The sequence below is a fragment of the Magnolia sinica genome, chromosome 3, assembly GCF_029962835.1.
Source record: "Magnolia sinica isolate HGM2019 chromosome 3, MsV1, whole genome shotgun sequence".
NCBI lineage: Eukaryota > Viridiplantae > Streptophyta > Magnoliopsida > Magnoliales > Magnoliaceae > Magnolia > Magnolia sinica.
In genome coordinates, this window is record NC_080575.1 from 109,267,542 (window position 1) to 109,339,630 (window position 72,089).

The 72,089-nt window shown below is 39.5% G+C and overlaps 4 protein-coding genes across 5 annotated transcripts in view; all 4 read right to left on the bottom strand.

The window, feature by feature from the left end:
• Positions 1-13,397, bottom strand: part of LOC131240659 (3-isopropylmalate dehydratase large subunit, chloroplastic-like) — a 20,743-nt gene extending 7,346 nt beyond the window's left edge. Inside the window, exons 1-10 of the mRNA XM_058239040.1 lie at positions 13,242-13,397; positions 13,000-13,146; positions 12,750-12,920; positions 9,114-9,266; positions 8,921-8,989; positions 8,447-8,563; positions 1,537-1,611; positions 1,265-1,342; positions 1,065-1,160; positions 839-888 (exon numbers count right to left, since the gene is read on the bottom strand). Coding sequence (XP_058095023.1) covers positions 839-888; positions 1,065-1,160; positions 1,265-1,342; positions 1,537-1,611; positions 8,447-8,563; positions 8,921-8,989; positions 9,114-9,266; positions 12,750-12,920; positions 13,000-13,146; positions 13,242-13,298 — 1,013 coding nt within the window. The 5' untranslated portion in view covers positions 13,299-13,397. The remainder of the gene's footprint in view (positions 1-838; positions 889-1,064; positions 1,161-1,264; positions 1,343-1,536; positions 1,612-8,446; positions 8,564-8,920; positions 8,990-9,113; positions 9,267-12,749; positions 12,921-12,999; positions 13,147-13,241) is intronic.
• A 17,360-nt stretch (positions 13,398-30,757) lies between these two features.
• On the bottom strand, positions 30,758-51,662 carry LOC131240658 (3-isopropylmalate dehydratase large subunit, chloroplastic-like). The gene is made up of 15 exons (XM_058239039.1): positions 51,505-51,662; positions 51,263-51,409; positions 51,013-51,183; positions 47,433-47,585; positions 47,240-47,308; positions 46,835-46,951; positions 39,974-40,048; positions 39,702-39,779; positions 39,502-39,597; positions 39,276-39,325; positions 33,686-33,740; positions 33,013-33,144; positions 32,859-32,906; positions 32,595-32,753; positions 30,758-31,350 (listed from the first exon to the last, which is right to left on the bottom strand). Exons 1-15 carry the CDS (start codon positions 51,622-51,624, stop codon positions 31,210-31,212), a joined length of 1,611 nt encoding a protein of 536 aa, XP_058095022.1. The 5' UTR covers positions 51,625-51,662; the 3' UTR covers positions 30,758-31,209.
• A 4,683-nt stretch (positions 51,663-56,345) lies between these two features.
• LOC131240660 (dehydration-responsive element-binding protein 2D-like) lies at positions 56,346-57,356 on the bottom strand. Its single transcript, XM_058239041.1, has one exon. It carries the CDS (start codon positions 57,315-57,317, stop codon positions 56,697-56,699), a length of 621 nt encoding a protein of 206 aa, XP_058095024.1. The 5' UTR covers positions 57,318-57,356; the 3' UTR covers positions 56,346-56,696.
• An 8,546-nt stretch (positions 57,357-65,902) lies between these two features.
• The window catches only part of LOC131240661 (V-type proton ATPase subunit F), a 14,309-nt gene continuing 8,122 nt past the window's right edge, over positions 65,903-72,089 (bottom strand). For both annotated transcript variants that reach the window (XM_058239043.1, XM_058239042.1), the window contains exons 3-5: positions 67,219-67,300; positions 66,482-66,564; positions 65,903-66,247 (exon numbers count right to left, since the gene is read on the bottom strand). In XM_058239043.1, the coding sequence (XP_058095026.1) occupies positions 66,083-66,247; positions 66,482-66,564; positions 67,219-67,300 (330 nt within the window). In that variant the 3' untranslated portion in view covers positions 65,903-66,082. The remainder of the gene's footprint in view (positions 66,248-66,481; positions 66,565-67,218; positions 67,301-72,089) is intronic.

The following is a 72,089-nucleotide window of genomic DNA, read 5'->3' on the forward strand; positions in this document are numbered from 1 at the left end:
GATTTTCCCATCTTGAATATTCTCAGGGAACCCTGTCAACAGTACATCTCATCAGATGAACATTTTGGAACACCAAACATGACCCAGATCCAATGTCCCACAGTCCCCCCGACTAATCCTATAACAGTACTTCGGGACATCTTAAAGCAAACCTCTTTTGGTTTTACTTAATACAACTTTCACCCGAATAACCTAAATGCCCTTTCTTTTGCTTAAAAATTCATGTCATGTGCCCTTTTATATTGCATAGTTTAACAATCTAGAATTACTAATCATCGCAAATACAAGGAAAAAAAGCACATGTAGTGAGAGTAAATTCACTTCTCATGGATACAGTGGCATGCTATCAGAAAACATTATTTATTGAGGAGGAAATATCCTTACCAGCTAGGGTTGTGACAGGGTGTTGGCAGTGGTGGGGGGGATACTTTCTAAGAGGAAGACAGATGAAAGTAAAAGGAAAAATTAAGGCTTCACTCTTTTTCTTTTTGAGAGGTAATTAAAGCTTCAGTGATATGCCCTCTTGTATTGAATTGTGGTAATTAGTTCTCTTAAGAGGAAACAACCAAATGAAATTATTCGTTTGTATTCATAACAAGGACGTAGCCTTCAAATCACAGTGACATTCCTTTCAAAATCAACTAAAAGCAGCATAATCACATCTTCGGAAAAAAAAAAAAGTAGCATAATCACAATGTGGAACCCAGTCCCTCAATATGAAATAATACCACAGAAAGTGCAGTTTGGTCATTTCCACTTCTTTGAACTAATTATTGCAAAAAAAAATTCATTCACAATGCAGCCTAAAGAAATGTTATTGCTACCATCTCCCAGTTACCTGGCTTGCTCATCACTGTACAGTGGTTCATAACTCAAAGGTGTCTTCCCCTGCTCAAAAAGCAAAAATACAATTACAGTTCCCAAATAGACAATTGCAGAATAAGCACAAGCAAATAGGTGAGAAAGACTGTTCTTTTGAAGGAACAAATACGAGTGTAGAACATGACATGCTGCTGCAAATCCAAAGAATATACTTTAAATGTAGCGTAATGCAGTTAACTTACCTCAAGGTACTTAAATGTAGTTTGATCAGCAGGGATAACGCCGTTCTTGCCTCCAGCTTCAACGACCATGTTGCACAATGTCATCCTTTCTTCCATCTTGCAACATTAAAAACCAATGAGTGGTCATATGCTGTCAGTTCATTAATTTGAATGACCTCAAGTAACTCAGGTAGAGATGTGTTTTCAAAGTGTCGGCTTACAGATAAACTCTCAACAGTAGAGCCAATGAACTCCATGGATTTGTATGTTGCCCCGGATACAGTAATTTCACCAATGATCTGAAGCCAAAAATTGTATTTTGTGCCAAAGATAAGTGCATTAGAAAGTGGTACTCATAAACGTTGAAATAAAATATCGAACTAAGGAAGATCAAATTGGATCATCTTTCAAAGCACAAGTTTTACTAAAAACTATGAAAAAGAAGGAAAAACAGGGTCATGAAAATCCATCTCCCAAGAACCACAAAGCTTACTTGCAAAATCAAATCCTTGGCAAGCAAAAAGTTGGGCATTTCTCCATCCAAGATAAACCTCAAAGTTGGGGGCACCTGCAATTTCAATGTCTAAGAATACTCCAGCTTGCTGACAAACATAAGTACGAGAGTGCTAAAATAGATAAAAAGTTCACCTAGGAAATGATAGCGATATTACCATTAATGATGGCAATGGGAAGGAAATGATACCAATATTAGCATATTACTGGTAATTAAAAAAACAAAAAAAAAAAAACGTATTATTATTTTTTTAAGGTGGATAGAAAACTTCATTGATTCAACAGTAAATTGAGTTCTCAGTTGAAATACGATTTATGTATCATTTTTAGGTGGGGAAGAAGATGTGCAGCAGAACATGCATTTAAGATTATTAAAATAGAGACATGCTTGACACTTGGACAGTCGAATCCATTGATCTAGAATGTTCAATAGTTTCAGAGCACATTTCATATGCTGCCATGCAAAAACACACCAATCTAACAAATATGAACCATTTGATCAATGGTCTTTAATATAGACGATCAAGATAATTTACACAAACGTAATTGCAATCAACAATTTGATCCATCTATTTGTTAGGGCATGTCATGGATTGTGTGATAGCCTCTCAAATGTGTTCGGGACTTACCAGACCGTTCGATCGATTCCAAGGAAACTGACTGACTAGGAGCACGATAACTTATGGTGCTCCGACAGCACTCTAGCATTTCTCAATAAAACAAGGTGAAACATTGATGAAGTGTTGGTTGTCAGAAAGGCTATGATGCCCAGATATGGAGATTGACATGGACAGAGACACAGGGATGCAAATATAGCTCCCCATTTCCCAAAACTTAGTTTTATGATGATATATATAAGCAAAAGGTACTATGAGGTCAAGCTGTTTGGGCCCCACCGTGATGTGTGTCAAACATCTACCCCATTAGTCAGATGCACCATTCCATGGTGAGTCCCGGGCTTAAAAATCAAGTCAATCCATGACTTGGGTGGGCCACACCACATACAACAGTTGAGAGAGGTTACCCTCCCATTAAAACATTCATAATTATTTATTGGGCCCACCGAGATGTGGTTCATATATCCAGACCATCCATTGTGTATCCCACTTGGATGAAGGGTCAGACCAAGTTTCAGCTACATCCAAAACTCAGGTGGGCCACACCAAGTACTTTTATATGTTTTAGGCATGTCTTCACATGGTTTTAGATTGTATAGCCCACTTGAGTTCCATATACGGCTGATTTTTGAGATATCCCATAACCTAAAGGGGACCCATCAAATGCACACTGTTGATGTTCGACACATCACAGTGGGGCCCACACAGCTCAACCTCACGGGAAGTTCCCATGAGGTTGACCTCATAGTGTGTGTGTGTGTGTGTGTGTGTGTATAACTTAGTTTAATGATTATTGCCTTGTACATTTTATCCCAAACCCAGCCCATTTATTCCTAAAACTAAAATCAAGATAGAGCCGCAAAGCTACTTCAAAATTTTCTCAAATGTAATATAGGAAGTCTGCAAATAGTTCAACGGGATACAGACCAAACACCACCTTAATATGGTTTCCCTGACTTGTCACCTCCTTTTCTAACTTTTATTCCAACCCTACCCCCAAGTTTGCTAATTAATCCAATCTACCCCACTGTTTGAGAAGGGACATTATTATTTTTAATTATTTCTATTGTACCCATCTAAAAGTCCAGTGCCTCTACTGGTCGTCATAATCTTATTGTATAAGTATTGCATGTGGGGCCTATCAAGGTGTGTGACTAGAGTCTTCCATCAAGGTTGCCCCACCATGAAATTTGAATGCCCAAAAAATCAGGTTGATCCAACCATCATGTGGCCACCACGTGAATTTGGAGATTTTTTTATGGTTATTCATTGTTTTCTGCAGTGGACCCATCATGTGTGTATATATCATCCAACCCATGCATTCCATGAGTACCACCATGATGATGGATGACTCAAAAAATAGGCATGTTCATTAGGTAGGCCACACCAGAGGTAACAATGGACAACCATAAAAAATTGTCCAAATTCATGTGGCGGCTCACATGATGGTTGGATCAGCCTAATTTTTTGCCATCCAAGTTTCATGGTGGGGAGACTTTTTGAGCATGTTCAATTCCATAGACACACCCAATGGGCCCATGCACCATGCAATTGGATCATAATCATCTATAACACCTGTATTACACTACATGTAAAACACCCAAGCTCTATGGGGTCCAAAATGTTGCATATGTAAAATCCACTCCATCCATCAGGTGAGAATTGTTATTTTAAGCATACATACAGAAGATAAGCCTGATTAAAACTAATGTTTGCCACACTAGGGGGAACAATGTAAAATTGCTCCCAAAACTGCTAATTTCACACGGTGCAGCCCACCTGAGTTTCTAATCAGGCTGATTTTTTGTATCTTCTTTTCATCTTGGTGAGTTACACCTGATTAACGGTTTTGCTGAAAGACACGCACTATGGTGGCTCCACACACAAACCTACGATTGGCATCCCATCCCCATTGTTCCATGTGGTGTGGCCCATTTTATTTGTAGATTGAGTTGATGTGTATCCTTTAGGCTTAATATCAAGGATAGAACCTGGTGGACGAAGTGGATTTTGTATCTCCACCATGGTGGGCCACACAAGTCAAGACTTAGGTGTGTTTTAGAGGATTGGTCGCACGCTTGTGGAGGAACCGGCCTCTTATGTGAAACTGGAATCTCTACAATACCTGCCCAAGCTTTGTGGGGCCCACCATGCTTTATATATAAATCCATTCCGTTCATTAGGTAAGAACCATTATTTTAATGGTAAATAAACGATATCAGCCCACAAAGCTCTGATTGGCCATGCCAATGGAAGCAAAGTCTCCTAAATCTCTTAAGGTAATGTGGTATGACCTGCTTAATACTTGGATCAGGCTGATTTTTGTATTTCACTTCAACCTGGTATGTACACCATATTAATGAGTTTGAAGAAAGACATACACCATGGTCGCCCCACACACAAACCTATGGTTGGCGTCCATCCCCATTGTTCCATGTGTTGTGGCACACCCATGTTGTGGATCTCGCAGACTTTTTGCCCTAGGTTCTAGAATCAAGGACAGAACTTGATGGGCAGTGGATTTTACATATATAAAATGGTGGGCCCACAAGCTTGGGTGTTGCACGTGGTGTGTATAACAGGTAGTGTAGAGGAATACGGTCCTCTTATACAGTATCATAGCACAGGAACCCTATTAAAACTCAACCAGAATATAGTGAGCCAGCTTGGATGCAAATTTTTGCAATCCTTCTATAGGGAGTAAGTGATGCAGGACTGATGCATGAACCAAGTAACATGTAAGATCAAATAGCTGAATTAAGATATTTAATAAAAAAACACAAACATCGCTATAATCATTACAAATATCATGAAAATCAAAAGAGTATCATGTATAATCCTAGCCTAAGCTACCAACATCATAACACAAGATCATTAAATAAAAAGAAACTAGAATTTAAAGATGCAGGGACATCCAATTAGCATAGGGCATAGTCTATTTCAAAATAGAAAACCTAATACAATTTAGGGTGAAAATTAGGGTTTAGGTAATTTGGAAAAGTAGAAAAATTAGGAATTTCAGGCTTAGGGTTAGGGTTTCAGGGATGGAAGAAAGGGGTTTTTATATAATGATGATGGGAAACCAAAAAAGGGGCAAGGTGGGATTCACACGTGTGATTGTACGGTCACACGTGTGGCGTGGGGTGGATGGGTTTAGGTCAGTTAGGGTTTGGATTGTGAATGGGTATAGGGAAGTTGGGTTTAGGAGAAGACAAAGATTTGGAATGGGAGAATGAAGAACTTAAAGAAAATACATAAATGGAAGAGAAAAGGGAAGATGGTGTGGGGATAGATGGAGACCCCGCACCTCCATTGATGAAGATTAGCATCACACCAATCTTCCTTCCAAATCGTATGGAAGTATCTTCAAATCCCATGAAGATGAAAAAAGAAAGCAAGAGCTTTTCTCTTCTTTTTTTTATCACCAAAATCCAATGGGAGGGAGGTCACATGCCCCCCCTCTTTTTATAGATCCAAGAAGTTTCAAAAATTACAATAATCCTCCCGTCTTGTGAATCTTAACAAAAATAGCCCTAGTCTAAATAAAATCAACCAAAACACTCATAATGTGTCCAAATATAAAATAATCAAAAACTAAATCCTAAAAGATGATAAAGTATAAAAATGATGTGGACGATCAACAATCAATGGCCCAATGATGCGATCCATGCGATCCAATGGCCCGATCACCGCATCCCTCCAATCCAACGGTCTGAATTACTCCATAAAGCAACCCATGTGCATCTTCTCAATGTAGGGTATTCCAGATGTTTGCACATGCACATAGGGTCTTCAGCACAATCACAAATACTCGCCTGGCCACAAAGAAATCGGCCTCCTCCAATACGTACGCAAGGGTGTACGTGAAGTGATGTCCTCATCAGTAAGCCCATGTAAAATTTGTGTGGTCCACCATGATTTCATGTGACATCCACTTTGTCTATCAGTTTCACTAGCTTGGGTTAGGACATGGGCCAAAAACTAAGCTATATCCAAAACTCAGCTAGGCCAAACCACAGGAAACGGAGGGGATCAATGTTGTCAAATCGCATATGCAATCGCATGCGAACAACATATGTTGTCCGCATATATGATCGCACAATTGCATATGCAATCACATATTTAAAAAAAAAAAAAAAAAAAAAAAATTTAAAAAGGAAAAAATCTTTTTAAAAAAGAAGGAAAAATGTGCCTAATTAGTACACATAATTGGATTGGATTATTTTACTCATTTCATTGTAGTTTGAGTGTTTCAATAAGTTATATTATATTTACATAAATTTTAACAAAATAATCAACAAACTACATTAAGAGAAAATTAATTATTAAAAACTTCGAACATAGAAATTTTATTGATAAATGAATAACTTGAAACTACTCATAGGTTACAACTTACAAATTACAACTTAATTTACAAAAAACAAGTACAACTTACAAAATATAAAAAATAAACATACTTGAAATAATTGTAAATAGATGAGGGTAAGAGAAAGAGGTGTAAGAGTAAGTAAGAAATTTAGAGCTTTGGAGTAAAGAATAGTGAAAATGGAGGGGATTTGAGTGCCTATTTTTAGACAAAAGTGCACCAAACTAGAAAAAAAAAAATGACTATTAGGAAATATGCAATCACATGTGCAATATGCGATTGCATATTAAAGTATGCCATGGCATACTTGCCAGATCGCATATGCCATAATGCAATCTGATCCACGGTATGCACATATGCGATCGTCACATATGCGATCGCATTTGACAATATTGATGGGGATGGAAACTCAAACAACCACCATAAACCTTACTGGGACCCACCATGATATTTATATACCATTCATCCCGTTCATAAGGCGTTACCATCGAGATGAAGGTAAAACACATATATCATCTTGATCCAAAACTTTTGTAGGCCCAAACATGTTTCAATGGTGGGCATTCAACCTCCATTGTTTCCTATGGTGTGGCCAACGTGAGTTTGAATCTGCTTGATTTGCTAGATCATGTCCTAACATGAGCTAGACCAATGGATGGACAAAGTGGATATAACATAGATATCATGGCACACCCTATCGATACATTACCTTGCGACATGTACCATAAAGATATGCCTTTGAATATGGTTTTTCCATGTGAGGGAGAGCGTTAAATTTGGAAAGAGTAAGAGGGAATACAAAGAGACTTTCCTTGTTTTTAAGGAGTGGAGGGTAAATTTGGAAAAAGATGAAGGTAACAAAAAACTAAGAGAGGGAGAGTTAACAAAAATTTTGCTAAAGAAGGGGGTTTGGTGGAATTATAATTTAAAGAGTGAGCGGTTAGTCCCGAAAATATGACAAAAGGGGTGTTTTTTCCCTATCTCTGATTAGAATAATGCATGAAACTGCCTACATTCCCATAAATCTGCAGTCAGCCAACAGAGTGATGAATGACCAAAATACACTTAAAAGTTCCCTAATGAGCCAAATGCTAACAAATGTAGGCATATAATGAAGAGAAGAATTATATGATCCTCGAGCAAAAGAGATCACAATATCCTTGACCTTGAGTTTGTACAACTGAAGCACATGGCTTCCAGACTGTTGGTTTAATAGGCTCCCAAATTCTCCTTGAGGTAACGATCATAACCTTTGGACCGGTGGCAAGAATTAGATGATTAAGAAGCAAAATACAAAAAACACTCTGTAGTCTACAAACATAAGACCAAATTATAGGATCTGATGATGGGCATGCAAATGCACGGTAACAAAGGAAACACATCATCCATATGCAACATGGTGCAGGACAATTAATCACTTGCTTTAAAAGCTCGAACTAATAGAGCATGGCGAATCAATCCCTTTATCTCATAGCTCAGGCTCCACATCCCATGAGTTGGGACCTTAGCCAAACCCCCCTCATGGGCCCCACTTCACATGGGTTCCACTTCACACGAGCCACCCGCCTCACACGGGTGGGGCCCACCCCGAGTGTGCCCCTGCATCTTACAAGCCACCCCACTCGAGCCTAGTTTGAAAATGCCCCTACATTACAACAGCAGGTCTGTCAGTTCTTAGTTGGATGGATAATATTGTTTGGAGGAGATTTTAGTCAATCCCTATCCATGGTTGTTCCCACTAGATGGACGATGAGGATCGCTAAAATACGGGACCCAAATGTATAGAATGCTTAGCCCAAATGACATGTTGGCAGGTCAGTTGGAGAATTAGAAAACGCCCCATAATGAAAATAGAATAATTTGCAAGCAGATTTGGCAATAAATGCCATGATGGTACCACAACAAACCTTAAGTAAGAGCTTCCCAGCACCCATAACAAAACCTGCATCAGTGTTTCCAATTCCTGTCGCAAACTGGCCAAATGCTCCAGCATTACACGTGTGTGAATCTGTGCCAAGCAGGACCTAGAGGGCAAGTTGAAAGGCTTTAAAGCAGGAACCTTAGAAAATAAAGACACCCAACTAAAACAATACTAAGGGCATGTTTGATAAGTGGGAAAAGATAGCTTTCCTTTGACAAGACATTTTCGGTTGTTCGATATGCAAAGAAAACCATGGATTTCATGAAGTAATCATTAGCCTTTTTTCATACTCGCATTTCTCTAGCACGAGAAATAAGGTGACTGTTGTCTGAGTAATACGAGATTTCCACTTGAAAAACAAACAAACCCCTAAAAATGGATCCAAATTTCTTTCACCAAGTTTTCCCGCTTATCAAACAGGCCCTAAATGAATTTCTTGACTTCGAAGATAGAAATGCACCTCTCCAGGTCTGCAATGACCTTCTTGGGCCAGAGCAATATGGCATACGCCTTTATAATCTGGATTGGCCTGCAATCATGGAAAATTCAGTATTCAATACCAAACAAGTTAAAGAAACATGGGAAACATGCCTAATTTTCATCCTCTTAGAATGAATCAACTGCCAAAGAGAACATTAATAAAGTAAACATACCTTGAAATCACTTAGATCTGTGATGTCGTAGAAGTACTTGATGTTTTGCTCCTTGCAGAAATCCCTCAAGATATCCACATTACGATTTGCACGCTCATCACTTGTAAAAATGTAGTGATCAGGTATAATGACAATCTTTTCACGGTCCCAAACCTGCGATGTGTACATTAAGAATGCATGTTTAAGCATCGTATTCAAGCAAAATTCCTCATATATGGAATTTTGTAAAGCTTCAAAATTTGGGGCGCCAAGGAAAAGCAGTGTCCAAGACGAAGAAGGAGAGCACAAATACATCACTTAAGATTGACTTTGGATGTTAAACTGAATTTTCTATAGTTCAGTTTGATAAAGTGAAAATTGACCATCATGGAGCTAGTCAACTCCATTCACCAAGAGGGATTAGCTCCCAGATAGAAATTCTGATCATTCTAACTCCAACTTAAAAGACCTGGAATTGCATGGGGCTGCTCATTGTTATGACTTAAAATGATCCCATCACCACCTTGGCCATTTCCTTTACATTCAACCAAAATATTTGTGTTTCAGTTCATCTAAGCATCCAAACCAACACTAAAAAAAATGGGATGCAGTGATTTGGAAAACTACTACACAACTAGAAAGCAATACAAACTTAAATTATACATTGAAATGTCAAAGAAAGAAAGAAAAATGTGAATAGTGAACAAAGTTCCCTAACCTACAACATATGTAGTGTGACAACCCAAGAAAAGAAGCTAAGCTGTAAAGTTTTGTTGGGTCCACATCTGTTGTATCCATTGGTGTTGAACATGGTTCTGCTTTTCTATTCATTTTCTTTCACTCAGGCAGTAGTTTTTGTCCTTTTATGTTTTACTCCAAGGAGCCTGTTCGGGCATAATCTAAATAGTAAATTTGGAAATGAAAATGCCACACCTGAAGAAAACCATGGATAAGGAAATCCATGGTAAAGAATCCTAAAAAGGTTATTTGTTTTAGTTTCTGTGATTTTCAAGGAAACCTGGAATAGTCAATGGTCTAAAAGCGAAATCCATCTCTCAAAAAGTGTGGAAATGAGTATTACCAAGTTGTATCAAGAAAAAGAATACACCATTTTTTCAAGGAAAACTACAGAAAATAAACAATTTTCCACATGTTACTCTACTGTCGCAACTGCGGAAAATGCCACATTTGTGGAAAATGTTTTCTTTTCTACGGTTACTTTTATTGCACCAATCCAAATAGTCCCTAAGTAAAAAATGGGAATTCCATATGAGAAATGGAAGTCTCTAGGAAGGAAGGAAGGGCGCACTAAAAAGGACAAATGGGATGTCCATATGTCCTTGTCAGATTTGAGAAAGAACTGGAAGCATCTAGGACATCTAGAAACATATCCATATATCGGAGCAGTAAGCCCATGTTCAACAGAAGCAGTGACAAGTGAGGACTTCAAGAGGGATTGCAGCTTCTTTAGCATCCGGGATCACGGGTGTTGATTTAAAGCAGTGATTGCATCATCTTTCTCGTCTCACAAAGTTCATTGAGGAGAAGTCATGTAATATCTCTCAGAGAAGAAGCCACATAACATAGTGGGTGTAAGGTGCAGCTGTACCCTACATGTCATTCATTGCATCCATTGCAAGAGAATTCTTTTTCTTATGATATGTTAACCAAGGTACCAAAATACAGTCTTCTCTGCTCCAGATTAACTAAGCTCATTTCCAGCCTATATTACCTTGCCTTGTATATTTTCAATTTAAAAATTTTTAAAATAAAATTAAAAATAAAAAATTTTTATAAAAAAAAACTCTCTATTAATGATAAAGAAAGGCCCTGAATGGCTAGCAAATGGAGCTGGAAAATATTAATCTCAGATAAAAACAACAAACAAAATTTTTGATAGAGGGAACTTACTAGGCCCAGCTCAAACATATATTCAGCGATGAGTAGGATTCTATCTGTGTGAGGCCAATGGTTCAGTGGATGGGGGACCACCCAAAATCTCCCAAATTGGAAGATCGTACGCCTTTGATGTTTGGAATTTCTCAGCTGCAGATTAGACCATCTTAACCGTACATATGTAGCCCCAATCAACAGGTTGGGGTTTTCCAACAGGGTGATTTCTGAGGTGTCCCTCATCCAAGGGCCCATGAGATCAAAGGTTTTTGGACCACCAAACCATGGGCTGCATATATATGGAATCCTGTCATTAGTCAACTATAACTGGCAAGATGAGTAGGACACTCTAGTTCTTCTTCTTCTTCAGAAGCATGGAACCCTTCTTTACCAAAGAAATACTCAATTAGGATACTCAGCCAATGTAGAGTGTGGTCAGGCCCCATACTCTTACACAGGGGTTCAATAGTTGAGCAATATAAACCATTGATCATATGGACCCCACTTGCAGGTGGTGGATGCTCCAAAAGTTTCTTACACTGGAACATCTTGTCTTTGTGTGTGTGTGTGTGTGTGTTGCTGAGATTTATTATTCAGAAGAAAAAAGAGATTGGAACACCTTATCCTTTTGATTTTTTGGCCTATTTTCCCTTGAATGGGGACCAGAATAGCCTACAACACCTGTTCTACACAGCGTGAAAAAACACCCAAGATCTGTAGCACCCACTATGTTTTATATGCAAATCCACTCATTCCATCGGGTGAGAACCCTTATTTGAACCATACAAATAAAAGATCTATGCTCCTAAAACATCTAATTTTGCACAGTGTGGTCCGTCTTAGTTTTGGATCAGAATGACTTTTGCATATTCACTTCATCCTCATGAGTCACGCCTGATTTACAGGTTTGACGAAAGATAAACAACATGGTGGCCCCACACAGAAACGTATGGTTGGCATCCCAACCCATTTGTTCCTGTGGTGTTCCCACCTAAGTTGTGGATCTGGCTTAGAACCAAATGGACAGGGTGGATTTTAAATTTACAACATGGTGGGCCCACAGAGATTGGGTAGCTGGTAAAAGAGGTGTTGTGGAGGGTTCCCGTCCATTAAACTCCACTGAATTGCTAACTTTCTATTGCAGACCACCAATCAACCACCAATCACAGGGTTACAATCTTACAACCACCATGGGTTTTGGGGCATCCCCTATTGACAGCAGGGCCAATCAAATCAACAGTCTGTGCAGAATCGAGACACCCACTGTAAAATTCCTATTTGCAAGTGAAAATTCTACAAATCAGCCCACAAAAAGACCAATCTTGTTATGCGGCTTCCGCCCAATAAAAGATTTCATGTGTCGGTGCGATATAATTAGATACAAATTTTCTACAGACTATAGAATCATTTAACGCTAAAAATCCATCATACGCATCAGTAACACGCACATTCAATTCAAACAATTTTGGGCCTGTTTGGCAGATGCCTAAAAAGGAGTTAATCTCATCCTATAACAGTAATTATGTAATCTCTAATACATAACGAGCTCATGTTAACAGTTGTTATGCATTAAATATCAGGATCTCTAATACGTAATTAAAATGAGAAAAACTCATTTTCAGGCATCTACCAAACAGGGCTTTATGAGTATTACAAATCAAAATCATCTTATAATCAATTCAATTAAACCAAAAATCTAAAATCCAAAAACAAACAAACAAACAAAAAAAAAAAAAAAAAAAAAACAAACTCTTTTTTCTATACCTTCGCATTCTCACCGAACTCTTTCTTGAATATCCCGATCGTCCCGGGCCCGCAGACATCGTGGGTCATCAAAACGTCAATGTTCACCCAGATATTCTCGCCGGGTTCCAACCGCACCCGCTCCGACGCCCTTGCCAGGATCTTCTCCGTCATTGTCATCGCATGTTTCACCTGAAAAATGAAAAACCCAATAAAATAAAATAAAATAAAAAAGAGAAAAGGGGGAGAGAAATGTAGGAAGAAAACCAACAGAGCCGGTGGTCGAAGGAGGCCGCTGCTGAGGCTGCGGCGGAGACATGACTGCGACGACAGTGGAAGCGGATTTCGAAGACCTTCCCGTGCATTTCTGCAAGTTACTTGAAGAAGGGAAAGAAGGAGAAGAAAGAGCCATGTCTCCCTGCAAATATCAAATGAAAATGAAAACGGATAATGAATATGAGATGGGGTTTTGGAAATTTATAGAGGAGATGAAAAGGGTTTAAAGAAGAAGACCTTTTTGAAGAGAGGGGAGCTAGTCGAAGCGATTGCAGAGGAAAAGGCGAGAGCCATGGAAACGGCAGCTCGGAGAGAGAGGATCCTGATTGGTTGGTTCTCGTTTGTATTCCCTCAGAAAGGGTTTTTCCTCGGAAGGACTATGGAGTTACTGATACTCTGGCAGGGTGAGATAGTTGATACGCGGGCACTCGAAAGTAGTACACGTGTCATTGGTTAACTCAAACTAAACCCTCCAAACTGCGGGACCAAGTTTAGATAGATCATCATCATCATAGAATCGCATTGATTGAGTGATTATACCTCTTATCCGTTTCTTTAAGATTGGAATTGTATCAAGTTATTGGGAACGCCACCTTTCTTCATTTCAACCGTCCATTAATATCCACCAACCGATAAAACTAGGTGTAATTTATTTCAATGACCCATCTAAATTGGATCCCACAACTTCTACGGCTATACTTGAGTTACGTGCAGGCCACCTGTACCATACATTCTCATGATGCCTGCGTATCAACCACCAATGGGTGAGGAGTACCTGTCCATATCTGTCTTTTCTGACTCGTGTGAGTTCGCACGTGGGGAAGGTGGCAGCCAGGCTTGCATAGACCGGGAATACAATAAAAATTCGGGAGCCTGCCTCAATTAGCGTGGACGCCTGTGAATGAAAAATTCTTGTACAAGCCAAAAATGTGCAAATATGTGTGGCAGATAGGTGCTAGATCCAATCCGTCCATCAAGTGGGTCCGACCTTGTACACGTTTTCACTAAAATAAATGTGGGCCGAATATTAGAAACCGGTGGATGGCTTAACTTCAGCTAAGTATTTCAAAGGGCTTGATTTGATTTGTTGACTGGGGCACACCTGACCAGTGGCTCAACCTGATTCTTGATTCTTGGCGCTGGCACAGGTGTGGCGTGTACAAGAGCTTTATTACAACGGCATGGCCCATCAAAGATATAGCCGCTGTATCATTGGTGATGATGGCCTTAAGGTCCAGCCACGTTTTCTTAAACACGTGGCATTTTTTTGAACATCCCATCCAAGAATCTGGATCTTCTGCTTGTCACAGGTAGGAAAATCTGTACTCGCTTTGGCTAGTGACCCGCGGCCTACTAAGTCGCTAATGGTCGCTGCTATGTCGATTACGTTAGGGCCTGATCCCATAAATGAGGTAGATCTAAATCTCAGGTGAACCACAACATAGGTGAACCAAGGTATGAGAAAACAGTACTGATGGAACCTCCTAGGGCTCACTATAATGTTTATTTGGCATCTAACCTTTTAATTAGGTCATATAGACTTGGGATGAAGTGAATATATATATATATATATCAACTTGAACCAAAACTTTTGTGGCCCCAATAAGTTTTTAATGGTGGGCGTTCAATCAAAACTTTGTAGTCCACTTGAGATTAAGATCAACCTCATTTTTGGGGTCATACCATAAAATGATTGGGAAGAATGGGTGAATGGGTGGACTACAGGAATGAAACACATACATTATGGTGGGTATGTAGAGCACGAACCACTAGCCATTGGCTAGTGGCACGGAGAGTAGCCAATCCCTTTCATTTTCTTATGTCGTGGTTGGCACATATCATCATTAACGGAGTCATTACATTAAATGCAGTGTGTGGTCATGTGATCGGATCATATTCTTGCTTGTGGAAATCAATGGATCCGATTGATCACCGCATCAGATATAAAGTTGTATTATGTCATGAATGAGCAATTATGTATTGGACTGAAAATCCTTAGAAAATACTGGCCCATCTCACACAGCATAAACCCCTCCTGGCTAGGCTTTGGTGGGAAACAGATTGGCTACTCCACCTGCCACCAACCCGGTGGCTAGTGGTCGGTGCTTTGTGGGCCCCTCTATGATGTATGTGTTTCATCCATTTTGTTCATCCATTTTTAAAGATCATTTTAGTACTTCATCCCAAAATTTAAAAGGATATAAATCTCAGGTGGACCACACCATAGGAAAACAATAATGATTGGCTATCCACCATTAAAATCCTCCGAAGGCCCACTGCACTGTTTATTTGACATCCAATCTGTTTATTAGCTTATACAAGCCCAGATGAAGGGAACAAACAAAGACTAGCTTGATCCAAAACTTTTATGGCCCCTAAAAGGTTTTTAATGGTTTATGCTCATTCATCACTGTTTCCTGTAACGTAGTCCACTTGAGATTGCAATATAACTAATTTTTTTCCAATATTATAAAATGATCTGAAAAAATAGATGGACGGCATGGATGAAACACATACATCATGGTGGGGCCCACAAAGCACCAACCACCAGCCATTGGCGGGTGACAGGGGGTGTAGCCAATCCGTTCCTGCTTCGGAGGATCCCTGACTATGAGGCCCATCTAGGTCGCCCATCTGATCTTCAATTGATTTCAAAGAATAAGCACAAAAAAACTACATATTCACATCTCAGGTGTACCATGCTGCATGAGACGGTGGTGATTGAATTCCCACCATTAAAAACTACATCGGGACCACTGAAGCATTTATTTTCTATCCAACCTGCTCATAAGGTTACAAAGGTCTAATATCAAGGGACCATACAAATATTAGCTTGATCTAAAACTTTTGTGACCCTCAAAAAGTTTTTAATAGCAATTAGCAGTGTTTCTTTTGATATAGTCCACCTGAGATTTAGATTCACTGCATTTTTTTCTGGTGCCTTAAAATGATACGGAAAAAATGAAGGTCCTACTGCCTTAAAATGATGTGGAGAAAATGATGGAAGATACAGATGGAAGACACATACATCAAAGTGGGCACACAGCCGGAGAAAATGATGGACAATACAGATGGAAGACACATACATCAAAGTGGGCACAGAGCCAGAAATTTACTGAGGCCGCTGGCCCTCCCAATCATGCCTCCACTTCGTATTTTTATTTTAACATGCGCGCACACACACACACCCCCACACACCCAGGCCACAGTGTGATTTCACGACCCATGGGTACTCACCCTTGACAGGTGTTAAAACTCTTCAAAGCCTACCACCAAGCAAGAGTATGGACTCATGAAGCCTTCATGCATCCATGAAAACCTGGTTGATCCAATCAATCAATTATCCAAATGATTGAACTTAGGGCATGTATAGATGATGGACTATCATAACAATCCTTCATAATGATCACCACATTATATGGATCAGCCTATCATAATGTACCTGCTATATTTACACCATCCACACTCTAGGCCGATCATTTAATGAAATGATACACACACATACATATATATATATATATATATATATAAAAGACAAAATAGCTAATATGGGGATTGAACGCCTGTCATTGATATCTTATTCGAATCACAGACAGGTAGCGTCAAGCTCATTTTTTAAGAAATGTATTGATGGAATAGCATGCTAGGACATGTAGCTAGTCAATATTACTTTATACGTGTCGGCAGTAGGGATGTGAGAGTGATACTGCATACAGTTACTCCTATATTTTCTTTGGAGGCTGTGATGATAATCATTATTTTTATAGCACACGTAACTGGACGATATTATTGTGATCTTTAATCCAAACACGCGCATAGTATATGGGTGGGACCCACCTGACCAGTGGATCATCCGGTTTTCATTTCGGGGGGATAATAACGGTGCAGTCCACCCTTCTGCATGGATTTAATATTCTACATGAGGCGTGTGGGCGGAATGTGAAAAAGATACCCCTCTGCTGATGGGTTAGGATAAAAAGGACGGTGGAAAACCATGACAAATGGTCAGATTCGAGTACGTGTGAGGCCCAAGTTAAGGACGGAATACTTTCCTCTGTCGGCCTTCCAACGGAACAATCCTGGTTTCCGTACGCAGGTGCTACGTAGGCACGTGTGGGGTGACTGCAATAGCGTAAGTTACATGCGCGGATGTAAGTGGGAAACTAATAGCCGTACATGAAAAGCGTCACGGTACACGTCAGTACATCTGCCTCAGCGGAGATAGACACGGCTTCGGTGGATCCCTAACTGAGGATCCCACACTGATGTATTTTTCTTATATCCACGCCGTCCATCAGCCTTTAACAGATAATTTTAGGGTATTGCTCTGAAAAAAAATAGTTCCAAATCTCAAGTGAACCACGCCACAGGAAACTGTGTCAATTGAACGCCAACCATTAAAAACTTCTTGAGGGTCAGCCGAATGTTTGTTTACCATATCACTGTTGATAAGATCACGAGAGCATGGATAGAACGATCACAGAAATATCGGCTTGATCTAAAACTTTTGTAACCGTGGAATTTTTAATAGTCAAACACCACTGCTTGTTTCCTGTGGTGTGATCCGCATTAGATTTGAAATTGATGTTTTTATTGTATCATAACCTAAAATGATCATCAGAAACGTATGGACGGCGTGGATATAATACATGCATCACAATTGGCCCCACAGGGATCCATTGAAGGTGGCAGCCAGGCTTGCATAGACCAGGAAAACAATAAAAAAATCGGGAGCGTGCCTCACGTGGACGCCTGTGAATAAAAAAATCTTATACAAGCCAAAAATGTGCGAATATGTGTGGCAGATAGGTACTAGATCCAATCCGTCCATCAAGTGGGTCCGACCCTGTACACGTTTTCACTAAAATAAATGTGGGTCGAATATTAGAAACAGGTAGATGTACGAAACGCATCACGGTGGGGCCCACACAACTCGACCTCATGGGCCTAGGTCTCAAAAATCAAGTCAATCCGTGACTTGTGTGGGCCACACCATATACAGAGGGAGGGGGGGTGGGCGTGCACCATTAAAACATTCATAATCATTTTTTGAGCCCACCAAGATGTGATTTGCAAATCCAGCCCATCCATTATGTGTGTCCCACTTGGAGGAGGATTCAAACCAAGTTTCAACAATATTCAAAACTCAGGTGGGCCCCACCAAGTGCTTTTATATGTTTTAACGGTGTCTTCACATGATTTTAGATGGTATGACCCACATGAGCTCCGTATACGGCTGATTTTTAGGATATCCTATAATTTAGAGGGGACCCATCAAATGCATGGTGTTGATGGTCGACACGCATCATGGTGGGGCCCACACAGCTCGACCTCACGGGATCTTATCGTGAGGTCGAGCGCATAGTACCTTTTCTCATATATATATATATATATATATATATATCATCTTGATCCAAAACTTTTGTAACCTTAAGAAGTTTTTAATGGTGGGCGTTCAATCAAAACTTTGCAATTCACTCGAGATTAAGATTAACCTCGTTTTTGGGGTCATACCATAAAATGATACGGAAGAATGGGTGGACAACATGGATGAAACACATACATTTTGGTGGGGCATATAGAGCACAAACCACTAGCCATTGGCCAGTGGCACGGAGAGTATCCAATCTCTTTCGTTTTCTTATGTCGTGGTTGGTCCATATCATCGTTGACAGAGTCATTACATTAAATGTGTGTGATGATGTGATCGGATCATATTCCTGCTTGTGGAAATCAGTGGATCCGATTTCTGCATTCAGATATAAAGTTGTATTGTGTCGTGAATGAGCAAGTATGTATTTGACTGAAAATCCTTAGAAAATACTGGCCCATCTCACACAGCATACGCCCCTCCGGGCTAGGCTTCGGTGGATCCTGACTATGGAGCCCATCTAAGCCGTCCATCCGTTCTTCAATTGATTCCAAAGAATAAGCTCAAAAAAACAGCATATCCACATCTCGAGTGGACCGCATTGCATGAGACGATGGTGATTGAATTCCCACCATTAAAAACTACATGGAGACCATTGAAATATTTATTTTCTATCCAACCTGTTGATAAGGTTACAAAGGTCTACACGAAGCGTCACGCCCCAAAATTTGAATACCCGAATAGGGTGTCCAAGACCTAAATTCCAGACCCGTGACCTAAAATATATATATATATATATATAAAGTATGACAATTACATATGCATTTCATTTTCTCCCACCATAGCCCACAATTTTAAAATCCAAATACATGCTAAGATATCTAATTACATTATCTGTTACTACATCGATGCATAATTAATTAACTTAACTTGAAGTAAGAAAATCAAGTCAAATATTACTACATTTAGAGTTCTAAAATAAAATAAAATTGATCTTATGTAAAATGACATGCCATGTGCATCCAACCACATTCAATGCTCCACTACTAATAGTAGTATCCTGCATCTCCAAAATATTCATAACTTGAAACGGTTAAAACATAATGAGTTGACAACTCAATAGGATCACATCAATCCTGACTTGAAAGCCTCACAAATATACCAAATTTAACCTCGACATATTAATCAAAATAAGACGAACATTGGATTTAAAATCATAATTAATAATTTCACATACATGAATATAAAATGAATAAATTGTTTAACATAGCTTTTTTAAAATACTAAGATTTGGAGTGGACAAAACACTCATGTGTGCTGATCCTTTCAGGGGATGACCCACGACAGAGCACCGGTGTTAATCCTTTTAGAGTATGACCCTTGGCAAAGCACCGGTATAACCTTTTAGGGACAAAAACCCAAAGTAGTGCATCCGTGTATACTGATCCTTTTAGGGAATCACCCAGGGTAGAGCACCCGTGCCGATCCTTTTAGGAATGACCCTGGGCAGAGCACCCGTGTCGTGCTGATTATTTCGAGAATGACTCTGGGCAGAGCACCCGTAAGAATCATTGCAAAAAAATAAATAAAAATTATTCACATAAGATACATCTAACTTATAAGGAAACATGACAGATATAGTATTTATGTTCACATAATAAATATTCATTATCACCACTAGATAATATTAAATGGAAAAAAATAATATTTGCATTGGTTCAGTCAAATAAAGAATATCTCAATGTCTAGATTATATAAGACAATTACTTATGAATTTTTCAATAGGGAATGATCACTTACCTGATATGGAAAAAATAATATGATAGGAGGAAAATAATCTGAAGCGATGTTGATTTCTACGTGTACTAACTTGGATTGACCAACTCTGAACTCGACCCGAATTGGGAAGTGGAACTTCAGAAAAATGCGTCCATCTCCATAAAAATCAAATGTTATAGAAGGATCTTCAGGTTAGCCCATACTCGGCGAGCTGAGTTGCACTCGGCAGATTTAGTCAACTTGGTGGAGCGGCTCGATATACGCTACCTCCACTCAGGATCTCTCTCTCTCTAGAATAGTTGCAAGGGATGCTGGAAATACTGACAACGCATCATTGGGGATTGAGTTAGTGAGTCATGAACTCGATGTTGAACCCTTACGGATACTCTCCCTTCTCTAAATCTCTCTTTTTCTTCTCACAATCTTTCTTTCTTTTTAAAAAAAAATTGATTTTCTCTATGATTTTCTATAGATAGCATGAGAAATAGGGTATAAAAATGTCAGGTGAGTTGGTGGTTTAGATTGAGGAGTGGGTCCCACCATGATGATGGCATGCATGGTGGATGGGTTCACATCCGCAACCGTACCGCAGAGAAGTGGGAAAGAGAGAGAGTCGTGGAGGAGAATTCGTTTCATAACGCACGTCACTTTGTGATTTGATTTTTTTTAAAGAGAATGGGCCCCACAGGAATCACGTGATAAATCCACACTGCTTGTCAGTTTTGCCCATCAAAGTTAGGACATGTGCCCAAAATTGAGGGTCATCCACAGTTCAGGTGGGCCACACCAAAGGCAACAATGGAAGCCACCGTTTAAAAGAAACGAAGTATTACACAAAGGGACCAAACAAATATCAACTTGATCCAAAACTTTTGTGACCCTAAAATAGGTTTTAATAGCAATTAGCAGTGTTTCTTTTAGTGTGGTCCACCTGAGATTTGGATCCACTGCATTTTTTTTCCTGGTGCCTTAAAATGATGGTCGTGGTGCCTTAAAATGACACGGAGATAATGATAGATGACATGGATGTAAGACACATGCATCAAAGTGGACACACAACCAGAAATTCACTAGGCCGCCGGCCCTCCCTGTCAAGCCTCCAATTTTAATTTTTATCTTAACACACGCACACACACCCCCACACACTCAAGCCCTAGTGGGATTCTACCACCTAGTGGGTACTTGAACCCTTGACCAGGTGTTGAAACTCCTGAGAGTCTACCACTGGAGCAAGAGTAAGGACCTGATTAAGCCTCCAATTGCCAAATATGCATCCATGAAAATCTGGCTGATCCATCGGTCAATTATTCAAATGATTGAACTTAAGGCATGTTTGGATGATAGACTATCATAATAATCTTTTGGAATCGCTACATGATATGGATCGGCTTATTATAATGTATGTGCTATATCTACACCATCCACACTTTAGTATGATTATTTAATGAAATCGCTCGCGCATACGCACGCGCGCGCGCGCACACACACACACACACACATATATATATATATATATATAAAGTAAGACACAATAGCTAATATGGGGATTGAACGCCTGTCATTGATAACTTCTGCGAATCATAGTGATTTTACATCACGCTCATTTTTTTAGTACATGTAGAATGGAATAACATGGTAGGTCAGGTAGCTAGTCAAGATTACTTAACACGTGTGAGCAGTAGAGATGTGAGAGTGATATTGCATACAGTCACAGCTATGCTTTCTTTCGACTGCGGCTGTGATGATAATCATTATTTTTATGCCACGCATAACGGGACACTATTACTGTGATCTTTAATCCAAACACGCCCACGGTGTATGGGTGGGGCCCACCTGACTAGTGGATCATCTGGTTTTCATTTCAGGGGATAATAATGGTACAGTCCACCCTTCTGCATGGATTTGATATTCTACATGAGGCGTGTGGGCGGAATAAAAGGTGAAGATACCCGTCTTCTGATCGGTTAGGATAAAATGGACGGTGGATAAACCATGACTAATGGTCAGATTCGAGTACGTGTGAGGCCCAGATTAAGGACGGAATACGTTCCTCTGTCGACCTTCCAATGGAACAATCCTGGTTTCCATACGCAGGTGCTACATGGGCACGTATTGGGCGACTGCAATAGCGTAAGTCACATGCGCGGATGTAAGTGGCAGACTAATACCCGTACATGAAAAACGTCACGGTTTACGCCGGTATATTTGTCTCAAAGGAGATAGACGCGCTTCGGTGGATCCCTGACTGAGGATCCCCGACTGATGTATTTTTCTTATACCCATGCCGTCCATCAGCCTTTAACAGATAATTTTAGGGTATTACTCCACACCACAGGAAACTGTGTCAATTGAACGCTAACCATTAAAAACTTCTTGAGGGCCATCCGAATGTTTGTCTACCATATCACAGTTGATAAGATCACAAAGACATGGATAAAACGACCACACAAATATTAGATTGATCTAAAACTTTTCTAACCGTGGAATTTTTAATAGTCAAACACGACTGTTTGTTTCCTGTGGTGTGGTCTACATTAGATTTGAATTTGATGTTTTTAACATATCATAACCTAAAATGATCATCATAAACGTATAGGCGGCGTGGATATAATACATACATCACAGTGGGCCCACAGGGATCCACTGAAGCTACATCTCGAAACGATGAACCGGAATGAATACAACACCTGTTTTCCGTAGCGCGTCAAACACCTGGGTCTGTGGTGTCCACCATTGTTTATATGTGAAATCCACTCCGTTCATCAGGTGCTAACCATTATTTTGACCGCATATAGGTAAGATAAGATCGATCACAAATTCATATCGGTCAAACTGTAAAATTGCTCCCAAAACCACAAAGCGCACACGTTCGTTTTAGGCACCGGGTGGAACAGGTGTTGCAGAGGATTCTGGTCAGCTAACTATGCGGTGGCGGCAGAACCGGAGTCTAGTGGACCAATCTAGCTACAGTACACGTGGAAGGAGATGTCTGCTCGATATTTTCCACGGTGGGCCCTACTACTTGTGGCAAGATTTCCAAGATTCATGTCTGATTATCATAATCATTAAAAAGTGGAGAAGGAAAATGGTCAATGGTCCACACTAAGTGCCGCAGAGTTAAAAAGAAAAGTGATCTCTTTTATTTTAAATTTTTTTTTTATAGAAGCAACAGGTTAAATATATTAAAAACTAGTCAAAAGGAGAAAGCATGCAGAAGCAAAAAAGAAAAACAGAGTTGTTGAGATAGCAGAACTGACACTAACACCCTAAGAAACAAAGGTCATAGCCTTTCAACCCCTTAACATCAGCTGCCCATACAACCAACAGCCTCTTGGCCTGGCCCCACCACAAAAGCTGAAGAAATATCGTTGAAGCATCTATCATTCCTTTCTAACCAGACCAACCACCAAATTGCCAAAATGGTTCTGGGTTTTCCTAGCCTTTAACCGTGCCGGGCCGAAAGGAGATTATGGGCCGAATCTGGAATGCAACAGGATAAGTTGAACCGTTGTCCAAAATCGTTCCAGATTTGACAAATGAAGGGGCAATGCACCATAAGATGGTCCTCCGATTCCGCATCTTGCAAACAACAGAGGCAGATATTGATGAGCTGCATTCCTCTTTTCCGGAGATTGTCAATAGTTAGGATTCTGTTACGGTCCACCGGCCAACCAAAACAAATAAACTTAAGGGGTATTGGGTATCTCCAGATGAAGGGGGAGGCTGAGATTGGGGGGTTCGAAGAAGGGGAGAGATAAGAATATAAGGATCTGACTGTGAATAAACTAGACTTATCTATCCTCCAGATAAGCTTATCAGGCTCAGAATTTTGTGGCATGGCCTTGGAGATGCAGTCGAGGAGGTCCATGTATTCAGTAATCTCACTATCTCTGAGGTTGCTCACGCATCTAACGTCCCAAACTATTTGAGCAGCCGTAGAAGAGTAGCAATCCGATATGAAAATGTTCTTGACTGGAGCCAAACGAAAGATAGAAGGGAAATGGACCTTCAGCGTGGCTTCACCCACCCATAAATCTTCCCAAAAACAAATGGCTACCCCACTACCCAGCTCGAAATTGATAATATGGATAACTGTCTATTTGGACTTGAGGATACCTTTCCATAGGTGGGAAGCCCTATAGGACGAGGAGTCCTTAGTCCTCCATCCCCCCGAGGATGAACCATATTTCCCTTTAATAATTGACGTCCATGAAGCATCAGGTTTTGTTCCTAACCTCTAGGTCCATTTGCCTAGCAGTGCTACATTCATTCTTCTCAGATTTTTGACATTTGCCCCGCCTTCACGGAAGATCTTACAGATGTCCTTCCACTCCAAGAGATGAATGTTGCTCTGATTCTCCTTCCCGAACAATAGGAAATCTCTTCTGATGATATTGATGGACTTTAAAACTGAAGTGGTACATCGAAACAGCGACATGAAGTATAGCGGAAGATTGGACAAAGCCGTGTTGATCAGGGTGAGAAGACCTCCCAAGGACAAGTAGCGACACTTCCATCTCACTCAAAATTTCTGGAATCTACTAACAATGTTGTCCCACATCAATTTAGGAGGGGACCTGTAGACAGGGGTAGGCCTACGAAAGTGGAGGGAAAGGAACCTGCAGGGCACCCAAGGGAGGCTGCAAAACTTTGGAGTCTCTATGAGCGCATGCCAATCCCAAATAACTTAGACTTAGCCATATTGATTCGCAGCCCGGATACATAACACACACATCAAGCATACCTTTTACTTCTCCAAGTTAGGACTATTGAATGAAACTGAAGCATTTTACTAAATCAACAGGACAGAAAAGCTGACAGCATTGCTTTGTGCCATTAGTAAGGGTCTCATCGGAGACACAGAATAACAGCACACATGGCTATGAAGAAATCACGATAAAATAGAGAACATACAGCACTACATTAGTGAAACAGCTTCCACAACAACTCCAAGAAAAATTTGGAGTACCATCCAAAACCAATAAGTATCGCCCAATATGTATGGGTTTCATTTAGGAGCCCAACTCACTTAGAACCTCCATATTGAATTATTACAAGCCAGGATTTGAGGGAGGTAAGTATTTAGAAATGTTTATTAACATATTTTAATGCTTTTGTGGACTCACATGACTCTCTTTTTTTTTTGTCTCCTAACATTTGGGCATCTCATTCAATATGTACTAGGTTTTGGTCATGGACAATATGATACCCATTACGCCCACTTCAGACTTGCCTCCAATAGAAACCAAACAAATATTCACGACATCTAAGACTCAAACAAGAAGAGAATTAAAGGAAAAAAGGAAAACAAAGTGCCTCATGACAAATATAACCATTTAAAGGTTGGCAATGTAAATTTTACATCAATACATGGATAAGTTCATAAAGGAACAAGGTGTTCACGTATACATAAGCAAATCTTTGCAAATAAATATACATACCTGAAAGGCTGATATAATATCAAAAGAATGGCCTTGAAAGTGACTGGGCTGCGTGGAAAAAATGGAATAAATTGAGTATCCAATGGCAACAGTCAGAAGTTGAGACCAACAGTATTAAGAGCTGAGGAAAGCTATGCCCATTACCTTGCACTTTAAGTTCTATAAACAACCATGCTAATGCAATGAAAAATAGGTACTACTCAATCAAAATCATCTCTAACATTATTATATCTTTCAAAAGTTAACGAAATCCTTAGAATGTTTTCCCTTTGTTTGAGCAATTATATTATTTTCCCGCGTTACCAGATGCTAGACACTTCTCAAATAGCATTAAGCCATTGAGACTCGAAAAACACAAAAGATCATAAAATTGAAGCTCAAAAAATGCCAATGATGAAAGCAAAATGCCATATCAATTTCCATTTATGGAAAAATAACTCGCACGATGAGAACTTCTATCTCACCTTGATGGCTCCATCATAAACCATGATACTGGGTCGGTTGAGGCGTCCCATTGCCATAATCGTACCTGGCATCTGTAAAGATGCATAATATCAGATATGAAATGCAAGCTCAAGTGCTTAAGACCCATGGGGCCAAGAAGTAGATTTTAGCAAAGAAACAAACATGGAAATGAGATCATAGATGTCAAAATATTATGGAAATGGAAAGGTTTCTCTAGCTAATTTGTTAAAAGGATGGTAATCCAACCGTTGATCAGTATACTTTTAGAATGTGCGCAAAAACCTCGAAGCAACTTAATCAAGTGCTAGAACATCGCACAAACCGCCACTGTAGAAAATTTAGTAAACTGTTTTAAACGATGAAGTCATCTTGAACTAATACCACAAAAGCAGCAACGGTAACAACAAAACCTAAGGAGAAAACATGGTAAAGATTACTTTGAAACAGAACTGCTGAATATGACACAGAGAAAAGAATTTATAATTAAACAAAAACCCAACTTCCCCAAAAATGCCTGTCCCCTCTGAAGCCCAAAATGCTGACATTGGCATATAGCTTCAGTGACTGCACAAACTGCCACCAAATAGTCTTGCTACTCTAAAAACGTTTCATACTAGCTCTCCCCAGAACCATCATATTGGGTCGATTTGATATTTTTCAAGGATCCAAAAATCAGCAAAAATTGCTGAATTTCCTAATCACCAGTAAACAATAACCAATTCATCAAAAAATGGCAACTTTTCCCTGAAAAAAATAATGTAATTCCTGTAAAATTCGATTGTGATGTTGGTTGAACATCTACCCCATCAGTCAGGTGCACCATTCCATGGTGGACCACGGGCTTAAAAATCAAGTCAATCCATGACTTGGGTGGGCCACACCACATACAAAAGTTGAGATGGGTTACCGTCCCATTAAAACATTCATAATCTTTTATTCGGCCCAAATTTTAGGTGGGCCTCACCAAGTGCTTTTATATGTTTTAGGCATGTCTTCACATGATTTTAGATGATATAGCCTACCTGAGTTGCATATAGGGCTGATTTTTGGGATATCCCATAATTTAAAGGGGACCCATCAAATGCATGGTGTTGATGTTCGATATGCATCACGGTGGGGCCCCCCTGAAATTTGGATGCATGTGAAACTTGGTCTGACCCCTCATCCAAGTGGGACACACATAATGGATGGGCTGGATTTGTGAACAACATCTTGGTGGGCCCAACAAATGATTATGAATGTTTTAATGGAGTGCAACTCCTCTCAACTTTTGTATGTGGTGTGGCCCACACAAGTCACGGATTGACTTGATTTTTAAGCCCCAGGCCCACCATGGAATGGTGCATCTGACCGATGGGGTAGATGGTCGACATGCATCACGGTGGGGCCCACACAGCTCGACCTCCTAGGAAGTTCCCATGTGGTCGACCGCATAGAACCATTTCCATATATATATATATATATATATATATATATATATATATATATATATATATATATATATATATTATTGAGTGATGATCATCGGTGGGAGAATTTATGAGTGGGAAATTTCTTATGGAGAATTTATGGGCGAGAGATTTTTTGTGTAGCAAGCTTGTAATTTGATAAATCTGGGTTGTTGGGACGTGGACATAAACATATTGACAAACTACAGTACTATCTGTGCTTCTCATCTTTTGTTTTTTTTGTTGGTGTCATGCCCCGAAATCCGAGTACAGAGTGTGCACCCTCAGACCCGAGTTTCAGTTTGTAACTCGTACACAAAGTGTACTAATTTAATTCATTAATCAGTTTAATCAAAGATAATAATTATATTCAATATAAGGTTCACCATAATCTCAATCACACATGCATAATACTTAACACCAATCAACTAAACATATATAAATCTTGACGACTCTTAAAATAAAATGAACCTTAAAATCATTCATTTATTATACCATTATAATATAATGATATTTATTCCATGCTGACATTATTACAAAGAAATAAATCTAAATAATTGCTTAAAGTCTCAAAATAAATGTCAGTATACATTATTCGTTAATTAAACTGTGCTAACAAAATAAAACATATAATAAAAAATTTTCTAATACCGCCACTTCATCCTTGGATAGGTATGGTCATGTTTCAAGCAGGTCGTGTTCAGGTACAATAGATCCTTCCGGTTCTTGCGTCACATCATCTGCTAATGGTTCCTCTGTATGATTTTTCCATCAATAAAAAATATAAGCTAGCCAGGCTTAGTGATATAACCCAGCATGGTTCATAATCATAGCAATTAAAATAATACATAAATACATGTACAATGATATGAATGTAAAATGATATATGAATGCATCAGATGGGATGATTGTCCATCTGCTTGAGTTGGAGGTCGTCAACCCGCATCCACCCGTTGGGTAGGCTTTCATCTTTCGGTAGGCTTGGGCATAGCCCGCATCTGGTAACGCTCTACCAGGATCGACATTTCTTCCAGGGAGGGCCCCTAGGATCGACCATGCATTATGCAATGCAATGAATGATGAATGATATGTAAATACATACTTTTCATATTTGGCATAGTTGTCTCGATTAAAATATTCACATATAAATTTATCGTACAATTATCATCTTAAAATATTCAAACCAATAAATCAATCAAAAAATCACAATGATTTATTTTAATTTTAATGAATTATGAGACAAGTTGGGTTACTCACCTGAGTCTGGTAGTGTAGAATCCACAGGGTAATTATGTTGGTTTGAATTCAGAAATCCTATCAGTTATATCAACAACATTATTATTCATATGTTTTTATTACATGGTGGGGCCCACCTCTAATTAACATCCTAGGTAGCCAGATCCAAAATAATCAAATAATTAAAATTTCTATTCTATTTTTTTTCTCATTTTTAAGATTATAAAATTGAATGATAATTACTTGATCGGGGTGGTCCATCGGATGGTCAGATCATTCAGATTCTTGAGGTATTATCATGTTTTGCCTCTACACATTAGATGAGTGGTGTGGATCTAACCACACATACACCGATGGCCCATCTCGACCTTCTACACCAAGTGATACCAACACTTGCGCAAAAATCTAAGATTCCTTTATTAAATACTTTTAGATCTGACTAATGTGGCCTATCTAATTGTTAGATTGATCTAAAAATTATGACCCTTGTATATTTTGGCCTTAAGGATCATATGATCCGTATAGATCTATCTTAGCATAATCACATTCCATCCATTTAATTTATTCATAAAATATTACTAATTAGACCAAAATCATAAAAACATCACTTTATTAAAATTGACTCTACACACCTATACAATCCACACCATCCATTGTATAGATCAAGAAGAAATTAACAACATAATAAAAAGTTAAAAAGATCTAACGATTAGAACTTACCTGATCGAGCCTTCTTAGAATTTCTTCTTCCTTTTACTTTAGGGCTTCCTATCTCCTTTTTTTTAATGCAGAAACTTTCCGTATAAATTCTCATAAGATAGGATAAGCACATCCTCCCTTATCCTGAATTTGGCACATCCTTCCTTATCCTGAATTTTAATTTTTTTATGATATTTAAAATAAAAAATTTATTATTACTACTTCAAGAATCGATCCCTAAACCTCTCTCTCAATTAAGAATTTCACTACAAACTCAACTATTGACTTGTTTTTATTTTTTATTTAAAAATAAAATCTTTAAATATTTAATTTAGTTTTTTTTATAATATACCAAAATTTAGGGTTGTTACAGTTGGCCTCGTGAACTTTTGTTCCGTATCTTTTCCTTCCTTTTATTGTTATGCACTGCATGCATGGAACCTCCATCATGGGTGTTTTTCAACAATAGCAGCGACAATGGTGATCGCTTGATGAGCAGCTGTGATCTCTTTCATGCCTTGTTTCCACGTGTAGCAAAAAGGCCTCATTGAGAAATTCAAGCGAATTCACTGAAGAGATGATCCACGATAGACGTAGACGTCCTAACATGGCAAAGGTGTGACATCCATGCCATTCAACAGCAGGGACCCACGGTGAACATTCACATGCACAAAAAATTAGGGCTGTCCACTAATAAAGTGGGCCACGCAAATATTGGAAATATAAAATACCTAAAAAGACATGGCCGAACACTATCTATTCACCGAACACATGGTCCACCAAATAGACAAACCTGACTTGCGCATGTTCCATTTTTATTTCTATTTTTCATTTTCGACCGTACAACAAACTTCAAACAACCCCATGGTTAGATCATCAAATAAGCATGATTTTCAGTTCACTATACATCTAAACCGAGGTCGTAGTTTGGACATTTTAATTTGAACGCTTGTATGCCACGCATACAATTTCTAACTAGCGCATCATCCATCACACTGCCAGAGTATCAAAGTTTCTCTTAGCCCCGATCCCTAAAGGTACCCTCTTCCACATGCAGCACAAGTGCCAAGCTGGCAAGTGGGTGGTAGGGCTAGTGCAGACGGGATGTTGTTGGGTGGAGGATTGGCCAAACTTGTACAATAACAAGCAGCAGTTGTATTAAAAAAGAAAAAAGAAAAAAAGAAACTCATGATCCACAACCAGCGTGATCAGTGGATGCTCCTGATTTCTGCACCAGGTCTCCTGCGATGGGGCCCACATTATGCACAGCTTGCACAAAATACTGTAACAGGAACTTTCTGATAAGCTACAACAGAGAAAATTAGCAACTTCTTAACCATTATGCCAAATCATAAGACCGGCTGATCATCCAGGACACTGGAAATTGCATTACACAGACTGCTGCTTTTCACTCACACCGATCCTACAATACACTATAACGGTCTGCCAGTAATCCAGGATTACATGCATTCTAAACCTTCTTTTTTTCGTTTTTCTTTTTTGTCCGTGCATTTTAAACTGAATTAGCCCTAACGATTATTTTATAACGCATGTATTGCTGGATCCTGGATTGACCGATACAATAATCCAAATGGGCCCTAAAAGACAACCTGACAACCACTAAACTAATGTTTTATCTCGCTTGCATTCTGTGGCGATCTCCTCTCCTTTTGGGCCTCATTTATAAATACAATGCGAAATGCACAGATACACTCAAACCTACTAAAAGCATTGGACTAATGCATATCATCGTCAGGTTTAGGTAGTTACTGCAAGAACTCTCTTGGGTCCGTGACAAAACCAGTTAAAGCCGATGCTGCCGCTGTATATGGTGAAGCCAGATAGACCTGTCCATCCTTGTGCCCCATTCGACCAGGGAAGTTCCGGTTTGTGGTAGAGACACACACCTGAAAAAATGGTTGCCCAAGATTGATATATATGGTTAGAATGGAGGAACGAATTATTACACTGCAAGCAACAATTAAATATGAGAAATTTCTAGCAGATGCACCACAGAATTTCTATTTGCAATGCATCATAGGAACAGCCTTCTAGCAATCCGATAGTAGTTGCAAAGTGGGCCACGACCTGATGTCTTTGAAAATAAAGCAGCAGAAATTTGATGGCAGGACTGTAACATGGGGTTACAGGAATCACGTGAATCCAAGCTCTGCGGGGACCAGTATGGTGTGTGTTATATCCGTTCTATACATTTGTTTCACCAGCTCATTTTAGAACATGAGGCCAGACATGACACAGATCCAAAACTCGAGTGGACCATGCCACAAGAAACAGTGGGAATTGAATGCCAACGGTAGAAACCTACCTCAGATGGCGCTTGAGTTTCAACAGTAGGTGTTCAATCCACACTGTTTCTTGTGGTGTGGACCACTTGAGTTTTGGATCTGAGTCATCTTTGGCCTCAATTCCTACAATGAGCCGGTGAAGCAGAGGTACAGATTGGATATGACACAAACATCAAGGTTGGTCCCACAACATGGGGTTACGAGCAATTCCTATAACCCTAGTGTGGCAGGGATGTTACAATGGGGCTTCTGACAGTTCTACATCAGATGGGATCATTTCTCTTTTAGTATAGAGTGTCCGCGATTTACATGTTGGTTAAACAGGTAAATGCATGCAAAAGCTCAATCTTTCAAAATTTTGACCCCAATGTGCATCAGCCAGTGTACTACTTAAGGCAAATCATCCACAGTAAAACAGGTTGCATAAACATGCCAATCCAGACTGTTGAAATCGAGGCCCATTGTGATGGATGGAGCAAAGGATAGATAACCCAAAAATCATGCTGATCGGATTCAAACTGTCCGATTATGGGGCATCGAATGGACAGTCAAAATAAAATGGACAATTGGCAGAGTCAGTTGGTTAAGATCATTTGAAAACTGTGAACTTTTCCCTACGGTCCATCAACGATGGCCGACATTTTCAACAGTCTGGATTGAAATGCATGCACGCGAAGTGTACCATCGATTGCTTTGGGGAAAATGTAGGAGTCTTAGGCCCCCTTCAATTTTATTTTATTTATTTATTTTCCAGCAGATTATACTCCGTATTGGCATCGGACTGCCATATCTAATACAAGTGGTTCCTTCACTTCGAAACAAACTGAAAGACAAGGTAGACTTGCCTGTGGTTCGTTCATGCGTGCATAAGTGTCTCGGGGGCCACCTAAACAAGCCCCACAATTAGGACTTGCCGGGCCATCGCAACCGGCTTCTTCAAATATTTGAGAGCAAGTTTTACCACCCGATCCTGGAACTGGAAGGGCATAGAGATCCATCCAAACCTACAAATTTCACGAATAACAAATCTCATAAATTCTCAATTGAAACCCAAACTGTGACTGTAGCAAGTAGCAGCAGATTCAATATCAGAAACGAAAAAGACTAACCTTTTGGGTTGTGGGGACAATAAAAGTTGGCACTTTGACCCTTTCACCCTGCTCACAAAGAAATAAGAGTTCAGCAGTTGAAGTGAAAGAAACATCTATTTTTGTCGATGGGTGTGCGTTTAATATCATGGACAATAGATCTTTGCCTCCTTACTGATGCTAAAAAGATCTTGGCTGCAGCTAGAAAATCTTCAGTTTTTCCACCAGTACAGGAGCCTATGTATACTCTATCAATTTTCACATCTTCGCATTCTCTTGCCAAAGCACGATTATCAGGAGAATGAGGCTGCAAAAAATATGAAAGATGAGGCTGAGTTATCTTCGGACACTGTTCTGGTGACAGATATAGGCTAGCAAGGATGTACCATGTGCTGATACATTCTAAGATCAACGTACATAAAAGGCAGCCCACATACATGCAACCCCATGTGCCAGCATGATGCGTAAATATGAGAACCAATCCATCCATCAGACAGGTAAAGAGATGCAGACACTCTGGACCAAGAATCAGGTTCCTCCACTTATCAGGTGGGCCACAGTTTACAAAACTGTACATCTAGGTAAAAAGTCCAATGAAGTTTTCTATCCTGTTCACCTGTTTCTAATATTGTGGCCACATTGTGACTGGACCAACTTGATTTTTGGTTAGAACATCTACATCATAAGACCCACCTGATGGTTGTCTTGGATGTTGCACCTGTTTGCTACAAGGACACGTGTGGCAGTGTGGAGGCCGTGTGCCTTGAACGTGTAAGTAGGCTTAGCAAAGCCCTAAAATTCCCATAGCTAGAAAGAGCCACTTGAAGAACATGCACAGAATAACTTACCTTTGCCACCACTGGCTCCAACTTGGAAACATCGAATTTGTACTCAGAAATAAAGCTACAAAGAAAACATATGAGGTCATCAATATAGATGATGGTCAGACTGTTTGGATGCACAATTGAATTGAATAGCAATAAATTGAATTCAGTAAAGTGGAAAAATGACCCAAGTGGAGCTAGCCCGACACCATTAATAAAAAGTGATCCCCAAATAGAAATGACAAGCTTTTTAGGTGTAAAATTTAAAACCTATGGGATTGCAACAGAATCATTGATTGAAATATCAATGGCATCAACAGCATCAACAGCATCAAGGCTGGCCGATATGAAACAGCCTGGAAGTCTATGGACTTCTAGATATCAGATGAAATATCGTCTAATATTACATTGTATCAGTGATATGTCAATACAATGCAATATTTTCAAAATATTGCCTGTTACATATCAACGGTACATTTGAATGTATTGTTGATCCTTTCCCAACCAACAGCTCCTTTTTGTTTTTCTTTTCTTCGCTTTTTCTTTAATTTAAAAAAAAAAAAATCCCAAAATCCCATTTTTCCAATCTTCTGCTTATAATCCATTATTGAGGTAATTCCGACCAAACCTCTTCTAATTTTTGGAGAAACAATCAATTTTTTATGCGGAAATCAAGATTGGACAAGCGGGCCTGATTTTCAAATGGTGAGAAAATTTTCGATTTTAATCCCTTTTCTTTTTTAAAAAAAATCACTTGGAATCACTAGAACTAAGATGTAAATTCATGATTTTGCATATTTGCATGCTCAATCATGGATTTCATTGGATTTGCGGATTAGGGAAAATTGGGGAAATTGGAAAAATCCAAAATTTCCCTCATTTCACCATTTTAAATTACAATTAAGAGTATGAAAAAATCAAAATGGACATGTTGGGCATTGATCTACAAATTGACGGATGTTTTTGGATTTTTGAAAAAATTAATTTAAATTTAAAATATCAAGAGTATTTTTTTCCAAAAACAAAATCCACATTGATCAACGGTTATTTAGAATTAATTTGCAAGTGCTTACGAGTGTTGGATGATCTTAATGTCACTTACACTATAATTGACAGATTTAGAAAAAAAATTGAGAAAATTGAAACAAAAAAAAATCTCCAATTTAAATTGCAATTAGAGTATGGAATAATCACAATAGACATGCTGGAGGCTGATCTAGACATCAACTGAGGTTTTTGAATTTTTTGAAAGTATTATTTTTTTTCAAACATAAACGCATAGTTTAAGAGCCTATACAAAGAAAACCTCTCATGTGCACTTGTTTTTTTGTAATCTTTTGATTTATAAACGTGTAATGATGCCTTTTTTTAACATCCTCTGATTTTTTATTTGAAAAATCTACCAATTTCCCAATGTTTCCAAAAACAACGATATATTACGTGATGTATCCAATATTTCCCACGCAATACCTGGTACGTTTCAATACCCAAGGGTGCGATGCATCTGTCGATAGCAATACTGAAAACATTGAACAAAATGAAAATCGTTTCACACCACTCCATCCAATTCTTCCATACTGAATTGTTTCATTGCAATTCAATTTGATTTATTATCCAAAAGTAGGGTTATCATTGGGTTGGGGCTGGGTCATCGGGCTTTCAGGCATTACCTACTCTATGCTGGGCTTGGGCTGAAGTATTAGGCCTGAGTGTAAGGCCCATGCCCAGGCCTAAATTTAAGCATTTTTATTGATCTTGGACAAGTAAACCAAGCATTTACAAGAAGAGGTCCCATGGTGTATGTTGTTTGCAGAAAACTAGTTTTGATTGACAAGACATGAGAGAGGGTAAATACAAAGCTAGAACTATGGAGGGATGCTTTAGAATCTAGAGGCTAAAAATTTGTCAGACTAAAACAGAGTATACAGAATGCAATTTTAGTAACATTACGCATGGAAACCAGGAATTAATTTAGAATGTTAGATTAATGACCAAAAAGCACCCAAAAAATGACCATGTTCAATATTTTAGGCAGAGAATCATGAGAGTGGAAAGATAATGAAGGACATTACTCGACACATGTTTAATAAGTGGGAATCCATGGAAAAACAAAGGAACTTGAAGTTGTTATTTCCCAAGGTACTATTACAATATGGATTACAAAGGATTCCATTTTAAGTGATAAATATTAAAATATGGATCGCAAAGGATTCCATTTTAAGTGATATGTTTAATTTGCAAGTGAATATATCCACTTCTTCTCACAATAATTGTTTTTTTTTTTTTTTTTTTTGGGGGTAGCTTGTTGTAGCAAGAAAAGAAAAGATTTGATGGCCTATGATTTAACTAAGGGGTCGTTTGGATGCCTGTAAAAGATTTAACTAAAGGGGTCATTTGGATGCCTGCAAAATCATTAAGTTGTAATCCGATAACAGGTAATCCAATTACAAGGGTAAAGTCTTTACAACCCGTCCTGTTTGGCTTTAAGCTATAATCTGATTGCAGGTAAACAGTTACCTGTGTTTGGATAACTTGTAATCTGTTTACAACTTGTAATTGAGTATTCACGCATGACAGAGCTTGGAGGGGAAAATCCTTTAAAAATCATCAAATGAGATATAAAGTCTTCATTTAAGATAGATTATTGGAATAAGCCCAACTCAATAAAGCCCGTGGCCGATCTTACTCTAAACCAATTATTTGGTGGGCCACAGAAGTGGGCCCACTAATTCAAATTCCCTTTTATGATGAAAAACTAATGAATAGAAACAATTAATTATAAACCAACATCAAATTAATCATAACTAATGGGTTTAAACATGTCTATAGTAATCCAACTAGAAATTAACTCTAAATTATTTCGTAAAGGAAAAATCTACAATGGTTGGAATTATCGGATCCAGACCTTTCAATTGATGGTCATCAAAAGACAAAAGGTATGATTTAAAAAAAAAAAAAAAAAAGATTAAAACCATACGTATTGAATAGACATGGCCCACATATACATCAATGTTCAATGTTGACCCATTTATTGGGCCACGGGCACCCAATCGATGGTTAGAATCATTGAGTCCAAACGGTGTGGCCCGGCCTAACACAAGAGAGTGCGGCCCATACTGTGGGGCCCACCTTGATGGATGTATTCTATATTCACACCGTCCATCCTTTTTTCAGATTATTTTAGGACACTGCCCCAAAAATGAAGCAGATCCAGTTCTTAGGTGAAACCATACCATAGGAAACAATGGTGATTATCCATTAATAGCCCACAAAAGTTTTGGATCAATCTGATATTTGTTTTTTTTCCCTTCATCCAGGTTCATGTGACCTTATCAACAGGTTGGAAGGCAAATAAACATTATGGAAACATTACTGTGGGCCCTAGGAAGTTTCTAATGGTAGTCGTTCAATTACCACTGTTTCCTATGGTATGTTCCACCTGAATTTAGGATCTGCTTCATTTTTGGCTCATGCCCTAAAATGATCTGTTAAAACGGATGGACGGCGTGGATGTAGAACACCTACATCAAGGTAGGCCCCACAGCAAGGGCCACACCGTCCTAGGTGAGGCTGGCAACACCTAATCCACTCCCTTCTCAGTTGTGGGATCATTTGAAGCATGAGAGGGTTGGAAACCCCAGCGACTGTAAGCAGAGAGAGAGAGAGAGAGAGAGAGAGAGAGAGAGAGAGAGCTGAATATAAGGTATGTTCTTCTTCTTCTTCTTTTTCTTTTTTTCTTTTTCTTTTCGTTTTGGGTCCTTGCATAACTGTTGGAAGATAATCCACAACTCTCACCACATTGGAAAATTTTCAAAACTTAGAAACGTTGCATGAAATCCCCTTACCTGTAATATGAAACTAGACCTTTTGCCATGTTTCAGATTACAACTAAAAGTTGTAATCCAATAACAGCTTGCAATTTGCTTACAGGCAAATACACGCATCCAAACACCCCCATGTACTCTGATTACCTGTAATTGGATTACAACTTGTGGATTTTACAGGCATCCAAACAACCCCTAAGGATATGGTCCTCGATAGAATATAATGGTGGAACAGGATTTCGTGTAGCTACCCCGAGTGGTTGTGACAGGGTTTAGATGATGACAAAAATGATAAATCAGGCTGGGCTCAGGCTGTATGTAAGAGCCAATGGCGCATTTAGGAATTTAAGGGTATTCTTGTGATCCTGCCATGGGCCCGGGGCAGGCTTGGACATATTTGAGCCCGACTTAGCCCCAGCCCATTCCAAAAGCACCTTCAAGAAGGATCACATATACAGTGTTGAAATATAAAACAAACCTCAGGATATCTTTGTTTTCGAACAAAATGAGGAGCATACATCAAATATCACCATGGTTTTTTTTTTTTTTTTTTCCCGAATAATGTGATTCTTTAAAATTTATTAGTATATGTAGAGCAATCAATGCATGTGGAGAGAGAAGCAATGGTTTGCAAGACGTGGGAGATAAGGGAGGATAAGAAGGTGGAAAAAGTAGCTTCTTTTAGGAAGTTTGCTACAAGATGTCCCCACTTGCCTATTGTTGTGGGATACGTCAGAACTATAGCTGTTGGGGTGAGGGTCATTTTTGTACTATCCGAACCCCATTTATATGATGGGCCTTACCATGGATGGAGGATTCTCAAAAATACTATCACATTGGAATATCACAGCCCTTTTATCATTTCACTCTTTTCCTCTTGAGTCTTAATATGAAGCATCTCCATAAGCATTGTTCCTGGGCCATTTGTTAAAAGTTTAGGATTTTGCCATCTTGAATATTCTCAGGGAACCCCGTCAACAGTACATCTCATCAGATCAACATTTTGGAACACCAAACATGACCCAGATCCAATGTTCCACAGTCCCCCCGACTAATCCTATAACAGTACTTCAGGACATCTTAAAGCAAACCTCTTCTTTTGGTTTTACTTAATACAAACTTTCACCCTAATAACCTAAATGCCCTTTCTTTTGCTTAGAAATTCATGTCATGTGCCCTTTTATATTGCATAGTTTAACAATCTAGAATTACTAATCATCGCAAATACAAGGAAAAAAAGCACATGTAGTGAGAGCAAATTCACTTCTCATGGATACAGTGACATGCTATCAGAAAACATTATTTATTGAGGAGGAAATATCCTTACCAGCTAGGGTTGTGACAGGGTGTTGGTGGTGGTTGGGGGGGGGGGGGGGGGGTTACTTTCTAAGAGGAAGACAGATGAAAGTAAAAGGAAAAATTAAGGTTTCACTCTTTTTCTTTTTGAGAGGTAATTAAAGCTTCAGTCATATGCCCTCTTGAATTGAATTGTGGTAATTAGTTCTCTTAAGAGGAAACAACCAAATGAAATTACCTTCGTTTGTATTCATAACAAGGACATAACCTTCAAATCACAGTGACATTCCTTTCAAAATAAACTAAAAGCAGCATAATCACATCAAAAAAAAAAGGTAGCATAATCACAATGTGGAACCCAGTCCCTCAATATGAAATAATACCACAGAAAGTGCAGTTTGGTCATTTCCACTTCTTTGAACTAATTATTGCAAAAAAAAATTTCATTCACAATGCAGCCTAAAGAAATGTTATTGCTACCATCTCCCAGTTACCTGGCTTGCTCATCACTGTACAGTGGTTCATAACTCAAAGTTGTCTTCCCCTGCTCAAAAAGCAAAAATACAATTACAGTTCCCAAATAGACAATTGCAGAATAAGCACAAGCAAATAGGTGAGAAAGACTGTTCTTTTGAAGGAACAAATACTAGTGTAGAACATGACATGCTGCTGCAAATCCAAAGAATTTACTTTAAATGTAGCGTTATGCAGTTAACTTACCTCAAGGTACTTAAATGTAGTTTGATCAGCAGGGATAACACCGTTCTTGCCTCCAGCTTCAACGACCATGTTGCACAATGTCATCCTTTCTTCCATCTTGCAACATTAAAAACCAATGAGTGGTCATATACTGTCAGTGCATTAATTTGAATGACCTCAAGTAACTCAGGTAGAGATGTGTTTTCAAAGTGTCGGCTTACAGATAAACTCTCAACAGTAGAGCCAATGAACTCCATGGATTTGTATGTTGCCCCGGATACAGTAATTTCACCAATGATCTGAAGCCAAAAATTGTATTTTGTGCCAAAGATAAATGCATTAGAAAGTGGTATTCATAAACGTTGAAATAAAATATCGAACTAAGGAAGATCAAATTGGATCATCTTTCAAAGCACAAGTTTTACTAAAAACTATGAAAAAGAAGGAAAAACAGGGTCATGAAAATCCATCTCCCAAGAACCACAAAGCTTACTTGCAAAATCAAATCCTTGGCAAGCAAAAAGTTAGGCATTTCTCCATCCAAGATAACCCTCAAAGTTGGGGGCACCTGCAATTTCAATGTCTAAGAATACTCCAGCTTGCTGACAACCATAAGTACAAGAGTGTTAAAATAGATAAGAAGTTCACCTAGGAAATGATAGCGATATTACCATTAATGACGACAATGGGAAGGAAATGATACCAATATTAGCAAATTACTGGTAATTAATTAATTTTTTTAAAAAAAACATATTATTATTTTTTTAAGGTGGATAGAAAACTTCATTGATTTGAATTGAGTTCTCAGTCGAAATATGATTTATGTATCATTGTTAGGTGGGGAAGAAGATGTGCACTAGAACATGCAATTAAGATTATTACAATAGAGACATGCTTATAGTGCTCCTAGTTGCAGTGGGACACTTGGACAGTCGAATCCATTGATCTAGAATGTTCAATAGTTTCAGAGCACATTTCATATGCTGCCATGCAAAAATACACCAATCTAACAAATATGAACCATTTGATCAATGGTCTTTAATATAGACGATCAAGATAATTTACACAAAAGTAATTGCAATCAACAATTTGATCCAGCTATTTGTTAGGGCATGTCATGGATTGTGTGATAGCCTATCAAATGTGTTCGGGACTTACCGGACTGTTTCGATCAATTCCAAGGAAACTGACTGACTAGGAGCACGATAACTTACAGTGCTTGAGAGCACTCTAGCATTTCTCATTAAAACAAGGTGAAACATTGATGAAGTGTTGGTTGTCAGAAAGGCTATGATGCCCAGATATGGAGATTGACATGGACAGAGACACGAGGTTGCAAATATAGCTCCCCATTTCCCAAAACTTAGTTTTATGATGATATATATAGGGAAATGGTACTATGAAGTCGAGCTGTTTGGGCCCCACCGTGATGTGTGTCGAACATCTACCCCATAGTCAGATGCACCATTCCATGGTGAGCCACGGGCTTAAAAATCAAGTCAATCCATGACTTGGGTGGGCCACACCACATACAACAGTTGAGAGAGGTTACCCTCCCATTAAAACATTCATAATTATTTATTGGGCCCACCGAGGTGTGGTTCATAAATCCAGACCATCCATTGTCTGTCCCACTTGGATGAAGGGTCAGACCAAGTTTCAGCTACATCCAAAACTCAGGTGGGCCCCACCAAGTACTTTTATATGTTTTAGGCATGTCTTCACATGGTTTTAGATGGTATAGCCCACTTGAGTTCCATATACGGCTGATTTTTGAGATATCCCATAACCTAAAGGGGACCCATCAAATGCACAATGTTGATGTTCGACACACATCACAGTGGGGCCCACACAGCTCGACCTCATGGGAAGTCTTATGGTACTATATATATATATATATATATATATATATATATATATATATATATATATATATATATATATATATATATATATATATATATATAAACTTAGTTTAATGATTATTGCCTTGTACATTTTATCCCAAACCAAGCACATTTATTCCTAAAACTAAAATCAAGATGGAGCCGCAAAGCTACTTCAAAATTTTCTCAAATGTAATATAGGAAGTCTGCAAATAATTCAACGGGATACAGACCAAACACCGCCTTAATATGGTTTCCCTGACTTGTCACCTCCTTTTGTAACTTTTATTCCAACCCTACCCCCAAGTTTGCTAATTAATCCAATCTACCCCACTGTTTGAGAAGGGACATTATTATTTTTATTTATTCCTATTGTGCCCTTCTAAAGTCCAGTTCTTCTACTGTTCGTCATAATCTTATTGTATAAGTATTGCATGTGGGGCCTATCAAGGTGTGTGACTAGAGTCCAACCTTTCCATCAAGGTAGCCCCACTATGAAATTTGAATGCCCAAAAAATCAGGTTGATCCAACCATCATGTGGCCACCACGTGAATTTGGAGATTTTTTTATGGTTATACTTATTCATTATTTTCTACAGTGGGCCCATCATGTGTGTATATATCATCCAACCCATGCATTCCATGAGTACCACCATGATGATGGATGACTCAGAAAATAGGCATGTTCATTAGGTAGGCCACACCATAGGTAACAATGGACAACCATAAAAAATTGTCCAAATTCATGTGGCGGCTCACATGATGGTTGGATCAGCCTAATTTTTTGCCATCCAAGTTTCATGGTGGGGAGACTTTTTGAGCATGTTTGATTCCATAGACACACCCAATGGGCCCATGCGCTATGCAATTGGATCATAATCATCTATAACACCTGTATTACACTACATGTAAAACACCCAAGCCCTATGGGGTCCAAAATGTTGCATATGTAAAACTAATGTTCACCACACTAGGGGGAACAATGTAAAATTGCTTCCAAAATTGCTAATTTCACACGGTGCAGCCCACCTGAGTTTCTAATCAGGCTGATTTTTTGTATCTTCTTTTCATCTTGGTGAGTTACGCCTGCTTAACGGTTTTGTTGAAAGACGCGCACTATGGTGGCTCCACACACAAACCTACGGTTGGCATCCCATCCCCATTGTTCCATGTGGTGTGGCCCATTTTATTTGTAGATTGAGTTGATGTGTATCCTTTAGGCCTAACATCAAGGATAGAACTTGGTGGTCGAAGTGGATTTTGTATCTACACCATGGTGGGCCACGCAAGTCAAGACTTGGGTGTGTTTTAGAGGACTGGTCGCACGCTTGTGGAGGAACCGGCCTGTTATGTGAGACCGGAATCTCTACAATACCTGCCCAAGCTTTGTGGGGCCCACCATGCTTTATATATAAATCCACTCCGTTCATTAGGTGAGAACCATTATTTTAATGGTACATACACAATATCAGCCCGCAAAGCTCTGATTGGCCATGCCAATGGAAGCAAAGTCTCCTAAATCTCTTAAGGTAACGTGGTATGACCTGCCCGATACTTGGATCAGGCTGATTTTTGTATTTCACTTCATCCTGGTATGTACACCATATTAATGAGTTTGAAGAAAGATATACACCATTGTCGCCCCACACACAAACCTTTGGTTGGCGTCCATCCCCATTGTTCCATGTGTTGTGGCACACCTGCGTTGTGGATCTCGCTGATTTTTTGCCCTAGGTTCTAGAATCAAGAATAGAACTTGATGGGCAGTGGATTTTACATATATAAAATGGAGGGCCCACAAGCTTGGGTGTTGCACGTGGTGTGTAAAACAGGTAGTGTAGAGGAATACGGTTCTCTTATACAGTATCATAGCATAGGAACCCTATTAAAACTCAACCAGAATATAGTGAGCCAGCTTGGATGCGAATTTCTGCAATCCTTCTATAGGGAGTAAGTGATGCAGGACCGATGCATGAACCACGTAACATGTAAAATCAAATAGCCGAATTAAGATATTTAACCAAAAAACACAAACATCACTATAATCATCACAAGTATCATGAAAATCCAAAGGGTGTCATGCATAATCTTAGCCTAAGCTACCAACATCGTAATATAAGATTATTAAATAAAAAGAAACTAGGATCTAAGCATGTAAGGACATCCAATTAGCATAGCGCATAGTCTATTTCAAAATAGAAAACCTAATATAATCTAGGGTGAAAATTAGGGTTTGGGTAATTTGGAAAAGTAGGAAAATTAAGAATTTTAGGTTTAACGTTAGGGTTTCGGGGATGAAAGAAAGGGCTTTTGATATAATGCTGATGGGAAACCAAAAAAGGGGCAAGGCGGGATTCACACGTGTGGTCGTATGGTCACACGTGTGGTGTGGGTTGGATGAGTTTAGGTCAGTTAGGATTTGGATTGTGAATGGGTGTAGGAAAGTTGGGTTTAGGAGAAGACGAAGATTTGGGATAGGAGAATGAAGAACTTGAAGAAAATACATATATGGAGGAGAAAAGAGAAGACGGTGTGCGGATAAATGGAGACCCCGCACCTCCATTGATAAAGATTAGCATCGCACCAATATAAGTATCTTCAACTTGCATGAAGATGAAAGAAGAAAGCAAGAGCTTTTCTCTTCTTTTTTTTATCACCAAAATCCAATGGGAGAGAGGTCAGATGCCCCCCCTCTTTTTATAGATCCAAGAAGTTTCAAAATTTACAATAATCCTTCTCTCTTGTGAATCTTAACAAACATAGCCCTAGTTTAAATAAAATCAACCAAAACACTCATAATGTGTCCAAATATAAAATAATCAAAAACTAAATCCTAAAAGATGATAAAGTATAAAATGATGTAGAAGATCAACGATCAATGGCCCAATCATGTGATCCATGCGATCCAATGGCCCGATCACCGCATCCCTCCAATCCAACGATCTGAATTACTCCATAAAACAACCCATGTGCATCTTCTCAGTGTGGGGAATTCCATATGTTCGCACATGCACCGGGGGTCTTCAACACGATCACAAATACTCACCTAGCCAGAGGGAAATCGGCCTCCTCTAATACGTACGCAAGGGTGTACGTGAAGTGATGTCCTCATCAGTAAGCCCATGTAAAGGTTGTGTGGCTCACCATGATTTCGTGTGAGATCCACTTTGTCTATCAGTTTCACTAGCTTGGGTTAGGACATGAGCCAAAAACTAAGTTAGATCCAAAATTCAGCTAGGCCAAACCATAGGAAACGATGGGGATCAATGTTGTCAAATCACATATGCGATCGCATGCGAACAACATATGTTGTCTGCATATGTGATCGCATATTTTAAAAAAAGAGGAAAAATATGCCTAATTAGTACACATGATTGGATTGGATTATTTTACTTATTTCATTGTAGTTAGAGTGTTTCAATAAGTTATATATACTTATATTATATTTACATGAATTTTAACAAAACAATCAACAAACCACATTAAGAGAGAATTAATTATTAAAAACTTCGAACATAGAAATTTTATTGATAAATGAATAACTTAAAACTACTCATAAGTTACAACTTACAAATTACAACTTAATTTACAAAAAATAAGTACAACTTACAAAATATAAAAAATAAACATACTTGAAATAATTGTAAATAGATGAGAGTAAGAGAGAAAGAGGTGTACGAGCAAGTGAGAAATTTAGAGCTTTGGAGTAAAGAATAGTGAAAATGGAGGGGATATGAGTGCTTATTTTTAGACAAAAGTGCACCAAACTGGGGGGAAAAAAAAAAGACTATTGGGAAATATGCAATCGCATACTCGCATATGCGATTGCATATTAAAGTATGCCATGGCATACTTGCCAGATCGCATATGCCATAATGCAATCTGATCCACAGTATGCGCATATGCGATTGTCACATATGCGATCGCATTTGACAACAACGATGGGGGTGGAAACTCAAACACCCACTATAAACCTTACTGGGGCCCACCATGATATTTATATACCATTCCTCCCATTCATAAGGCGTTACCATCAAGATGAAGGTAAAACACAAATATCATCTTGATCCAAAACTTTTGTAGGCCCAAACATGTTTCAATGGTGGGCATTCAACCTCCATTGTTTCCCATGGTGTGGCCAACGTGAGTTTGAATCTGCTTGATTTGCTAGATCATGTCCTAACATGAGCTAGACCAATGGATGGACGAAGTGGATATAACATAGATATCATGGCACACCCTATCGATACATTACCTTGCGACATGTACTATAAAGATATGCCTCTAAATATGGTTTTTCCAAGTGAAGGAGAGCATTAAATTTGGAAAGAGTAAGAGGGAATATAAAGAGACTTTCCTCGTTTTTAAGGAGTGGAGGGTCAAAATTGGAAAAAGATGAAGGTAACAAAAAACTAAGAGAGGGAGACTTAACAAAAATTTTGCTAAAGAAGGGGTTTGGTGAAATTATAATTTAAAGAGGGAGCGGTTAGTCCCGAAAATATGACAAAAGGGGTGTTTTTTCCCTATCTCTGATTAGAATAATGCATGAAACTGCCTACATTCCCATAAATCTGCAGTCAGCTGACAGAGTGATGAATGACCAAAATACACTTAAAACTTCTCTAATGAGCCAAATGCTAACAAATGTAGGCATATAACGAAGAGAAGAATTATATGATCCTCGAGCAGAAGAGATCACAATGTCCTTGACCTTGAGTTTGTACAACTGGAGTGCATGGCTTCCAGACTGTTGGTTTAATAGGCCCCCAAATTCTCCTTGAGGTAACGATCATAACCTTTGGACCAGTGGCAAGAATTAGATGATTAAGAAGCAAAATAAAAAAAACACATTGTAGTCTACAAACATAACACCAAATTATAAGATCTGATGATGGGCATGCAAATGCACGGTAACAGAGGAAACACATCATCCATATGCAACATGCAGGACAATTAACCACCTGCTCTAAAAGCTCGAACTAATAGAGCATGGCGAATCAATACTTTTATCTCATAGCTCAGGCTCCACATCCCATGAGTTGGGACCTCAGCCGAACCCCCCTCGTGGGCCCCACTTCACATGGGTTCCACTTCACACGAGCCACCCGCCTCACACAGGTGGGGCCCGCCTCACACGAGCCGCCCACTCTGAGTGTGCCCCTGCATCCTACAAGCCACCCCACTCGAGCCTAGTGTGAAAATGCCCCTGCATTACAATAGCAGGTTTGTTGGTTCTTAGTTGTATGGATAAGATTGTTTAGAGGAGATTTTAGTCAATCACTATCCATGGTTGTTCCCACTAGATGGACGATTAGGATCACTAAAATACGGGACCCAAATGTATAGAATGCTTAGCCCAAATGACATGTTGGCAGGTCAGTTGGAGAATTAGAAAACACCCCATAAAGAAAATAGAATAATTTGCAAGCAGATTTGACAATAAATGCCATGATGGTACCACTACAAACCTTAAGTAAGAGCTTCCCAGCGCCCATAACAAAACCTGCATCGGTGTTTCCAATTCCTGTCGCAAACTGGCCAAATGCTCCAGCAGTACACGTGTGTGAATCTGTGCCAAGCAGGACCTAGAGGGCAAGTTGAAAGGCTTTAAAGCAGGAACCTTAGAAAATAAAGGCACCCAACTAAAACAATACTAAGGGCATGTTTGATAAATGGGAAAAGATAGCTTTCCTTTGACAAGACATTTCATTTCTCTAGCATGAGAAATAAGGTGACTGTTGTTTGAGTAATACGAGATTCCACTTGAAAAACAAACAAACCCCTAAAAATGGATCCAATTTTCTTTCACCAAGTTTTCCCACTTAACAAACAGGCCCTAAATGAATTTCTTGACTTCAAAGATAGAAATGCACCTCTCCAGGTCTGCAATGACCTTCTTGGGCCAGAGCAATATGGCATATGCCTTTATAATCTGGATTGGCCTGCAATCATGGAAAATTCAGTATTCAATACCAAACAAGTTAAAGAAACATGGGAAACATGCCTAATTTTCATCCTCTTAGAATGAATCAACTGCCAGAGAGAACATTAATAAAGTAAACATACCTTGAAATCACTTAGATCTGTGATGTCGTAGAAGTACTTGATGTTTTGCTCCTTGCAGAAATCCCTCAAGATATCCACATTACGATTTGCACGCTCATCACTTGTAAAAATGTAGTGATCAGGTATAATGACAATCTTTTCACGGTCCCAAACCTGCGATGTGCAAATTAAGAATGCATGTTTAAGCATTGTATTCGAGCAAAATTCCTCATATATGGAATTTTGTAAAGCTTCAAAATTTGGGGCGCCAAGGAAAAAAAGAGTCCAAGACCAAGACGGAGAGCACAAATACATCACATAAGATTGACTTTGGATGTTAAACTGAATTTTCTATAGTTCAGTTTGATAAAGTGAAAATTGACCATCATGGAGCTAGTCAACTCCATTCACCGACAGGGATTAGCTCCCAGATAGAAATTCTGATCATTCTAACTCCAACTTAAAAAACCTGGAATTGCATGGGGCTGCTCATTGTTATGACTTAAAATGATCCCATCACCACCTTGGCCATGTCCTTCACATTCAACCAAAATATTTGTGTTTCAGTTCATCTAAGCATCCAAACCAACACTAAAAAAAATGGGATGCAGTGATTTGGAAAACTACTACACAACTAGAAAGCAATACAAACTTAAATTCTACATTGAAATGTCAAAGAAAGAAAGAAAAAATGTGAATAGTGAACAAAGTTCCCTGACCTACAACATATGTAGTGACAACCCAAGAAAAGAAGCTAATCTGTAAACTTTTGTTGGGTCCACATCTGTTGTATCCATTGGTGTTGGACATGGTTCTGCTTTTCTATTCATTTTCTTTCACTCAGGCATTAGTTTTTGTCCTTTTATGTTTTATTCCAAGGAGCCTGTTTGGGCATAATCTAAAAAGTAAATTTGGAAATGAAAACACCATACTTGAAGAAAACCATGGATAAGGAAATCTGTGGTAAAGAATCCTAAAAAGGTTATTTGTTTTAGTTTCTGTGATTTTCAAGGAAACCTGGAATAGTCAATGGTCAAAAAGTGAAATCCATCTCTCAAAAAGTGTGGAAATGAGTATTACCAAGTTGAATCAAGAAAAAGAATATGTCATTCTTCAAGGAAAACTACAGAAAATAAACAATTTTCCACATGTTACTCTATTGTCGCAACCGCGGAAAACGCCACATTTGTGGAAAATGTTTTCTTTTCTATGGTTACTTTTTAAATTGCACCAATCCAAATAATCCCTAAGTAAAAGGGAATTCCATAAGAGAAATGGAAGCATCTAGGAAGGAAGGAAGGGCGCACTAAAAAGGACAAATGGGATGTCCATATGTCCTTGTCAGATTTGAGAAAGAACTGGAAGCATCTAGGACATCTAGAAACATATCCATATATCGGAGCGGTAAGCCCATGTTCAACAGAAGCAGTGACAAGTGAGGACTCCAAGAGGGATTGCAGCTTCTTTAGCATCCGGGATCACGGGAATTGATTTAAAGCAGAGATTGCATCATCTTTCTCGTCTCACAAAGTTCATTGAGGAGAAGTCATGTAATATCTCTCAAAGAAGAAGCCACATAACATAGTGGTTGTGAGGTGCAGCTGTACCCTACATGTCATTCATTGCATCCATTGCAAGAGAATTCTTTTTCTTATGATATGTTAACCAAGGTACCAAAATACAGTCTTCTCTGCTCCAGATTAACTAGGCTCATTTCCAGCCTATATTACCTTGCCTTGTATATTTTCAATTAAAAATTAAATTTAAAAAAAAAAAAAAAACTCTCTATTAATGATAAAGAAAGGCCCTGAATGGCTAGCAAATGGAGTTGGAAAATATTAATCTCAGATAAAAACAACGAACAAAATTTTTGATAGAGGGAACTTACAAGGCCCAGCTCAAACATATAGTCAGCGATGAGTAGGATTCTATATATGTGGGGCCAATGGTTCAGTGGATGGGGGACCACCCAAAATCTCCCAAATTGGAAGATCGTACGCCTTTGATGTTTGGAATTTCTCAGCTGCAGATTAGACCATCTTAACCGTACATATGTAGCCCCAATCAACAGGTTGGGGTTTTCCAACAGGGTGATTTCTGAGGTGTCCCTCATCCAAGGGCCCATGAGATCAAAGGTTTTTGGACCACCAAACCATGGGCTGCATATATATGGAATCCTGTCATTAGTCAACTATAACTGGCAAGATGTGTAGGACACTCCAGTTCTTCTTCTTCAGAAGCATGGAACCCTTCTTTACCAATGAAATACTCAATTAGGAAACTTAGCCAATGTAGAGTGTGGTCAGGCCCCATACTCTTACACATGGATCCAATGGTTGAGCAATATAAACCATTGATCATATGGACCCCACTTGTTGCAGGTAGTGGATGCTCCAAAAGTTCCTTACATTGGAACATCTTGTCTTTGTGTGTGTGTTGCTGAGATTTATTATTCAGAACAAAAAATAGATTGGAACACCATATCCTTTTGATTTTTTGGCCTATTTTCCCTTGGATGGGGACCAGAATAGCCTACAACACCTATTTTACACAGCGTGAAAAAACACCCAAGATCTGTAGCACCCACCATGTTTTATATGTAAATCCACTCATTCCATCAGGTGAGAACCCTTATTTGAACCATACAAATAAAAGATCTACGCTCCTAAAACAACTAATTTTGCGCAGTGTGGTCCGCCTTAGTTTTGGATCAGAATGACTTTTGCATATTCACTTCATCCTCATGAGTCACGCCTGATTTACAGGTTTGACGAAAGATAAACAACATGGTGGCCCCACACAGAAACGGATGGTTGGCATCCCAAGACATTTGTTCCTGTGGTGTTCCCACCTAAGTTGTGGATCTGGCTTAGAACCAAATGGATAGGGTGGATTTTACATTTACAACATGGTGGGCCCACAGAGATTGGGTAGCTGGTAAAAGAGGTGTTGTAGAGGGTTCCCATCCATTAAACTCCACTGAATTGCTAACTTTCTATTGCAGGCCACCAATCACAGGGTTACAATCTTACAACCACCATGGGTTTTGGGGCATCCCCTATTGACAGCAGGGCCAATCAAATCAACAGTCTGTGCAGAATCGAGACACCCACTGTAAAATTCCTATTTGCAAGTGAAAATTCTACAAATCAGCCCACAAAAAGACCAATCTTGTTATGCGGCTTCCGCCCAATAAAAGATTTCATGTGTCGGTGCGATATAATTAGATCAAAATTTTCTACAGACTAGAGAATCATTAAACGCTAAAAATCCATCATATGCATCAGTAACACGCACATTCAATTCAAGCAATTTTGGCCCTGTTTGGCAGATGCCTAAAAAGGAGTTAATCTCATCCTATAACAGTAATTATGTAATCTCTAATACATAATGAGTTCATGTTAACAGTTATTATGCATTAAATATAAAGATCTCTAATACGTAATTAAAATGAGAAAAACTCATTTTCAGGCAACTACCAAACAGGGCTTTATGATTATCACAAATCAAAATCATCCTATAATCAATTCAATTAAACCAAAAATCTAAAATCCAAAAACAAAACAAAAAAAAAAAAAAAAAAAAACTCTTGTTTCTATACCTTCGCATTCTCACCGAACTCTTTTTTGAATATCCCGATCGTCCCGGGCCCGCTGACATCGTGGGTCATCAAAACGTCAATGTTCACCCAGATATTCTCGCCGGGTTCCAACCGCGCCCGCTCTGACGCCCTTGCCAGGACCTTCTCCGTCATTGTCATCGCATGTTTCACCTGAAAAATGAAAAACCCAATAAAATAAAATAAAATAAAAAAGAGAAAAGGGGGAGAGAAATGTAGGAAGAAAACCAACCGAGCCGGTGGTCGAAGGAGGCCGCTGCTGAGGCTGCGGCGGAGACATGACTGCGACGACAGTGGAAGCGGATTTCGAAGACCTTCCCGTGCATTTCTGCAAGTTACTTGAAGAAGGGAAAGAAGGAGAAGAAAGAGCCATGTCTCCCTGCAAATATCAAATGAAAATGAAAACGGATAATGAATATGAGATGGGATTTTGGAGATTTATAGAGGAGATGAAAAGGGTTTGAAGAAGAAGACCTTTTTGAAGAGAGGGGAGCTAGTCGAAGCGATTGCAGAGGAAAAGGCGAGAGCCATGGAAACGGCAGCTCGGAGAGAGAGAGGATCCTGATTGGTTGTTTCTCGTTTGTATTCCCTCATAAAGGGTTTTTCCTCGTAAGGACTAAGGGGTCGTTTGGCACCTTGGATTGGAGGGGGTTTCAAATCCCTTGGTTGTCAGCATAAAGCAACTGGGGATTATCAATGCAGGGGATTCCCAATCCCCTTTTTAAGGGGGTTAAAGGGGTTTGTAATTCAAGATGAGAGCTTGGATTACACCTAAAATCATTTCAATAGTTGCATGTATAAATGTATGTCACTGTACACTATCATTCTACTGGGCACATGGCCCACTAACGATGATCAGCACCGTCCAAATATTGTCCAGCACCATCCAAACATTGTCCATATTAATCAACATCTTGTGCTTGCGGTCCACCTGAGACTTGGAATTTTATCATTTTTAGGCAAAGCATATATTTTAACGGGCTTATCACAACCATAGTATCAAAAATTATATATCTCACTAATTGGGGATATTAAAGTTGATTTAGTAATTAAATTCAAACCCCGTATATATACCAAGTATAGGTATTTTTGAATTAAATTTGATTCACACGCCAAGGTGCCAAACACACCGAGAGGATTGCCAATCCAGGCGGTTTCCAATCCGGAGGTTGCGTATCCAGGGGGTTCCAAATCCACGCTCCCAAACAGGCCCTAAGGAGTTACTGATACTCTGGCAGGGTGAGATAGTTGATACGCGGGCACTCAAAAGTGGTACACGTGTCATTGGTTAACTCAAATTAAACCCCCCAAACTGCGGGACCAAGTTTAGATAGATCATCATCATCATAGAATCGCATTGATTGAGTGATTATACCTCTTATTCGTTTCTTTAAGATTGGAATTGTATCAAGTTATTGGGATCGCCACCTTTCTTCATTTCAACCGTCCATTAATATCCACCAACCGATAAAACTAGGTGTAATTTATTTCAATGACCCATCTAAATTGGATCCCACAACATCTACGGCTATACTTGAGTTACTTGCAGGCCACCTATACTATACATTCTCTTGATGCCTGCTGTACTTGAGGAGTACCTGTCCATTTCTGTCCTTTCTGACTCGTGTGAGTTGGCACGTGGGGAAGGAGGCAGCCAGGCTTGCATGGACCAGGAATACAATAAAAAATCCACTACTTCAAGCCTACAAGCTAAAAAATTTAGGAACTTATATATTTATGGGGCTTGGTTTAGTTTATGTGTGAAATCCACTGTTACCATTAGATGTGTAATCCCACCTTATGAGCTTAGGATTAAAAGTAAAAAAGGTTGACTTTGTATTTCAAGTGAGCCACACCAAAGGAAACGATTGGAAGAGAGACTTCCACCCTTGATTTTCAGTGGGTCTATCACAATGATTATATATATGAAATCTGCTCCAACCATTAAATTTGAAACCAAAATTCAGGCTTAGGGCCAAAATATTGAGCATATCCTGATTCAAGTGGGTGACAATAAGGAAAATAGCGTAGAGGGTGAGCATTGTCTTGTTCTTTATTTCCAATCATGTAGTCCAATTGAATCATGCATGGGGCTGATGTTTAAGCCTTGGGCATAATATGTAATGACATACATGGTGATCATACTGGATTTCATATAAACATCACAATGAGGCCCACCCAAGCCGCTGCCACTGCCTAACCCAACCGCCCTTAAGAATTATAATAGAAAGTGATGGGATGATGATACCTTCAATTAACGAGGTAGCTTACTGAAAAGCTTTTCGAAAAAGGTTTTGAGATGTAAATGCTTATTTAATGAGGTACTAATTTGTTAAATTCACTTACAATAACGAGAAATGCTTATTTAATAAGGTACTAATTTGTTAAATTCACTTACAATAACGAGAAATATAGAGTGAGGTCTAACTGCTGGATGTTTCAAGATGATGATTATTTTCGTTCTGCAGTTAATTGCCTATTTTCATGCCATTGATGGGAAGCTACGAGAAGGTATATACACGTGGACTACGCAAACCGCTTTGCCAATCAGAGCGCACTTGAAGCGTTTTTTAAGACTCAGGTGACTCCCGACTCAATTCAAGAGTTCGCAGGATCTTTTAACCATGCCATTAAAGGTGGAGAGCGGTAAGCCGGTAACTATACCCACCTTACTTGAAATGTAAAATGTTTTTTTCCCAGCACGTGCTTCCGTGTGGGACACGTGTGCAAGAACCTGGACGTTGGTTGTGACCCACCATGAGCATGACCTGGGCCAAAATGTCAGGCTGGAAGAATCCTCATGTGGGCCATACATGTACACTGAATATCCACCGTTGGTTGGTTTCACTTAACCGCCCGGCCGTTTCTGTTGTTACTGTTGGACCACCTGATGAACAGATCCAGTGCTCACCTGTGCCTCGTGACCACGTCTGAGAGTCGACTAAGAAGAGAAGTTTGCATCATGAGCTTCAGATGACTCTATTCAGATAACACCTGAACCACGAGCCAAGGACTGTTGATTTCGTGCCAGTGGAACAGGGACGCGGATTGCCTGCGACTGCGACCCTGGGCCTCTATGGTGTGAATTAGCATGATTTGATTGGCTCTGTCCGAAGATGACATCACGAAAAATATATTTGAAAACAATTAGGGTAGGTAGTTACTCGGCCGGGTCCACCTCTGATATCAGTGGACCGGCCAGTTAAATCCCACCAAGTCAGGTCACGCAATCCACGTCCATGGAACAGCTCAAAACGGTTGATGCAATAGACCTCAAGATGGATGGCTTGGAATAATCGTTACCTCTTTGATCAACAGCCTGTCATTTATTAGTCGAAAAGTGGCCGAGGGTTTTTTATAAATGCCATTGAAGTTGGTGGGGTCCATCAGATCAATGGTCTTGATCACCAATCCCACGGTGGGGAGTCCATTCATCTGAGGTGCTCCATCAAAATGAAGAGATGCCCCGCATGCGACATGAATTTAGAAATTTTAGGACCTATGGTGTGGCCCACCTGGAGAGTTGACCAACTTGATTCTTAGGCAGCTCATCTACAAGGTCGGGCTCAGCTTGGGGCTGGCTTGGATATTGTCCAGCTGCCATGCGTGCTTGTAAATGAGGTGGCGTGGAGTGGTATACGTCGCATACCATAACCTCAGTCTACTTTCTTAGCGGTCTATTTACAGGCAACGGATGGAAGGGTCGGACTGTTTCATTGAGATGTAATCTGTAGGCATGGTCCATCAGTGGTGGGGCCCAACATATCAACGCTCTGGATCACTGCAAAATCGCCCAGCTTTGCATAGATTACAAACTCGTAGCTTGTATTAGAAATACATATATTACTTGGTTGGGGGGAATCGCCCAAATTTATGCTCCTGATTATCGCCCGACCGAGTCCAAACATCTAGGGATCCCTTTGGAAGCTTGTATTTAAAATACGTTAGAATTCAATCACAATCACACTACAGTGAAGGTATATCCATATTCAGTGGTATTTGGCAACTTGTAATTGAAATGCACTGGAAGCTGAACTTTTTTGCAAGAGCTTGAATTTGGAATGTATTAATTTTTTTAATATATTTAACTAAATTAGCTTTAATTACACAAACTAATATATATGTGTGTGTGTGTGTGTGTGATATTAGACGTAATAATTGTAACAAACCTATTGCAATATACACCCTTGTAAAAAATGAGAAAGTTCAAAGTGTTGGGTGGGCCACAAATTTAAAGGTCATAAATGAGTGATTTACCGACATGACCAATTTAAATAGCCAATGTATGGACAGATATAATCATTATATTAATTTGATTTTAATGTTTCAGCTTATAATTAGGTTATTTTGAAATATCATTTGCCTACTGTGTAGAACATGTCAGTAATCTAACATCTTTATTAAACGTCTAACTCTCTTACATTAAAATAAAAATAAAAAGGCATTTCATTCCCATCATGCTACTACTATAGAAAGTGAGATATTTCAAATTACATCAAAAGTGTATATTCCAAATGCCTAATATTTTGTTTACCTCCGAAAACATGCCGCCTGAAGTACATGCAGTCAAAATGATGAATCTAGAGCAAAATATTCCTGAACCTTTTCAAATCTCCTCAAATACACTTAAATCCAGGGTGCCAAAGAGTCCTTATAAATGAATTATTTTTTAAAGTACAAATCACCATTGGAACATTTGAGTAGGGTGAAAGATCAACCGCTACACGCTTCTTTCACTCCCACGAGGGATTTTAGACACAGACACGACCCGCCCCACTCGACCTGGACTCAGTCAGACCCAATACGGCTCAACACCACCAGTCCGGACGTGTCACCCCCCGACTAAGCCGAGTCGGGTCGGTTCACGCCAATTGGAGCGAGTCACAACTCGTTTCGAGTCCATCCGAGTCACAGTCTTTTAACCAATAGTTCAACATTCATACCCTTTTTTAATTGTTAACTAATCTCAACCGTCCAGATATTAGAAAATGCATGTCCACCTTATATGACAGTGTATAAACTACGTATTTAAAGCAATATACATGTTTAAAGGAATATACAAAACATAACATATACACAACATGCATGTATCAGGTCACACGTGCTCTCACACACTTTCGAGACGCGCACGTGTAGAGTGACCGCAGCCTTTTACATGAGCGTCTTTGACTTTTTAACCCGACAAGAGCTCCAGTCCTGGAATCGTACAAGGTAAGAGCTATTGGCGTGGCGTTACGCAGCAATAGCACGACACGTCGGATTCAAGACGAGAACGCGTAGACATGCACGGAGGCTAACATGACAACTGACGTTCGAAGATAAGGACAACGTAAGCGCCGTTCTTGTTTTATACATAGCAACTTGGGAGTATTTACATCACTAAAGCTAATGAGATTCGTACCTTCTGGTCCACTGCACGATAATCCAGACCGTCCATATAGAAGGCCCCATCGTAAATGGCCCAGATTACAAAATCTCACTGATAAGAGGTTCTAACCGTCCATACAAAGGTGTCTATATTTATAAAAATTTGTACATGGGGTCCTACCAAATAAAGGGTGTGGATGATAACGTGGGGGGGGCCAAGAGGATGAGCCTCCGTGGCATTTCTATACTCACACGTGCTGAAACATGCACGGTTGCAACGGTTACGCGAACCATGGTATTTACATGGTGTCGCAGCCCAACAAATCCTTCCCATCACCATCCAGCACTCCAGCAGGGAATTCGAAATCTTTCATGGCCATGACATTGCGATGAACCGGCATTTCCATCCAGCTAGGATCTTGCACTTCAGGCAATCCCAAGACATCACCCCACAGCCCTCCCTTCACATCGCTGTCGACAGCAGCGCAAGTCAGATAAGCACCCGAATCCAAGGCTGTCATCGGAAACGGCTCAAAAGGGCCAGCCAAAGAACATGCGGGTTCTAACGTGGGCCCGCTGCTTGGTAAGCACTGCATGGGAGAAGGGGCCGAGATCGATGTTTCGTTGGAAGAATTGACGTGGAGTTCTGGCAGGTTGAGATTCGCACATGGCCCGTAGAGCTTGCGTGCGGCGTCATCATAGGCAAGCGCTGCCTCGAGGGAGGTGTTGAAGGTACCCAGCCAGAGGCGTGCACCTCGCTTGGGTTCCCGTATCTCAGCCACCCATTTGCCCCAAGTCCTTTGCCTCACACCTCTATAGTTACAAAGAGCATTTTCTGGCCCACCTTTTCCTTTCATGCAACCCTTCCTAGAACGTCTGGTAAGGGGCCTTTTCACCTCTTTCTTCTCTCCAATTTCCATTCCCAACGTCTCTCTTTTCTCTCTCAATCTCAGTACCCCACCACTAACATGCGCTCCTTAAATAGGCGCATCTAGGATGCGCATGGGGTGAAGAGTGGCAACTGTCAAGCTCATTTCTTTACAGCAAAGTAGCTTTTGGGTCAGTTGATTACATTTTCGCCAAATAAGCACAAAAATGGACCCTAACGGCACGTGAATAATATCTACACGTGTGAGGGTGTGGCACCGAAAGGTTTCCTGTCAACGTGAAAAGCCTACACGTGTCGCACAGTACCCGTATCTCCGGATAAAGGGCCAATACAGCTGGCAAGGTTTTCTGTAACCATACAAATCTTTTTTTTGATTACGTGGCCAGCTTAGGTGTCGGCTCGTAGATTTTTACCCTTTTAACCTTTACTTTATTTATTCCATCGCTTATTTCATTCTTGTCCTTAACAAAGTTACAAAAAGAAGAATGAAAATTTTTCTCACGAGCTCCCTAACTTTTCAGCCATATACTTTAAAACGCATAGTTCTAAAGTATTTCTTAGAACTCACCTGTCTATTTTATAGACGTCTTGCAACCGCAACAACTTACAATAACATTTAATAGAATCACTTGTTAACTAACTAAAAGTCTGTTTTATCCTTAGTTGACTATAGATATTACTGTTTTACCCTGAACTTTTCCAAATGATAGTATTACCTTCCTTAGCCACTTCATCAATGGTATGATTGTCATTGCACAAAGACACATGAGTATAAGTGGGGTACACATGAACGTCTCTGCATGAATATAGGAGCAGCCCACCGAAATAATGCTAATTCATCCAGGTTTATGTGACCTGACCAACAGGTTGGATGAAAAGTTAACATATGAAAACATTACAGTTGACATTAAGAAGTTTTTAATGATAGGGCATTTAATCAACACTGTTTCCTATGCTATGTTTCACCTGAGAATTGGATCCACTTCATTTTTTATTTAATGCTCTTAAATGATATAGCCAAATGACGTCCATATAGAGTATATGCATCAGGTGTGCCCCACGGTAACTGCACGGTTTTGAATGGGGAATGCAGATCCGACGGCACATGGGGCCACTATAAGTTTATGACAAATCCATTCTGTCCATTTGTTTTTACAGCTCATTTTAGAGAATGGGCCCACAAATGAGGCAGAACTAAATCTCAAGTAAGCCACACGATAGAAAAAAAAGAAGTGAGATTGAACGACTGCTGTTGAGATATCTTGGGGCCATCATGAGGCTCATTTTTAGCTTAAGATCTTTCTCGTTTTTTGGGTTCATGCCTTATAATGAGCTGAAAAAATAGATGAGCCGAGTGGATTTTCAAAAACCATCAATCATGGCCCCACACACCAATGGAGTTGGTTTGTGACAGCAATCAACGTTAATCAATGTGAAACTCACGGGACTTGGTGCATTCAAGTCCGAAGGTTAACGGTTGCTTAAATTACCTGGATCCCACCATGATGTTCCTGACAAATCCACTTCGTCCATTTGTTTTATCGCCTTATTTTATGGCATGGGCCCAAAAATCCTACTAACTTAAATCTCAAGTGGGCCAAACGAACATGAAAAAAGTGAGAACTAATGGTCGCCCTTGAAACATTCATTGAGCACATATGATTTTTATAAATCTAACCGTCCATCTATTTTCTCTAGATCATCTTATGACATGAACTCAAAATTGAAATAAATATTAAGCTTTATCGTGCTATATGACAGGGCCATTGTTGAAACATCTTATGGCCATCCTGTCACCAATTTTAGCTTTTGATCTGACTTAATTTTAAACCCATACCGTTAAATGAGTTGAAACATCTAGGGTTAGGTTTGCACAGCCAATATTGCCAATCAGTGATAGCTAGAGCTTTGATGGAGATTAGGTACATGTGGTGAGAGTTGCCTGATCATTAGTGGGCTATAATAATGTTTATAACAAATACACTCTGTTCATTTGTTTTGCCACCTCATTTTCGGATGTAGGACAAAAACTAAGGCTAATCGAGATCACAAGCGGGCCAAACGGTATTGAAATATTCGTAGGGCCATAGGATGCTTGTTAAAAATTCACCCCTTACATCTGTTTTTCTCTATATCATTTTATGGACGGGGCCAATAAATGAGGCTAATACCAAGCTCAAGCTCAAGTGGTTTTTAAATATCATTTTATGAACTGGCCTAAAAATGAGGGTAATACTAAGCTCAAGTGGTTTTTCGAGATCATTTTATGGATTGGGCCCAAAAATGAGGCTAATACTAAGCTCAATTGATTTTTACATGTCATTTTATGGACTATGCCCAAAATGAGGCTAATACTAAGCTCAATTGATTTTTCCGGATATTTTATGGACTAATGGGGAATAAGTGAGTACCACCGTTGAAAATTACTGGAGCCATCAGGGGCTCACTTTGCGATTTGAATCTTATTCTTTTTTTTATTCCGAACCTAAATTGAGCTGGAAAAACATATGAACGGCGTGGATTTCTCAGAAACAACAAGGTAGGCCCACGTATGATCGCAGGTTAGGGTGGCGCACATGTGAATCCCGAGGGGAGATTGCAGGTGCGGTAAAGTTCGTATAGATAACTAATATTGAGCGGTTAAATGTATAATTATGGGTGGGTTTTCAAAAATAGTTTAAAGATATGATGTTTTTGGTCCATAGCCAAAAAAGTAGGCGTGTACATGTGAAAAAAATCCAAAAAATACCGTTTTGAAAATGGTGGTGATTCACCTTCCTCGCTACCTTACACGTGTAAAGAACTTTCTAAAATACCCGTATTGCGCGTTACATTGGGAATGGATCACATCTCCAAACGTGTAAAGAACTTTCTAAAATACACGGATTGCGCGTTACATAGAGAATGGATCACATCTCTAAAATCATACGGATCATGAAATCCTAACCATCTAATGGTTAAACATATAACAGTGACTTATCCGAATTCAAATGAAAAATCAGATGATCAATATTATTTACAAAATGAAATTTCTCGTTTATGCTCCATACACAGTTGGGTGTGAGATTTGGACGGTATGGATTGACTCACAGATAAGTAATGTGTGATTACGTTTAATCAGTTACCGTCATTTCTTAAATGGTGCAAGAAATAATTCTATAGACATGTAAACATGATTTTGGTATTATTTCGTAGCAACGCAGTTTGCCTGTAAACCGGGTGACTACGGGTCAGTGCTATGTGGGCCCCATGTGATGTATGTGTTTTAACCATGCCGTCCATCCATTTTCCAGAACATTTTAGGAGATCAAAAAATGAGTCAGATCTAAATCTCAGGTGGACCATAACACAGAAAACAGCAGTGATTGAATGTTAAGCATTAAAAACCTTCTAAGGCCCACTCTAATGTTTATTTGACAACCAACCTGTTGATTAAGTCATACACATCTGGATGAAGGGAAAAACAAATATAAGCTCGTTCCAAAACTTTTTAAGGCCTCTAGGAAGTTTATAACGGTAGACGTTCCATAAACACTGTTTCCTGTGATGTAGTCCACTTGAGATTTGGATCAACCTAATTTTTGGTCTCATAACATAAAATGATCTGGAAAAATAGATGGATGGAGTGGATGAATCACATTAATCGGGCCCACAGAGCACCGACCAGTAGCAACTAGATACTGGCAGCGACACTAGCGAATCAGCGTCCATTTCATAGATACTTTGAAGCGTGCTATTCAAATTGCTGGCAGATTGAGGAACGGTCATATACAACAGATGGTGGGGTCCCCAGAAAAATCCAAGGGACACGCTGTGTGAAAAAAAATAATTGGACGGTTTAAACAGGACCAATATACTGTCTGATTTGACGCACCTGATTCTTTGCCGGATGGGGCACAACTTCTGCATCACTTGGACATGCGAAACGTGTGAAAAGTTGGCACGTGGGATGGGTTGCATGTTATGACAACCCACAACAGACGGTAGGTGGACATTATTGTATTTTTTGTGTTTCAAAATAAATAAAATTAATTTTTAAATTATTTGAAACTACTCTCCAAATTTTCATAAAGTAACATAACGATTTTGTCCTGCAATGGCGTGGATTTAGGCCCCATGTCAGATAGGCAAGGTGAAAATTTTGATATTAAAATAGAAGGAATTTGGATTGGATTTGTGCCCCTTTTGAGGAATTGTAAATTTAGTTGTTGGGGCAAAACAGTCCCAACCTATCCCATGAACTACACGAGCGCTGAGCCGTAAAGGTGGCAGGGTGTGGTGCGCACACACAAGTAGCACCACAAGCAAGTATACTTAGTGTGCATACTTACCTAAACGGTTGAATATCTGAACCTTCTGCATGTACGAAATTGCTATCTCGTTTTGTTTGGTTCGATCTTCGGCACCATCGTCAACCTCCAAAGTATGGCAAATCAACTTCTAGGTTAGACTGATTGTTTCATGCCTATTCAATAAGTTTTTTTAAATTCTTCTTATTCTAATTTTCATTATTTCAAATTATATTTTCAGTTCTTTTTTTTTTTTTTATACAAATTTTATAATTCTGAATTTCGTAATTACAGAGGTGGCATACTGCATGTGAAACACAGTCCTGCGTATGAAGCATGACACAAAGATGACAACGATTTGAAGATCTAACCCTCCAAAATTGATTTAGGACAGATGACCCTATGTGGCCAAACATCCAATGGCCAGTAATTGGACGGCCCGGATTGGGCAATAACTGTATTTCCAGCCTAAGCTCCGTCCACAACAGGAGGCACATGACTCGGATCGTCTGTATCAGAATGTAAATATGCATGCAATGATTCGGTGGCAAATAGATAAGGTAGAGAGAAGGGAAGAGGTGTGTGTTAAAAATAATAATTAAAAAAAAAAAAAATTAAATTTTTTTAAAAATTAAATTTTAAATGCAGAGATTGTTGCTAGAGGCCTTGAGCCCCTTCTAAAGACTATGCATTGAAGAGCTTGGGGGTAGGTGTACCCTGTGCAATTTTTCACATACACGTGCTGGGCCAGGCTCGGGTGTGATTTGTGGTGTGTGATTGTTCCTACATTTGTAATCTTTTTACCATTTGCTAACTAGTCTAAGTATTATTTTCAGTTTCCTTCTGTTATAATATGTTCGAATCAATCTTGTCAGTTTATTTTGTTTGAATTTCAAATTTTAATTTTGCAATTATTAATAAAACTTATTTTTTTTATTTTTTCTATTTATGCACATATTCAAATTTTATTTTTAATTTTTCTATTTATGTTCTCTTTTCTGTCATCCTTCTTTGAAAACAGCTCTCTCTGGTCCTACATTGGATTTTGACTTGCTAGTGCAAGTGAGGTCAATTTTTCTAATCATCTTGTGTGGTTGATTCCTGAGAGCATTTCTGCTGTTAAATGTGCACCGTTGAAGAGTGGACCACATCTTCTTAGGGTCAACCACTCTTCATAAGGTCACGCAAACCTGAACAAAAATCAGCTTGATAAGAGGCTTTGGTGGAGATTTTTATGGGACGCACCCAACTCCCACTGTTTCTTGAAATGTGGCCCACTTAAGCCTTAGATATGGCTTGTTTTTGGTCTTGTTCCCTAAAATGATATGGAAAAATGGATGAACGGTGTAGATAAAACATATACATCACTACAGGCCCCATAGAGCCATTTGACTGGACCGTCCATCTCTAGCTAGATCGAGTGAGGTTAGCAGGCATTCCCCACCGGGATATGGGGGGAGCGGATTAGTTGAGACCCCGGATCCTGGGTGGGACCCCTTACTATCGGGCCAGTGTGATGTATGTGACTACATCCACACCGTTCATCCATATTGAAAGCTCATTTTAGGGCAGGATCCAAAAAACGAAGCAGTTCTGTATCCCATGTGGTTCATAGTACAGGAAACAATGGTGATTGACTATTAAAAACTTCTTGTGGGCCACGAAAGTCTTGGATCAAGATGATATTTGTGTGGTCTCTTCGTCTGAGTGTTTGTGTCCTTATCAACAGGTTGGATGGCAAATACATATTTTGTTGGAATCCATAAAGTTTTTAATGGTGACGATTAAATCACAACTGTTTCCTATGGTATGGTCCGCATAAAATTTGTGCCAGCAAAATGCCCTAAAATGAACTTTCAAAATGGTTGGATGGTGTGGATTTACACAGATCATTTTGAGCCCCACAGTCAGGGGTCTCACCGAGTGGATCTGGGATCTCACCAAATCCGCTCCCGAAATTCTGGGGGTTGAGCGGATTGCGTGGTGTACCACACGCAATCGACCTTGGCCCCCGTGGGGACACCTTGATGCATGTATTTTATATTCTATGTCCATCCATTTTTTTCAAATCATTTTACGGTATTATATATAAAAAAAATGAAGCAAATCAAGTGAGCCATATTATAGGAAACCGTGGTAGGTGACCGCTAATTAGCCACGAAAGTTCTAGGCCATAGGAGACTTGGATCATCCTCATTTTTGGGATCATTCCCTAGAATGATTTAGAAAATGGATGGATGGCGTGGATAAAACACACATTATGATGGGGAAGTGGAGTGCATGGTGCGGGCCCTAACTGTGGGGCCTAGCTCGATGCATGTATTCTATATCCACTATGTCCATCCATTTTTTCAAATCATTTTAGAGCATTTTTTTTTTAAAAAGGAGCAAATCCAATTATCAAGCGAGCCATACCATGTTTTTTTCAAATAATTTTAGGGCATTTTTAAAAAAATGAAGCAAATACAATTATCAAGTAGGCCATGCCATAGGAAATAGCGGTGAGTGACCAGGGCCAAGAAAGTTCTAGGCCACATGAGCTTTGGATCATCCTCATTTTTGGGATCATTCCCTAAAATGATTTGGAAAAATAGATGGCCGCTGTGGATGAAACACGTGCATTATGATGGGAGCTACATAATACCATCCAATAGCTAGGGCCTTCTCACGTCATTAGTATGCAATCCGGATGCACCAAGGTAGGTGGGACCCCTAACAGTGAGGCCCACCGTGATCTATGTGACTACATTCATGCTATCCATCTGTATTGAAAGCTCATTCTTGGGCATGATCCAAAATACGAAGCAGATCCAAATCTCAGATGGACCATAGTATAGGAAAAAGTGGTAAATGACTATTAAAAATTTCTTGCGGCTACAAAAGCTTGGGATTAAGATAATATTTGTGTGGTCCTTCATCTAGGTGTTTTTGACCTGATCAACCAGTTGGCAAATAAACATTCCTATCGAATCCATGAAGTTTTTAATGGTAGGGATTCAATCATACTGTTTCACAATGGCAAATGTGTGAAATTAACATATTTCAAATATTTCAGCCATTAGTTGACAAACACTTTGTTTTAAATTCAATACTAGTTTTTCTACTCTATATTCAGACTTTGGACTTCAGATTTAACAAACAGCCCAAAGTACGCATACACCGGAACTGGGTAGATAAAAGCATGTGAAAGCAGGAACGTAGCAGTTTTTTTTTTTTTCCAAATCTTCTATATGCTTCTTTCATCTACGGATGACAGGACACTTAATGAGAGCTAAAACCCCTGTTTGCGGCAGGACACTTGATGAGAGCTAAAACCCCCATTTGCGGCAATCAGAGCCTTTCAGCGGAGGGTGGCAGCAACTGAAATCCTCGTGTGTGCTCACATCGGCAGTGCATCATTATATTTCCTTGCTCCAAAATCAGCACTGGAATTGTTTCTTATATATCTCTAAGGGAATGAGGGAGATGCCACATCGATTGAAGACCTCCAGACTGGATCTTGTATGAAACGGATTGTCAAGGAAAGAGAGACTAGATCATCAATGACATGAAACTGGTGAGCTTTGACAATCGAGTCCTTGTCCAACTAAGTAGGTTCTTTGAAGATTTGATCCAAGCCCAAGTCCCATAAGCCAAATTTCATGAACCTCATCCAGAAGACCAAATATAGAATCATTGACCAAAACTAAAGGGGCGAGCGAAATATTTAGCCTGGTAGATAAGGAGCTTATATCCGAAACTACATCAGCAATGGCACCTGGCACAAAACCTAATCCCATGGCTCAATTCAGCACTGCCGGATTATCTAACCCTAGGATAACCTGCAGTGGATTTTCAGACTTGTGGGTCCAGCTACCCTTGACACCTATCAAGGGTCAAATTAATCAACATAATCAAATCCTTTTTTTTGTGCAATGAGGATTCACCACAAATGAATTTAAGGCGAAGCTCATGAAACCTCAGTGAAGTTGATCAGAGGTGGTGGATGAAGTGGGTAGCAGGGGTAGGAACACCATGAGGATTGAGGGTTCCACCAAGCTGAACTTAGACAAAAGATACAATAGGTAACCTAGGACCTGACGGTACTAGAGATTTTATTGCTTTCTTTTCAAGATGTGAAAACCAGCCCATCTTGTGGTTGAAGAAGGTTCAACTAATCCTATATCTTGGGCCACTAGGAAGCATATACGACTGTAGAGGTTATCTCATATCATTGACAAACTATTGGGAATTCAAAAGTCCTTCAACATATGTCAGCCAAATATTTGTTTACCCAATGAGGTGGCCAGTGGCCTCTCTAGAGGAGGGACTCTAGACAAGCATCATATATCCGGAATCTATACCCCTTGATTAGATTGCAATTTTTAATTTTATGTTTTGTAGGAGAATCATGCTACTTATTAAAAAAACATGAAAGAAAATAGAAATGACAAATACAAGCAGTTGAGTCAAGCATGACATCATAACAAGTGTCACATAGTAATTAGTAATGGTTTAACACCTTGGTTTAACGCCTTCCTGATGCCACTGATTCAGCAGAGAACAAATATCTCACTCGTGACAGAACCGAATCGTGTGTTGGATCATACGGATGGTCCTTGGAAGGGATCTCCAGAATTGCAGGCACTGGGTTGTTGTAGCTATCAACTAGAAACCTTATCATGTTCGCGACCTGAAATCACAACATGGGGAGCAGCAATGGGTAGTCACACTGAAAAATCATGATTTTAGTAACGGAAGAAACAAGAAAAAAGGCCAATGTTTTGGTTGTAGCTGCAAAATTAATATCTTTAATTGGCGTCATCAATTGTTAGACAGACTAAATCCTATCATCAGCAATCGAAATATATGCATTCTTTAAGAAGTGGTGTTGGACCACCGCTGTTGTCTTGCTCAAAAAACTTACATATTGGCTAATCAATACAATAGCAATATCCTCCTTTGTAGTGAACTCTTTGAATGCATCTTCAATTGCTTTTACGGTAGTTTCTGAGACAAGCGAAAAATTATTATTAACCAAGAAAATTCATATGAGCAAAGCTCACTCAATAGATTGGCAGGAGGAAATTACAGCTTTGCAGATTTCTACCAGCCCCTTGAAATCAGTAAAACCACAGTTGTTTAGAGTGTAATGCATGCGTGATAGAATTACAAGTGCAGAGACCAATGTGTGTTGCAGGAGAAGAACCAATTTCACTCAAACGAACAAAGAGATTTCAGCGATCCACGTAAAGCATAAAGCCAATGGGTCAGTCATGCATGTTATAGGTTCACATAAAGTTATAAGAATGATTTCCATTTGGCATAGACTCTTACAGAGAAGAGTGACATATATTCACAAGTCTACAATATCATCCCCATGCATGTCCTTGTTAAAATTCAAAATAAAATTTAACAATAATAACGTTTTGATATTTTATAACTGGCTCATCCATAAGCTAAAGAAAAGTTTTTTCTGTTCTTTTTTCTTTTCGGCGTAAGCATAGAACAATAATAAAAAGAAAGCCACTAAAAAGAAATTGCATGAAATAAATATTCAAATAATATCTAAAGAAACTAGGAAAGTTGTAGGCGACACATAATGCTTATCGGTGGATGCTTCTCATGGCTAAGTATTCAAAAGAGTTTTGCACATGAGCATACTTGAGTCGACAATAAGGTAGTTTGTCTTTCTTCGCAAATCGACATTACCCACTCCAGCCAGCAAAAATCCAGTCACAGTGTCCTGCAAAAAAAAAAAAGAAAGAATAAATAATCTATCAGAAACCTATAATTTGCAAAGAAGCTACTCTACATAAGCAAGAAAGAAATCAGTAAGATATGTTCTGCACAATGTGATTTGCAGGACTTGGTAGAATTGTATGAAATAAAGATCGCTCAGAGATCAGTCAGGGGGGGGGGGGGGGGGAGGAGGAGAAGATCACACAGCAAATTTAGCAAACTGTCTGCATAATGTTGTCACTCAAAAGACTAAAAACCCAAGCAATAGATGGGTGAAAACTAATGAAGATTTCTGGTGCCTTGAGCACACTAAGCTAATCAATTGGCCCCATATACAATTATATTGGAAAACAATCGGCATCCTTATAATAATAACAATAATAATAATTACATTTTATATATATATATATATATATATATATATATATATATTTGAAGCCTATATGTTGGTTGTCCAAGCAGGGTTGGTAAATGCAGATTTGTCCTTATCTACGGTGGTAAGCTAAGATAGTATATCCAGTAAACATTATAAAGCTTGTCCAGAGGACCAGAACTGTATCATAGAACCATGTGGCAACAACAGTATCAAAACTGGGATTGATTGAAGATCACAATGAAACTATGAGTTAGAAAAAAGCATAAAATAGTGACGAAATCAGAGGTCCCTTGTGGATGAAAAAAGTCTGTTTTTGCATATTTAGGAATTACTCGACACATGATGAGACTCGGATCACATTAGCGCATTAGAAGGTAATGCGGGGGCATTTTCACACTGGGCTCGAGTGGGGTGACCTATGGGATGCAGGGGCACACTCGGGGTGAGCGGCCCGCGGAACCCATGGATTTGGAGCCCGTGTGAGGCGGGTGGCTCATGTGAGGCGGAACCCATGGATTTTGGTGGGGGCCACAAGGAAGGTTCGGCCAAGGGCCTAACCCATGGATTTGGGGCCTAGGCTATAAGATAAAGGGATTAATTTGCCATGCTCTATCAGTTCGAGCTTTTAGAGCAAGTGGTTAATTGTCCTGCATCGGAAGGTAGCCATTCTTATTTATTTTTATTTCTTGCAAGTTGAATAGTTATCTAATAAATTTTAGATGTGGGATATAATTAGATTTTATCTCAGACTTGTTATGGAATGAATATAATCAATATTTCCTTTCATATGGATGTTTACGATGACCTTATTATGAGAATGTTAGTGAGAATGGTAGAACTACCAAGTTGCACTCTCGTGTGCGGCATCAGGGTCGAGTATACTCGAGTGCCGGATTTAGGGTTTGACTGGGCACCCCAGGCCTTTGACATTCCAACTAATTATCTTTATTGAGCAACTTCCCTCACCTGCACTTCTCGCAAAAGACCACACCTTAACTAATTATCTTCATTAAGCAACTTCCGTCACCCTTTTGCCCTTACCTGCGCTTCTCACAAAAGACCACACCTTATAGTTGATATTTGAATCTAGTCTCCTTCTCCCTACATACTCTTGGATTGTGATCTTCTAGTTTTTGCCTAAACAAGACCACATAACCCTATGGCCTGTCTCCAAAAGTTGCCCCCAACAGGCGAGCTATTTGACCTAAAACCCCCCCTTATTCGCTTCATACCTTGTGCCATAGATAGTTTACACAGCTCTCCATACCGCAACCTCGACTTGTCAAATACTGCAACCCAAAAGTTATCTGAAAACATAGATTCTCTCTTCACAACCCCAATCTGCCTATCCATTGCTAATGGAACTATATCTTGCTAATCCCACCTGCTACCATATCTGTTGAAACCTTCTCTTTGCCTGAATCTCGTTGATCTCGTGTAGAGGTGTACACGAGTCGAAACAAGTCGAGCTTGGCACAGCTCAACTCGGCTCAGCCACTAGCTGACCCTAGCTCGAACTCGGCTCGACTCGGTCCTAGAGCCTGACTGGCCAGCTCAACTCGGTTCGGTCAGCAGCTCAGGCCAGTTCGAGCCAGGGATGAGCCGAGTTCGCCTGTGCAGCATTTTCACAAACACAAGGACTGCACCTTCAAATTCTTATTGTATGTAAAACAGCAACAGCGGTTTTACAAGTATTTTATGAAACACCTTGTAGGCAACATCAAAATCAAGAAAAAATGGTATTTGTTTCATATACATACTTTCCTTGCCACCAGCCGACACTTCGTTGAGTCATTTCATCAAACATTTGGTAAGCAACATCAATATCAAAGTAACCGAGTCACCGAACTGGTTCAATCTGAGTTCAATTTGAGTTGGGGTTTGATCCGAGTCAAGTCGAGCTGAGGTAAGCTCGAACTCGGTTCAAAATTTTTTCGAGCTCGAAAAATCAGCTCGAACTCAGTTTCGAACCGAGTCGAATTGAGTCGAGCGAGCTAACCGAGCTAACTCGATTCGTGTACAACCCTAATCCCGTGTCTCTAATAAGACCATGGCTCCTTGACTCAGCGAGTATTTTCCATCCAAGCCCTCCTTAGCTTTGGATCAGTTGTTCAACTATCTTCGACCTCTGGTGGGCTCTCCACTTTCTGTAATAGAGACGGTTGATCGCTCCTTTGCTTTAACCTGCTCTCCCATCCAGTCGAAGTCAAACAAAAAAAAGGGGGAGCAGAAATCGGGACTTGAAATTAACCCACTTCCACACGCGCAAACACTTAAATCTTCCCCCACCTGTGTAAAGAGAGACGTGTAATTTGCCCACTTCTGTGAACATCAACACTTGAGATACATCCTTTGCACACTTCGATCGAGATAAGTCATACTCCCCTTTATAAAAGTGTCCTCTCCTTGCCTTACATGATCCCCCCATGCCTCCTCTCCATCATTAATGCCACCACACCTAGTATTGCTACATGGCACAATTTCATGTCATCTAACACCATATGCCCCCACTGACAAACCATAGCTCCTCGCAGCCCTTCGACAAAGGATCGATCGACACCACAATTCCTAAACGTGCCCCAATTTCCATAAAACCTCGTAATAAAAAATTCTTGAGGGAAATCCCATACATTTAGAACCAAATTTCCTCCCATCCAAACACAGAGCAGTCCTCCCATCTCTGTATACCCCTTACCATGTCATCCCAGAACAAGTTGCAAGCTAAGAAGATTCTATCAGCATTCGACTGAGAGCAAAGAGATATCCGCGATACGTCCTTTAGCCTCTTCACCACACCACCCAATCTTCTACTTTTATTGCACTGCAATTCTAACAAAGCCGTTCCTCCATTTCATTTCTGTAACCCCTAGCTTGATTGAGGCTATAGAAGTAAATTTAAATGATTTCAAAGAATTCTCCAAGATTTTCTGATGTATTCTCACTTCTGGCCCTTCCTCCGTTTCCACCCTCGAAACCCAACTCTCTTGATTCATTTGTGATGATTCCCCTTGCTCTGTGACTTTCTTTATCCTATGGTTAGGGATATCTGCCACCACCTCTTGAGATGATCTGCCCCTCCCCCCCCCCAAAAAAAAAAAAGACCAGAACAAATTTTTTATGTTCGATTCTCCTGCCACGATATCTCTGAAGAATATTTGGCCCCCCATCGTTACAACGAAGCATTCTCCCCATATATGGTTTCTGTATTACCCCTTTTACCCTCATCTTTACCCCTCCCTCTTCCTTCTCCCTAGAACTATTCCTTTTTGTTTCTCTATTTTTCACCTCAAGATCAAATCGAGCATTTTGCACTTTCAATTTCTTCGCTCCGAAGCTTTCCCCATGAGGTATTTGAATGGCCATAGTGGCAACTTCTTCCAAACTCATTCGGACAAATGCAACCTCAAGTAGCTGATATCATCCAGTCTTAAGGTATGCTGACCTCCATCACATTCCCTGCTCTAACGAGCACTCGAGACAAGTTCACTAGAAGACATCCTTCCGGAATCCAACAACAAATAGTGTTGGAAGCTCCGCCAGCACTTTCTCACCCTTTCGGATGGACGGCGGTTTCTTCTTCTTAACTTCCATCCACTCTCCCTCCCCTGCTTCTTCCTGCGGACCCCTCCCCCCTAATTCACCATATTCTCTATCCCCTTCTTGTCCTTCGTTCCCTCCCCGATCATCTTCATTCACCCCCTTACCGCCCCGGCTACCATATCTCACTGCCACAGTTATCCCTCTCAAACTCCGTGCGTGGTTGCGCCTAAGTTCAATTTTAAAAAATCTCCCTTCACTCTCCACTCTCTCTTATCATTCTTCCTCCACAACTGCTGACTATTCTTGGGTTCGAAGATGGATTATGTATTCCATCACTCTTTTGATGAACCAATATAAACTCATCTCCAATTCTTCTATGAGAGTAGGGAGGCAACATAAATTAAAAGCTACCCTGAATGAAAAGGTGCATCTTCTTATAGGCCATGATATGTAAGAAATTCTAGATTACTAAAGATGAAGACTTCATATGAGGAAAATAAACAGTTGAAAGTGGTTGGATTGAGGATAGTGAGGCAGACATATGGGAAATTTTAAGGTGGTTTAAGCTCAAGTAAGATAAGAACCCAGGTTTGGCAGCTACAGAGGCATTCTTAGATATCATTGGAGGATGAACATTTTTTCTCCTATCTGATTTGACTCCAATGAAACAGAATTCTTAGCACTATTACAAGGTTGAGGGTCTTCTCACCTTGTTATTTGGTCGTGTTGAGGTGAACGACAACTCCCTGAAAGTCATCAGGTGGGTAACTAACCTGAGAGGCAAGCAGCCTCAACTGAGGAGATATGGCTTCTACACAAGAATATTTTTTTAAGCACAAAATCATTAAGAATAAAAATCCCAAGAAATAATCCTCTC

Excerpts from the sequence above, each read along its gene's own strand:
- LOC131240658 (XM_058239039.1), bottom strand. The coding sequence starts at position 51,624 with ATGAGGGAATACAAACGAGAAACAACCAATCAGGATCCTCTCTCTCTC. Across the intron at positions 46,952-47,239 it reads GTCATTGCAGACCTGGAGAG|GTCCTGCTTGGCACAGATTC; the intron begins GTGCATTTCTAT and ends CTTGCCCTCTAG. Across the intron at positions 40,049-46,834 it reads CTGGGAAGCTCTTACTTAAG|GTGCCCCCAACTTTGAGGGT; the intron begins GTTTGTAGTGGT and ends TTGAAATTGCAG.
- LOC131240660 (XM_058239041.1), bottom strand. The coding sequence starts at position 57,317 with ATGGAAATTGGAGAGAAGAAAGAGGTGAAAAGGCCCCTTACCAGACGT.